Source organism: Arachis ipaensis, chromosome B6 (assembly GCF_059453495.1).
Source record: "Arachis ipaensis isolate K30076 ecotype BB chromosome B6, ASM5945349v1, whole genome shotgun sequence".
NCBI classification, from domain to species: Eukaryota; Viridiplantae; Streptophyta; class Magnoliopsida; order Fabales; family Fabaceae; genus Arachis; species Arachis ipaensis.
In genome coordinates this window covers 85,207,426-85,279,514 of record NC_142441.1, presented here as the reverse complement: position 1 = coordinate 85,279,514, position 72,089 = coordinate 85,207,426, and the positions used below count along the sequence as shown (strand labels likewise).

Genomic DNA, 72,089 nt, shown 5'->3' with positions numbered 1-72,089 from the left:
AGATACCTCCGCAACAGCTTTTGACCGGCCTTGTTTCTGTCGGTGATTCCTAGTAGATTCAGCTAAGTCGCTGATCAGTTGCCATGCCTCATCAGTGATCTTGTACTTTTTCATAGACCCATTGCTAGCACTTTCCAATGTGGTCTTATCTTGGGGCCTCATGCCTTGTGTTACATAGCCGAGCAACACTATCTTGTCAATCATATGGTGGGGGCATGCTTCCAGAAGGTTGTTGAAGCACTCCCAGTATTCGTAAAGAGTCTCGAATTCGTCCTGAACAATCATGGAAATGTCTTTCCTCAGTTTGTCAGTAACTTCAGCTGGGAAAAATTTTTCCAAAAATTCTCTTCTGAGCGTATCTCAGTCAGAAACCGTTGCTGCGGGTTGAGTGTAGTACCACTCTCTTGCCTTTCCCTCAAGAGAGAATGGGAAGGCTTTCAATAGAATAGAAGTTTCATCTGCACCATCTCGCCTGACAGTAGAACAGGCTGCTTAGAAATCCCTGAGGTGCTTGATAGGCTCTTGAACAGGTAAGCCATGAAACTTAGGCATCAAGTTGAGCAGTGCAGTCTTTATTTCAAAATCTGTAGCCACTGCTGGGTGATGCGCTTGAAACGGTTGCATTGTGAAATCAGGGGCTCCAGCCTCCTGGATAGTAACTCTCCTAAGTGCTGCCATGTCACCTGCACCTAAATCAACTGAATCAGCAGAAAGGGAGCTTGTTTCTTCCTCAAGTGACGTTTCAGATCCGCCCTCAGAGAGGACTAACCGACGCCGAGTTTGCCTTATTTGTGAGATAGTTCTTCCAATCTCAGGATCAAATAATGGCAAGCTTGGATCAGGAAGTGAACGCGTCATTTAACGAAAGAAACATGCAGCTCATAGTAGCAAAATAAAATAAAATGCAAGTAAATAAATTCCAATCAATAACTTTAGCACTCTATTGCAACTCCCCAGCAACGACGCCAAAAATTGACGTGGCGGAAATTGGCAAGTTAAGAAATTATTATAAGAGATACGTTGCAAGTACAATTCTTAACCAACCGAAGATCCGTTTATCAATTTAGAAGGGTTGTCACAAAATTAGAATTAAAATACTGGGAGTATGAATCCCAGGTCGTCTCCCAACGAGTTGCAGAAAGATGTGCTATTTTATTAATCAGATATTTTCTAAAAATGGTTGAGTTGATAAACAAGAAATTAAATTACAGAATTTATGTAATTTAAATAAAAACCTTGACCGGGAGTAGATTAGTTGGAAGCCCTACTCTTGTTGGAGTACTCTCAAGATTAATTGATGATTGAAGGTTATTCTGCTTAGTTATCCCTTACTAGGAAGAGGAAAGTCAAGCAAGTTGGAAAGCTATTTCTATTCACAAGTTCCAATCCTCTCCCTTGGAAGGGATTAGTGTCAGTGACTAGAGGGCAATCCAACAGTAAACCCAATTACAATTTTTCTCTTGAGCGTTCCAACTCAAGGTTCTCCTTTCAATCAACTCCCAATCAAGTTATGGAACTACTCGCTCATTATGAATGTAAACTTCACAACATAAGAAAGGGAAATAAAGAAAGACATGATAAATAATAATCAAAAGATCAATTAAAAATAAAAATAGTTCTTGTATTAATAAATTCTAAAAATAATCCAATAGTAATTCTGAATAAATTGAGGACATGGAAGAGTAAGAGACAAGTAAGGAAAACAAACTAGAATAATGAAGTCTTGGCGGAGGTAATAACTCTTCTCAATATCCCAACCCAAAAAAAAGCAATAAAAACAAATTCCTAAGAACTATGAATGTGTAGAGAGAAAACCTAGAGGAGGAGTAAAATCAGATCTAAAAACTAAAATTATGCGGAATGAATGTTGTGTTTGGTCTCTGCATGTTCCCTGGATCTAATCTGCTTTTCTGGGCCAAAAATTGGGTCAAAACAGGGCCCAAAATCGCCCCCAGCTAATTCTGCAGATTCTACAGATCGCGGATGTCACGCGATCGCGTCATCCACACGTTCGCGTCATCCAGCATTTTGCCTTGCCACGCGTTCGCGTCGTCCACGTATTTGCGTCACTTGTGCTGTTTTTAGTTCACGCATTCACGTCAGGCACGCATTCGCGTCACTGCAATTTCCTCTATTTCGCGCGGTCGCATGAGCCATACGTCCGCGTCGCTTCTCGCTGGTCATCTCCTTAATTTCTTGTGTTCCTTCTATTTTTGCAAGCCTCCTTTCCAATTTCCAAGTCATTCATGCCCTATAAAGCCTGAAACACTTAACACATAGATCACGGCATCGAATGGAATAAAGGAGAATTAAAATACATAATAAAAAAAGTCTCTAGGAAGCAAGTTTTTCAATCATGGAGTGATTTTGGGAAGGAATTATAAATACATGCTAATCATATGAATAAGTGGGTAAAGACTTGATAAAACCACACAATTAAATACAATATAAACTATGAAATAATGGTTTATCAGTGGATTTCGAGTTCTTACCAGATTTTCTTAGATAGAAAGGAAGAGCTTGTCAAGAGCTTCGCGTGGCCGCAAACAGCTTGTCAATCGGAGTTCCGTAGCTCAAGTTATGGCTCCCGGAAGATGGAGGTGAATAGTGAAACTCCTCTTCTCCTCTCTTCCCTCTAAAACCGCGCCTCTCTCGCTTATTTGGGTGTAAATGAGTTGAAAAGCTCATTTAATGAGCTTATATATGTTGAGCCTTGGGCTCGGTTTGGGTCCGGTCCAATCCCGTTAGCGTTTTTGGTCCGTTCGACCCACTTTGGGCCAAACCTTTAAGATTAGTGCTCGGTTTTTAATTCTAAATTATTTTTATTCTTTCAAAATAATAAATCAACTTTCAAAATCTTATTTTTCTTAAAACACAGTACCGGACAGACTTAAACCGGTTCGGCTGTCGGTTCGCGGGTTTTTCTTATTTTTTCGCAGAAAATACATTTTCTGACTCAGAAAAATTCATTGAATTCAAATTTTACCTTTATATTTTCAAATTAAAACTTTTAAATTTGAATCTATTCCAAATACTAAAATTATTTTATTAAAATAGTTTTACATGAAAAACTCCAGTTCTTACAAATTGTTGATTGATTGTTTATGATTTATAAGTTTATGAATTTATGAATTGATGAAATTTGGACTGGAGGCTGTGAATTTTGGACCTGAGACCGGGAAATGTGAGTTTGGTAAGTGTGATGAATTAAATTGATGAGAATTTAATGTGGTTGTGATTGGATTAGTATTTGTTAAAATTGATTGTTGATAAGATAAGGATTGGTGAATTGTGAATGGAGATTATTAAATTGAATAGATAGAAAGGTAGAGGATGAAGAAAATATATCATGAGATTGGTTAGAGGTGAATTGGTATGGTTTTGAATTAGTTTGGATTGTAAATTCTTTGAAATTTGGCAAATTCTGTTTTTAGGTCAAATGAATTTTTTACCAACTTTGGCGGACTGTAACCGAGTCCTTGAAGTTGAAAATTTAATGAAATTAGATTTTTATGAAAGTTTATTCAATGGTTTTCCAATGGTTCATGAATGGTTAAAAATTTATTTTTAACGAAAAAGTTATGCGTATTTGAAGTTTTCGATAAAAATTGAATTCTATAGCATATCAACTTTTTGAAAACCTGGTATGCATGTGTACGTGAAAACATCATGCGTACGTGAGCGTTTGGCTTGGAAGTGCTCTCCCATATGCGAACGTGGATCATGTGCGCAACCATGTCTTTTCCAATTTTCAACTCATGCGTGCGGGGGAGCCATGTGTACGCATGACCTCCCAGTTTTGTAGAAAATGTATTTTTTGTGTTTTTAACCATTCTTCGAGGCTTCTAAATTTCTGTAAATCCTATTATGAGTCTAAAGTCAATGGAATAGAGGATAGAGGAGCTAGAAATAAGAATGAATGAGATTAAGACATGAGGATGATAGTTTATGTTTAAGGTAGGATGAGGAGGATGATTGATTATGAATGAGATATGACAATAATGGTTTATGATTAAGACATAACGAGGATGATTATAAGAATGTGAGAGGATGATGATTGAGTATGAATAAGATATGGTGATGACTGATGATGATTTTGATTATGAACGGAATAAAATGCAATTGAGAAGGAAGTTGATAATAGAATAAACTTTGAATTGAGATGTACTTACCTGGGTAGATGCAGTAGAGTAATTCTACTTGTTCCATGATGTGGTTGAGATGTACTTGCTTAGGTAGATGCAGTGGCGTGGTTCCACTTGCTCCAGGTTTAGCGAGGACGATGGTTTCATCCCGCTCGCGGAGATTTTGAGTTTTAACTTGGCAAAGATCGTGGTGGTGTATCGCTTGAAAATTAATGTTTTTAGAAATGTTGAATTTATGAGTCTTCTTTTTTCTTTCATAGAAATATTTTTCTTCATAATTTATCTAGCCCAACCATTCTTTTAAACCCACCATAAGCTCAACAACACAAAAGAATATCCCTTTTTGTTCCTATTGGGCCTCCATCCCTGCCCATTGAACCAACAAACCTCCAATAATTACATTTCATTACTCCATCCTCTCTTCACCTAATACCCACCACAACCGAGTCATCATCCCTTACTAGCCCTCTTCTGCTTTTAGTGACTCCATCAAGTCCCTCTTCTCCTACCTCTCCTGCATCTGAGTATCACCCCAACCTTCTCATCGTATTTTATATTATCCTTGCACTCTGACTATGAGCCAAAGTCTTTTCAGGAAGTAAATATATTATCCTATTGGCGTAACGCTATGAGAGATGAATTATTTGCTTTGGAGTTAAACCAGAGCTGGTGTTTAGTTGATCATCCCCTAATGTAAATTCCATTGGATGTAGGTGGATTTACACGATAAAATGGTGTCTTAACAGTTCCATTGAGCGATATAAGCTCGCCTTATGGCCAAAGACTTTGCTCAAATAGAGGGTGTGGACTTTTTTGAGATATTTTTTTCGATAGTGAACAACAATCAAAATTGTATTAGCTCTGCCTTCAGTTAAGAAATGGTCCATTCACCACCTGGACGTGAATAATTCTTTCCTACATGGAAAATAGACACAAGAAGTTTACATGGCTCTTCTTCATGATCTCATTTCTAGTCGCTCAAACCAGTGCTGCTGCATACTCAAATATACGGACTACGCAAGATTTTGGGCATCAAGCATATGCACGAGGCATACGTACGCACAACAACCAGTTCACGTAGTACGTGAAATTTTGTACGTACAATGCCAGGGGCTAAACAGAGAAAGCAATTGAAGGATTTCAAGACCACGTACAACGTGGATTTGTTCACGTGCAACGTGGGCTATCCAAGGAACAATTTGAATTAGGAATCGGCTTCACGTTGCACGTGAATCTTTCATGTACAATGTGGGGTTATGGACACTTCCCAGGGACCTTAAATCTTGCCACAAGACCTCCAATTTTTCATTATTCACTTGGTCAGTTCAAAGCTCAACTTAAAATCCCACTAATCACAACATTTATTAAGGATTTGCAAGAAGATAAGATTGAAAGCTTTGCTAGAGGCAATCATTAATTAGTTAGATTTGATTTATTTTAATTTGGATTTTGTTTAAGTTTTGAATTTGAATTTCATTAGGGTTAGATTTTAAGGAAGGGAGGTAGACATTTTGGAGGATCTTCTCTCCTTCAGGATATTTTTTTTCAAATATTTCTCCGAAAAACAAGAGCAACTAATTCTCCTTGGTTAAGGTTAGGAGCTCTGTTAATTTCATAGATTAATATACTAGCTTTTTCTACCTTTGATTTATGCATTGATATCTTTTTAAGAATAGGTTTTCACTCTTCATCCTAAAGGGTTTGAATGTGTTGGGAAACAATTCTTCTCTGACTTGAATTATTTTAACTTCTTGAAAAAGTTGATTAATTAAACGAGAAGCCTGAAAAGGAATAAAAAGAAAATCTGCAAAGTTTAGGTCGGCTAGGATTATAGAAAAAAAAAATAGTTGATAAAAACTTCTCTCTCTCCTAAATATACAACATAGCCTCTATAGGTAAGTTTCCAAACAGTTAATATATACATACACATCTTTAATATTTTTAGAGAGAGAGAGAGAGATCTAAACAAAATAAACTATAGAATTTAAGATAACTTCGCAGTCTTCCAAAGAAACTCTAACTCACTGTAGAGCATTAGGACCTGCATCTGAAAAACAGTGGATACATGGGAAATGAGAACTCTCCCGACTCATCGGTTTTCAGTACAGTAAAAATATCAAATAAATACAATATAAGATAACAGGAAACTCACTAAGCAATCTTAAACTTCACCCATCATTATTTCCATCCTAAGTTCTCACTATTCAAAAATCAAGCAACTATCATAAGAAATTCTAATCTAACTCATCCTTATCCAAATTTCATAGTCCTTCAAATTCTAAACAGAACAGCCCTCAGCGTCAACCGACACCAGCATGAGGGACCTCTCAGATATACAAACATAAGCAAGGCAATTAAGTAATACACAAGTAAATTTAAATAAAGCAATTAGCATATAGTCATTTAATATGTACAAGTAAATAAACCATGGCAAGTAGCAAACCCAAACAAATCAATCAAATGCAGATGATATATGTCTATCCTACTGGCCATGAGCTCACGTGTCGATTATTTTGCCACAACCCGACACATCAGATAGCTAATTCGGATATTGTCCTATTAAAAACTGGTGGGTGATAAACCACCACGATTCCCACCTAATAAGCGGTACACCACCATGATCCTTACAAAATTTTATCTAATTATACAATTTTATATATTACTTTTTTTCTAATATGTAGGTATATACTTTTTAGAGTTATTTCGAATCAAATAACATATAAAAAAATATTAGAATTCTATAATTAAATAACTAAAAATTTTGCGAACTAGTACGAAATAAAAGTAAAATTTTTTATCGTAAAAAACTAAAAATTCATTTTTTTATTAAATTTACAAAAAAATGATAATTTTCCAAATTACCTTAACGAAAAACCGAAAAGGAGAACAAAAATTGTATGTGAAAATTTTAATGAATACTTATCAAATTAGTGGAATTTAAACTTAAATAATTAAATTTGAACCAAATAATAAAAATAAGAAAAATTGATACTCTTTTCATATAAGATGTTTAAATATATTTTATTTTTACAAAAATTAAATAATATATATTTTAGTCTATGTAATTAGAATATTTTTTAATAATTATATATAAATTAGTGATAATTATTTTTATATATAAATATTTACCTAAAACATATATTGCACAAGTTTTTGACGTGAACCTTAGGTAAATAAATTAAATTATTAAATAAAACTGCAAAAATTTAAAAATTATATAAAAAATAAAATTCTGCAGGAAAAGAGAAAAATAATTATTTTATTGTTTCAAAAAACTAATATAAAATATATACTTATTATTAGTTTAATAATTTTTACTTATTTTTAATATTTTAACTTGTTACAAAAATATTTAGTCAAATTTTTTATATATTTTATGATTCATAAAAAATATTTAAAATAATTAAAATTTATCACACTAATAGTAATATATATTTTATATTATCATTAACATTATAATAGTGGTAAAACTAATAATATAACATATATTTATTATTATAATATATTTTATTTATTTTTAATTTTATATTAGTAATCATGAAATATAAAAAATTTAGATTAAATATGTAAAAAATAAAAATAATTTTATATTATGTAATAATAATAATAATATATTTATGGTTAAAGTAATAAGTTTATTTATTTTTAATATTTTATTATTAATCATAAAATATTCAAAAATTTAAATTAAATATTTTGTAACAAATTAAAATATTAAAAATAAATTAATTTATTATATTAAAAATAAATACATATTTTATATTATTATTACTAATATATATATAATTATAATAATAATTATTAAAAAATATTTTCATTAAATAAACTAAAATATATGTTATTTAATTTTTATTGAAAATTTTTTTTTAAAATAAAAAATTCATTTCAACATTTTGCAGAAAAGAAAAGCGTCATTTTCTCAAAAATAAACTTTTAAAAAAAACTAAAAGTTAATTAAATAAAAAAATTATTTCAAAAAAATATTTTAATTTTAAGTAATAACATTTTTCTATAGATTTTAATAAAACGAATGAGTTTATATTACTAAAAAGGAGAATGTCTAATAAGAATTCTAACTCTTAAAAAAAAATAAAAATCTTTTATTTATAAAAACGTATAAAACTAAAAATGATAAATAACAATTATAATTACAACATGATTTAGTATAATTAATTTTTTATTCTTAAAATACTTATAAATGTGTTTAAAAAGTACAAAAAATTTACTTTTGTTGTAATATAAAACATTAGAAGTTAGAACATATAAAATCGAAAGCGAATATGTGATTTCTTCGCTAACTGGAGAGGAAGAGAGTCACGACTCTCGAGTCACGAGCCTATTATTTAACACAGTCGTTACTAAACCAAATAACAACGACAACAAAAACAATCAGCACAAACCCTAGCCTTACACAGAGGTTCGCACAACCTAGATTAAACCATACACCAGTTACCTCCATCAACGAAGGCGACATTGCATGGATAAAAAGCTTACTTCGAAAAGGGATATCTCTAGCAACGAAGCCAAGTGGCCAATACAGGAAGTTCTTCTGCAACCTCGCTCGAGCTACCAACACCGGATGCCCTTCAACCACTTGATTAGACCGTCCTTGCAGGAACGCTTTCGTAGGGTTTCACACAAACGTTTCACTCAACAATCGTTTTCTCTAGGGTGTGTATGGGCCGGGTGAAACCGGGTTTGATGTGACCCAGACCCGACCCAAAATATATACCGGGCCTATTTATTAGACCCGAACCCGGCCTTAGACCCGATAAAACCTATACACTTTCAGGCCACGATTATACCGGGTAAAAATCGAGCCATTAATATTACATTACCTTGATACCTTCTTATAAGCTAGCATGTGAAAATATCCAAATTTTCAAGACTCCAACTATTATTTGACATGGTAAAACTCACTTAGAAAAATATAACAAGAACCAACTCTTCTTTAAAATTAAAGCATAATCATAATCAATACTAATATTGTCTAATAGCACCAAATATTTAAATCAATACAAATAACACAATTATTATGCATTACTCTAAAATCTTATGCATTTTAAACATAAAACATTAACTTATAGTCTTATAATAACTAATAACACAAAATATTAAGGTTTACAATACTTAAATTCCACATAAGAATAGCCATCATCCATCACTAATAACACAAAATATTAATTGTGTATGATGACCTGGCCACCGGGCCAAGTTCGGGTGACCCGAACTATGGCCCGGACCCGACCCGAAATAATGACCGAGTCTATTTTTGAGACCTTTACCCGACCCTAGACCCAGTGAAATCACACTAAAATAGCCCTTAAAGTGTTCGGGGCCGGGTCGGGTCTTCGGATCGGGCCGGCCCATGCATACCCCTAGTTTTCTCAAACACTGCCTTGCTTGGAGAAGGCGAAATGATTTCGCGAAAATGTAATGAAGGAAAAGCAACCATCAAGGGAAAATTTGTCTTTAAAATTTATTTTTTGACGCAAAAGACGATTTTAAAATAAACGGGAACCTTTGGACCATTTTGTAGCGAAAAAATTCCATAAACAAAATAAATTTTTTACCTCTACGTTAGGGACCAAAATCGTACTTAACAATAATAATAATAATAATAATAATAATAATAATAATAATAATAATAATAATAATAATTGAAATGTTATTAATATTATTTGAAATATTTAATTTTTAAGAATTTGGTCTATTTTAAATTATTAAAACTTTTTATTATTTTTAAAAAATATATTTTTATATTTATAAATACATATATTTCATTTACATGGTAAATGAGATAATTTTTAATGTATCTCATTTACACTGGAAACGAAATATATAGAAATTGAATATCTCATTCACAGTATAAACGAAATGCATTAAAAATTATCTCGTTTACAATATAAACAAAATAAAAGTAGATAACATATTTTTGTAATAATTTTTAAAATCATTTAATTCAATAAATAAAATATTTATTTAATTTATATAAATAAAAACCAACGGTGGATGTTACAGTTTTTCTTAATAATTCAGTGAATCAATAGTCCATAAACTCATTAATTATTCGGTGAATCAGTGCTCCATGCATTTTTTTATTTTTAAAATAGTTTTTTAGAGTTAAAATATCTATTATATCTTTTATATTTATTTTACCTTTTTTTTAATTAATAAAAAACTGATTTTAACTTTTTTTTTCAATTTACAGTCTAGTAGTCTACAGAAGAAGAAGAAAGGAGGTATGAGACTCTGAATTATTCATCAACACGCCCCCTTTGTTCTCTAAGATACCACCTTTTTTATCGTTGTCGCCACTCCATCAGGAATTTATCATACCACCTTCAATAATTCAACACCAATCAATCCGAATTAATAAAAAAGAACAACCATATTTATCAAAGGCGACGTTGTCACAGATCTAAGAAATAGAGGAAGAGGACAGCGAGAGAAGAAGAATGAAAATTTTAGGAGTTTCGTAGTTGTCGTAGATCTGAAACACATGCGGTAGGGAGGAGACCGAAAGTAGATGCATGGTGGGCGAGGACAGAGGCGGAGGTGTGTGGGTAAGAGGTGTCGCGGACAAATGCAGAGGCGGAATAGTGGTGAGGAAGAAGAGGGTGGAGGCCGAGCGTAGCAGGGGAGGAGGGTAGCCGCGGAGGTGTGGTAGGAGAGGAGAGAGAGGGCAGAACACATGGTAAAAAAGAGTGGTGGAAAAGAAAAAATTGGGTAATTAACTAAAATTAATTAGATTTATGGATAATCAGATCTTTCAAATTTTAAAATTAAATTAAATTTTGAGTGAAATTAGATAACTTTAATGTTGACCGATATTTTAGCCTTTTTAAAAAATATTCACATTAAATAATACACATGAAAATTAAAATTTAAAAAAAAAAAACCTAAAAAAAATTAAAGAACATACAAATTTTTTTCTTTGTTTTCTAACTAGTGAGAGAGTAAGAATTAAAATTTAAAAAATTAAATTTTAAATTTTGAATAGAATATAAACTTATTTAATTCAAATTATATTATATTATATTAAAATAAGATAAGTAATAGTCGCCAATGAGTTATAGCTCAAATGGCATAGTCTCTCCATACTCAACGTATTTATATACAGAAATTTTATATTTATTTTATTTATATAAAAATTTTTTAATGTTGTTTCATAAATATTTATGCTTACACAATAGGTTTTATTTAAAAGAAAATCGGTCTCCTTTTAAAATTAATTACAAACTTGTTTTACTTTTTGTAATTAAATTAAATTTTTAATTTAAATTAAATAAATTCAATATAAAAAGATATTTTAGTATTTTAAAATTTTTATTTCTTTAATTCTTTTAACTCTTTATTTTTTTGTTTTTGTCATAATTTTATAATGATTTAACATCACTCAAAAAATCAAATAAATTTAAATTAAAACAATAAAATTAAAACGTTTTAGTCCAAAAAAAAATTTTAATATTTTTTTCTCTTTCTTTAATTATAGAATATTAAAATTTTATATACATTTTTTTAATTAAAAAATATTAAAATTTTATATAACTTTGGAGTACTAAATCATCTGTCTGCCATGGCTTACAACTGAAAACAGGATAGATTCTAATTTTTCAAGTGCATGTAAAAATTTAGTTAAGATGATAGACAGATTGAGCATGATGGCTTCGTGACTCGTGACTCATAACTCGTGGCTCTCTTCCTTTTAGAGCACCTTGTGTCAGAGCACCGTTTGTGTTCCAATTGTTCACGAATTCACGCTGTGTAGTGCATTGCTTGTGTCCCCAGTTGTTCACACTCTGTGTATTGTATAAGTAACTAAGCAAACATCAGACACGGGTCTGTTGGTGTTGTTCTCGTGTTGTTTTTGTCGGTTTCACGGTAAATTAGATTCAGAATAATTTTGTTCCAATAAATAAAAAAATATTATTTTTAAAAATAAATTATTTTAACTTTAATTTTTTATTTTTATTATAAATTTAAAAAATTATTGTTTTTCTAAAAATAATTCGACTTATTCTTTTGTACTCTTGTGTATTCCTATGTACTTTACAAACGATAATAACTAGACCCGTGCAATGTGCTGAAAGATAGATTATTTATACTATATAGTATATTTTAATAAATGTTATATTAAAAATATTTTAGAGAACATATTATAAATAGATTTTGAATTTATTTATTTTTAAAAAAGACATAGGTTATTTATATTAGAGTTATATTAAAATTATATATATTATATATATAGCGGGGTGGGTAGGGGCGGGTATTACCTAAATCCGACCCCACTCCGCCCTTCCCAAAAATCCGCCCCGCTAAAAATCCGACCCGGTGCAGGGCGGGTAATTACTCGTTCCGAGCGGATAAAGGCGGGGTGGGTACCCGCGGGTTTGGGTGGTATTGCCATTCCTAGTGACTCGTAACTCGTGACTCTCTTCGTTTTCGTTACCGAAAAAATCATATATTCGCTCTGAATTTTGTATATTCTAACTTCTAATGTTTTATGTTGCAACAGAAGAAAAATATTTGAATTTTTTAAACACATTTATAAGTATTTTAAGAATAAAAAATAAATTATGTTGAATTATGTTGTGATTATAATTGTTATTTATCATTTTTAGTTTTATACATTTTTTTAAATAAAATAGTTTTACTTTTTTTTAAGAGTTAGAATCTTTATTAGACATTTTCCTTTCAAAATAGTAATATAAACTCATTCGTTTTGTTAAAGTTTATAGAACGAAATTATTACTTGTTTCTAACGTAACAATTTCACCTAATATTTTTAAATTATTTATTTTAATAAAATTTTATAATTATATTTAGGGGTAAGTACGATTTTGGTCCCTAAAGTTTTGTGTCAGAATCGAAATCGTCCTTCTTGTAATTTTGGATTTAAAATCGTCCTTTACGTTTTTTTTCGTATTAAAATTGTCTTTTTTATTTTTTTGGACAAAAATACCCTCACCACTACCAACATAATTACTTCCTCTACCAACGCGGTGGCAGGAGCATGCATGAACAGCGACGTCTTCCTCTTGTCGTGGTTCCGGTGGCGGCTCGTAGGCGAGCCGGCGATGGTGGCGGCGGCATTTCCTTTCTCCCCCCACCCCCAACGCGTTTCCTTTCTCCCCCCACCCCCAACGCGTTTTCTTTGCCCCCCTCCCCAAAACGTGTTTTTTTATTTATTTTATTTTTTTATTAAAATAGGGGTAGTTTAGGAATTAAATTAAAAATTTTATTAAAAAGGACGATTTTAATACAAAAAAAACGTTAATGAAGATTTTATTTTAAAAATTACAAGAGGGACGATTTTGATTCTGGACCAAAACGTTAGGGACCAAAATCGTACTTACCCCTTATATTTATCTAAAAATAATTTTTATTATTTAATAATAAATTATTAAATTTAATTTTAATATATTATTAAGATGTTATTTTTATTTAAAATATAATTACTCAAACAAAATATACTTTTAACGTGAATATTTTTATGAGAATATGTTTTAGTATTTTTATTGGGAACAACGATCTATTCTTAAAATATGTGTTAAATAATTTTTGAGTAACTGAAATTTTTTTATAAATAAATAATTTAATTATTTTATTTATCAAAATATATAATTTATAATTTATTTATTAATTTACTTTATATTTATTTGTTTGGTTTATCGTGTAAACAAAATAATTATAAATATATATAAAATTAAAAAAAATACACATATTTCGTTTACAATATAAACAAAATATATTTATAATTATTTTGTTTATACTCTAAATAAGTTATGTGTATTATTATTAATCGTAATATTTTATAATAATATACATATTTTATTTATAATGTAATATGAATGTATATCTCAATTATATGAAAAAAAAGATAAATTAATGTGTTATAAATTAATAAATACAACATAAATTACATATTTTAATAAATAAAATAATTAAATTATTTATTTGTAAAAAAAATTCTGAATAACTGATAACAGAAATTCTTTTTATACTATTTAGACCGTTTGTGTCAGAGCACCTTGTATCAGAATACTGTTTATGTTCCAATTGTTCACGATTTTACGCTGTGTACTGCACTGCTTGTGTCTTCAGTTGTTCGCACGCTGTGTGTTGTGTAACTAAGCAAACATCTGACACGGGTCTGTTGATATTATTCTCGTGTCATTGGTACAGGTTGTGGTTTAGAACTTTGTTCATTATTTTTGTCGGTTTCACGGAAAATTAGATGAATTCAGAATGATTTTTGTTCCAATAAATAAAAAAATATTATTTTTAAAATAAATTATTTTAACTTTAATTTTTGGATTTTAATCATAAATTTAAAAATTATTATTTTTCTCAAAAAAAAATTCGACTTATTCCTGTGTATTCTTATGTATTCTTATGTACTCTGATATTTATAAAGATGCCTAGTGTAGTTCACCAGAATTACAACAAATTCATCTTAAAACAAAAAATAAAAATGCATTTTAAAAATTAAAATTAAAATATTTTTTTTGAAATAATATTTTTTATTTAATCAACTTTTAGTTTTTCTTAAGCTTATTTTAGAGAAAATAACGCTTTTCTTTTTGGCAAAATGTTTAAATGAATTTTTTATTTTTAAAAATATTTTTTAATAAAAATTAAATAACATATATTTTAGTTTATTTAATAAAAATATTTTTTAAGAATTATTATTATTATAATTATATATATTAGTAATAATAATATAAAATATGTATTTATTATTAATATAATAAATTAATTTATTTTTTTAATATTTTAATTTTTAAAAAATATTTAATTTAAATTTTTGTATATTTTATGATTAATAATAAAATATTAAAAATAAATAAACTTATTACTTTAACCATAAATATTATTATTATTATTATTATTATTATTATTATTATTATTATTATTATTATTATTATTATAATAAAATATTTTTACTTTTTACATATTTAATCTAAATTTTTTATATTTCATGATTAATAATATAAAATAAAAATAAATAAAATACATTATAATAATAAATATATTTTATATTATTTGTTTTACTACTATTATAATGTTAATGATAATATAAATATATATTACTATTAATGTGATAAATTTTAATTATTTTAAATATTTTTCATAAATCATAAAATATATAAAAAATTTGACTAAATATTTTTGTAACAAGTTAAAATATTAAAAATAAGTAAAAATTATTAAACTAATAGTAAGTATATATTTTATATTAGTTTTTGAAATAATAAAATAATTATTTTTTTCTTTTCCTGCAGAATTTTATTTTTTATATAATTTTTAAATTTTTGCAATTTTATTTAATAATTTAATTTATTTACCGAAGGTTCACGTCAAAAACTTGTGCAATATATGTTTTAGGTAAATATTTATATATAAAAATAATTATCACTGATTTATATATAAAAATGATTATTAAAAAATATTCTAATTACATAGACTAAAATATATGTTATTTAATTTTTGTAAAAATAAAATATATTTAAACATTTTACATGAAAAGAGTATCAATTTCTCTTACTTTTATTATTTGGTTCAAATTAATTATTTAAGTTTAAATTTTACTAATTTGATAAGCGTTCATTAAAATTCCAACATAAAATTTTCGTTCTCTTTTTCGGTTTTTCCATTAAGGTTATTAAAAAAATTATCATTTTTCTTCTAAATTTAATTAAAAAAATGAATTTTTAGTTTTTTCCAATAAAAAATTCTACTTTTATTTCGTACTAGTTCACAAAATCCTTAGTTATTTAGTTATAGGATTCTAATATCCTTTTATATGTTATTTGATTCGAAATAACTCTAAAAAGTTTATATATACATTTTAGAAAAAAAGTAATATATAAAATTGTATAATTAGATAAAATTTTGTAAGAATCATGGTGGTATACCACTCACAATGACGGAGATCGTGGTGGTGTACCTCTTATTAGGTGGGGATCGTGGTGGTTTATCACCCACCAGTTTTCAATAGGACAATATCCAAATTAGCTATCAGATGTGTCGGGTTCTGGCCAAGTAATAGACACGTGAGCTTATGACTAGTAAGACAGACATGCATCATTTGCATTTGATTGATTTGTTTGGGTTTGCTACCTGCCATGATTTATTTACTTGTACATATTAAATAACTCTATGCTAATTGCTTTATTTGAATTTACTTGTGAATTACTTAATTGCCTTGCTTGTGTTTGTATATCTGAGAGGTCCCTCATATTGGTGTCGGTTAACGCTGAAGGCTGTTCTGTTTAGAATTTGGAGGACCATGGAATTTGGAGAAGGATGAGTTAGATTAGAATTTCCTATGATAGTTACCTGATTTCGGAATAGTGAGAACTTAGGATGGAAATAATGATGGGTGAAGTTTAAGATTACTTAGTGAGTTTCCTGTTATCTTATATTGTATTTATTTGACATTTTTACTGTACTGAAAACCGATGGGTCAGGAGAGTTCTCATTCCCCATATATCCACTGTTTTTCAGATGCAGGTCCTAATGCTCTACAGTGAGTTAGAGTTTGTTTGGAAGACGGCGAAGTTATCATAAGTTCTGTATTTCATTCTCTCTCTCTCTCTCTCTCTCTCTCTCTCTCTCTCTCTTAAAAAACATTAAAGATGTGTATGTATATATTAACTGTTTGGAAACTTACCTATAGAGGCTATGTTGTATATTTAGGAGAGATAGAAATTGTTATAAACTATTTTTATTTCTATAATCCTAGCCGACCTAAACTTTGTGGATTTTCTTTTTATTCCTTTGTGGGTTTCTCATTTAATATTCAACCTTGAGTTGTACCACTTTATTATCATTGATTTATGACTCGAACATAAGGATTTGAAAGTTAAGGTGTTACATTATGGTATCAAAGCAGTTCGTCATCGTGAGCCCGAGGGATGGACTGCTTATGCTTCAATGCATACTCTGATTTTGTGCCTGTGCTATTTAGGATATCTAATTGATATGTTTAGCATAAAGTTCATGAGTATACTTTGGGAATTTGAAGCACTTAACTTGAGATATTGAGACTGATCACCTTGATGTCGCTTGTTTGGTGTGGATAATACCCGAATGGCAACTCATGGACGTGGTCGAACCCGTACTCGAAGAGATAATGAGGAAGGTGAACCTGTGGACAACCAAACCGCACTCTTAGCTGCTATGACCACTCTTGTGAATGCTATACACGCGAATACTGTGGCTACTAACCAGGCAATGAAAAGGATGAACGGGAACGGCAGTAGACTAGGAAACAATCAGACTGAGGGAGGTCCGATGACCTTGGCGACTTTTCTGAAGGTCAATCCCCCAATCTTCAAGGGTTCAACTAATTTGACTGAAGCTAATAATTTGTTCCAAGCAATGGAAAGGGTACTACAAGCACAACATGTACCTAAGGGTTATTTGGTCGAATTTGCTGCTTATTAGTTGGCTGGAGAAGCACAACATTGGTGACAAGGAGCTTATCGTCTGTTGGAGCAAGGGAATGAAAATAAGACGACCTCCTAGAAGGTATTGAAGGAGGATTTTTACAAGAAATACTTCCTGAATTTCGTAAGAGAAGCTACGGAGTTGGAGCTGCTAAATCTGAGACAAGGATCCATGATGGTGGCTGCTTATACGAGCAAGTTTGAAGAATTGTGTCACTTCTCAAGGATCTGTCAAGGCTGAAGGATATGAAGAATGAAAGTGCATGAAATACCAGGATGGTTTGAGGGATGATATTATGCAAGCTGTGGTGCCTCTTGAGGTCAAGGGCTTTGCAGAGTTAGTAAACAAGAGTCGAGTCGTGGAAGAATGCTCAAGAAAGACCGTTATGGCAAAGGAGGGTCGCCAAGATTTCTGTAAGGAGGATCGAGACAGGAGCCTAGCACCAAGGGGCCAAGATTTTAAGAGAAGTAGATATGCACTGCAATACCCCCAAGATCGGGACAACTGTAGGAGGAATAAGGACTGTCCAAGAATTGGCAAGGAAAAACAGACGACGACGTATTCAGAGGATTTGAGGTGCCAAAAGTGTGGAGGTTTCAATTCTGATAAGCCCAGCCAAAAAGGTTTAGACTTGTGTTACAAGTGTGGGACACCTGGTCATATCTCTAGACATTATTCCCATAGAAGGACTCAGGATGCAGATCAATTTCAACAACAAGGCCGAGCCGACTTCCAAAGGAACAACAATGACGACAACAACAATCATTAAGGGGGATATATGAGAAGCAACCTCAAAATGAGTTGACCTGTAAGAGGTGTGGAATCTACCACCCGAGAGCTCCATGTAGAGCTGGATTGGGTTTGTGTTACTACTACGAAGGAGCTGGTCATATGTCGTGGAACTGTCCGGAGAAAGCCAACAAAGTGCCGAGAGGGCCCAACAATAAGGTCGCGCGTATGCTGTGACAACGGATGAGGCTGCTAGATCAGAGGCTTTGAATTGAGGTAAATGTGAAATTGATGACCGAACTATAATTACATTGTATGGTACTAAAACACTGTGTTTGCTCATAGCCTATGATGGAGTTAAAGGTTTTAGGATCAAAAGTGTCAACCTTAAGACTGAACCTTAACTTAATTGTGTTGCATAGAATGTCGCCGATAAAGCTGGCAGAAATTAGGATTTTGTCATAGGAAATAATGGAAAAGAAATTTGTTTGAACAAGTATTTCCCATGGGGAGCGCCAATTATGTCCGTGAAGAGCAAAGACGATAGCAAAAGGCATTATGTGTGAAGGTATGTCAATAAATCTTCGTGATTCGATCTATCTTTCTTTTGTAACTTGTATCAGAGTTTTTATCTTTGATTCTTTCTTTGAAAATGATCCGATCATCTTTCCAATCCTATCCGTAAGTTTTTTGACACTTTCGGTGACAGCAGCTAACCAGGGTTCGCTCCCTCCGGAACTAAAGAATGCTCCGCCATTTCTTAGTTTCCTGGAAACCGAAAGCGAATGCTATAGAATATTCCATTCTTGTAGCAGCCACCGCCCCAGCTTAAAAAGATCTTGTAGTCAAGTCAAGTCTTTAAGCCGCTGACCTTCCTCGATCTTAGTCTTTAAAAAATTTGTAATCTACTCTTCATGGGTACCGGAGATCAGACCCGCTTTTTACATATCTATCATTATTTTGGACCCTATTCACCTCTTTGGGCTTCTATTGCTTTAGGGAGATCACCTTCACCCATGTTCCGAGAATCTACAATCGCTTGCCCTTATGGAATAAAGCTCGCTCGCGGGAATAGAGAATCCCGGGAGCAGGGAAGAGATTTGTTATCTCAAGTTCAGATAGCATCAGTTATTTACTTGCATGTATTCATGCAAGAATCTTGTACCTTTCAAAGTGAGCCTGACCTTGTTTTGGTACAATCAAGCGATCCTTAAATCTTTGAAAACTTACAGTTAGATTGCCTTCTTCTCAAACTTGTGTTTCTTTAGTATCAGTTAAGACTTAATCGATTTGATATGCCTTATTCTTTCTATCAAAGGTTCTGGATTTGGATTCTTTTCTTGAGATGCACTTTAATTTTCTTTGGGTGCATTTTGATGATTTTTCTATAACATCATTTGATCGTAATTCTAAATAATCCTCTCGACTTCTCACGATAACCCTCTGTACTTCTTCGTTTGAGCTTAGTAATCCTTTCGAAATAAACTCGAGCTTGTTTCGGCGTCGCATACAAATCCTAGATGTAACTCTCGACACGTTAAAACATGACTTATGAAGGCAGAAGATAAAACTGTGCGTATGCGACATCATGAGGAGTTGTGAAGCTTTGAATTTCACAAATTGATTCGCAAGGATACACCATTGGTGTGTACGACCAGCTGTGAGGAGAGTTTTCAAACTTGAAGGAGAAAATTAACTATAGCGCCAGTACTCGTGTTACTTGAACTTAACGAACCACTCAGAGATTTCTGCGATGCATTATTAAGGGTTTAGTTTGCATATTGATGTAACATTGGAACATGGTGGCTTATACCTCACGGTATCTGAGACATCATGAAGTGAACTTTTTTGACGCATGACTTGGGGCTAGTGGCTGTTGTGTTTGCTTTGAGGATTTGGAGGCATTACCTGTAGGGAGTAAGGGTTTAGTGAGAGACTAAGACTTAACCTGAATTATCACCCTGGAAAGTGATGAGCGAATTCTTTGATGGAATAGAATTTTCTCAAATGAATGAATTCTCGTTGCAAGTATAGATCTACACCAACAAACAATCCTCTCAATAAAAAATTTGAGTTGTCACAAGTGCAAACCCTAATGAAAGTAAACCGAAGTATTTAAACTTCGGGTCATCTCACAAGGAATTGCAATGAAGTTGCTCAATTATTGGCTATGAAAATACAAGGGGGTTTTATTTTATAGTTTGATAAGAAAAGTAACCAACAAGAAAGTAAATAATAAGAACTAATAAAATAAAAGAAAAGAACTCTTGGCTAGACATAGGTAATTGAGATCACCATCCTTGTCTACAAACCAAATATTGATAATTATGAGGAACCATACTCATTAAGTTTACTTCTATACTTGAAGTATATCAAATGGCTTAATCAACATCAATCCATAAGTCCCAACCTATCTACTAATTAGATTAGTAGTGGGTTAGTGTCAATGGGTATCAAATTGACCTCCAAGGGTTCTCAAATCACCAATTCAATGAGACCCAATGACTCAAGGTCACTCAATTCCCTTAGCCTAGGCCAAGAGTCAAGAAAACTACTAAAAAACTAGAGGAAATATTTTATCAAACACCTAAAATGCAAGAAAAGTAAACATCACCAAATGCAAGAATTGAAGGAAACCCATAACTAGCATAAGCAAGAAATCAATAATAGCAATCAAGATCAACATAAAAGAAACATGGAAACATAAAATTTCATTAGAGGAAATCAAGATCTAACAATTGTTCATAAATATAAAAGAGAGCAAAATAAGAAACTAACAAGGGAAACTAAGAAGATTAAGACAATGTAACACTAAAATATAAAGAGAATTGAAATCAAAACAAGAATTGAAAGATGAATTTGAGAGAGATTAATCTAAACTACCCTAAATTCTAGAGAGAAGGGAGAGCTTCCTTCTCTAGAATTCTAACCTAAACCATGGTGAAAACTAAACTATGACTACTTGGTTCTTTCTCCCTTCAATCCTTGGGTTCAATAGCATCAGAAATGAGTTGGATTAGGCCAAAAATGAGCTACAAATCGCCCCCAACGAGTTGCCCAAAATGGACCCACGCTGATCCATCGGCGTGTGCGCGTCATATGTGCGTACGCACCTCTATATGTTAGACAACTATGGCAAATTTTATATCATTTCGAAGCTCCAGATGTTAGCTTTCCAACGCAACTAGAACCGCCTCATTTGGATCTCTGTAGCTCAAGTTATGGTCAATTGAGTGCAAAGAGGTCAGGCTTGACAACTTTGCGGTTCTTTCATTTCTTCATGAGTTCTCCCACTTTGCATGCTTTTCTCCTCACTTCTTCCATCCAATACTTGCCTTATGAACCTGAAATCACTCAACAAACATATCAAGGCATTGAACGGAATTAAAGTGAGTTAAATTTAGCTATTTTAAGGCCTAAAAAGCATGTTTTCACACTTAAGTACAAATCTAGGGAGAATTACAAAACCATGCTATTTCATTGAATAAATGTGAGAAAAGTTGATAAAATCTCCCAAATTAAGCACAAGATAAACTACAATATCGGGGTTTATCAGAAAGTCGAATGTAGTGACAGATATTTTGAGTAGGAAGTCCTTGGATGTGGCTTGGAGGATGCTCTAGAAATAAGAGTTATTAAATAAGTTTATGGATTTGAGGTTAGGAGTGAAGGATGTGGCCGAATGCGTAAGTTTGAATCAGTTACAAATCACAGGTGATCTTAAGACTGATAGTCAGAAAGCACAACAAGAGAGTGAGAATCTATAGAAGATGTTAAGGTTTGTGGAACAAAGAAAACAAGAAGAGATTAAGAAGAATCGAGAAGGAGTTCGGAAGTGTGAGGAGAGAGATTGCATATTAAGTATAGGGAACACTTGCAAAAATGAGATACTGTCTGAAGCTCACAAGAGCAGATTTTTAATTTATCCAAGGAATGACAAAGATATGTTATTACTTGAAAGAGATTGAGGCAACTAAATTTTGAGGGTAAAATTTTTAATTAGGTGGGTAGGATGTAAGACCCGAAAAAAACCTATAAAAGGATTATTTGGATAATTAATCATTAAATTAAAATATTTAAAATGAAATTATAGCAAATTTTATATCATTTTGAAGCCCCGGATGTTAGCTTTCCAACGCAACTGGAACCGCCTCATTTGGACCTTTGTAGCTCAAGTTATGGTCGATTGAGTGCGAAGAGGTCAGGCTTGACAGCTTTGCGGTTCCTTCATTTCTTCATGAGTTCTCCCACTTTGCATGCTTTTCTCATCACTTCTTCCATCCAATACTTGCCTTATGAACCTGAGATCACTCAACAAATATATCAAGGCATCGAATGGAATTAAAGTGAGTTAAATTTAGCTTTTTTAAGGCCTAAAAAGCATGTTTTCACACTTAAGCACAAATCTAGGGAGAATTACAAAACCATGCTATTTCATTGAATAAATGTGAGAAAAGTTGATAAAATCTCCCAAATTAAGCACAAGATAAACCACAAAATTGGGGTTTATCAAATCTCCCCACACTTAAACCAAGCATGTCCTCATACTAAGAATAAAGAAGGACAAGAAAAGTATGAACATTTATTCAATGCAAATAAACTATATGCACCTATCTATATGAATGCAACTAAATGCAAAATGATTCTACCTACTTGGTTAAAAGTAAATCAATCCCCAAGAACATATATAAGCAAGTAGGGAAAAGGTCATATGACGACTCACAAACTCTACCAATTCAAATATCAAAATGAAGTTCAAATAGACTTGCAAGAAGAAAGCTCATGAAAGCCGTGAACAAGGAATTGAGCGTCGAACCCTCACCGGAAGTGTATTCGCTCTAGTCGCTCAAATGTATGGGGTCGATCACTCAATTCTCTTCTAATTATGCTTTCCATGATTTGTTTTTCATCTAACAATCAACAATTATTTAATGCATGCATACATTCATCATGAGGACTTATTCATAGGTTGTAATGGGGCTAGGGTAAAGGTAAGGATGCATATGGTCAAGTGAGCTTAAAATTTATATATTTGATTAGCCTAAGCTCTCACCTAACACATGTAACAACCTATACAATTCTAATACACAACCTAGCTACCCATGATTCCCACTTTTTTACATACTCATGCATTCTCTTTAATTAACATTCCATATGCATTGATTTTTATTGAACTTTACTTTGGGGCATTTTTGTCCCCTTTTTATTTCTTTTTATCTTTTTTTTTATTTTTCTATATATATATATATATATATATATATATGTTCTTTTTCTTTTTCTTTATCATTTTTTCTAAAGTATATACAAATGTATCAATGCATATGGTTTTACATATAGTGCCTGAATATGTACCCAATTCCCAATATTTTTAACAAAAATAAAAATTACACTTTTACCTCAACCAATGTCCCAAGTTTCCCATACCCAAATGATACACACCCTCACTAGCCTAAGCTAATCAAAGATCCAAATTAAGGGATATTTATTGTTTTTCACTTAGGGGTAGTGATGTGCTAATATTAAGAACAAAAGGGATTAATTAGGCTTAAAATTGGCTAACAATGGTTGATGAAAGGTAGGCTATTTGGGTAAGTAAGATATATAAAATGATGGCCTCAATCATATAAATGCATGTATACATGGAATAATGGACATAAAGAATCAAACAAATCAAAGATTACAATCATAGAAAGAGGACAATGCACACAATAATGAAAATAAGTGGTTATGTGATGTAACCACGCAATTGGACTCAAAACTCACATGCTTGTGTTCTTAGCTCAAAAACTATGTTCCAAAATAAATTCTTCAAGCAAGTTCATCACAAAAAAAAATTTCAAATTGGTAGGGTACCATAGAACAATTTTTCTTGGAAAAGAAATCATCACCCTAACCAAGTAGTCCTAACATAAAAAGAAATGGTGAAATATGTACAAATTCTAACTAACATACAATCTATCATGCAATGCAACAACTAATCTAACAAAGACAAATTAAAAATTGGTGTTGAAAAAGGAAGTTGTTACCCATGGAGGTCGGTCGGATGACCTTCCCACATTTAGAAATTTACACCGTCCTCGGTGCATGCAAAGAAGAGCAAGGTAGACGGGTTGCTACAACTTGTTGAGCTTCTCCAAAAGGTTGTGCGGAAGGACTTGTGTGTTGCCCCATTTGGAAGCCTTTCCAAATCTTTCCTTCCTGGTGGCCAACCTAAAAGAAAAGAAAAAGAAAGAAAATTAAGCCTACAACAAAGATATGAAAGCAATCAGAACATAGGCGGGGGCTAATGCCAAATAAAAGTATGGTTCTCAAATACATGGTAGCAACAACATGTGAGTGAGAAAGCAATTCAAGCAAAGGCATATTAACTAATACTTGATACAAGAACAAGTTAAAGCATGAAGAGCATGTTGAGCATCAAGTTTAAACGGAAATTGACACAAACAAGATTAGGGATAAGCATGAGAGTATTTGGCCCTATCCTGACACAATGACAACAATGTATAAAAACAAGGGATCATGAGTTAGGAAGGACTAAAGCACTAATCTTGTGTGTAGAGCAAATATCACAATTAATGTCAAACAAGTCACAAAGCACCAAGATTAACCAAGAATTTCTCAACAATTAAGTAAGACAATTCAACACCATTAATAAAATAAGAAACTAAAAAAAGAAAGTAAAAACAAGTTATAAAAACAAAATAAAAATGTAAAGAATAAAAGTATGCGAATGCAATGGACAAAAGAAAATGGAAGATGAGAAAAAAAACTCTTTCTTTGCGATGCAGACGCGTCATGCACGCCCACCCGCCGATGTGCAAATTGGCAGAGGGACGCGTACGCGCCATGTGCGCTTACGCACAGATCAGCAGGGACAATTCACGTGTACGCATCATGCGTGCTTACGCGTAGATCGCATGGCACAAAGTAGGCATGAAGTGGGCACAACTCTTGGGTTTTAGTACTAAGAGTTGTGAAACCACGCCGGCTCGCGCGCGCACAGCGTGCTTGCACGCCAATGCCCCCTTTCTTTTTTTTTTTTTGAAAAATTTTTCAAATACAAACAAAACTTACACCTCAAGCAGAATGCAATTTAACAACAACTAAACTAATCAAAACAAACGAAGAAACAACCAATCAATCAATGCAAAATGGGTAAGAGTATAGAAAATAACAAAGACTACCTACAATGGCAACTCCAATCACTTATTAACCAAATCTAAAAGAGAGTGGAAAGAGTTTACCATGGTGGGATGTCTCCCACCTAGCACTTTTAGTTTAAGTCCTTAAGTTGGACATTTGGAAGGCTCCTTGTTATGGTGGCTTATGCTTGTACTCATCTTGAAACCTCCACCAATGCTTGGACTTCAAGTAAGCTCTAAAATTAAAAACCAATTGCACCAAGCTTTGATGAAGTTCCACACAAGCTAAGGGCTTCCAAAATTGATCTTCATCTATTCCCGGATCCCAAATCTTGTTTCTACACCCATCTTCAAGTTGATCATCATAATTCCAATTAGGTGAGAAGTGATCCGAATTCTCAAGTAAACACCAAAGCATCTTCCTAGACCCCTTTAGTTGAGAACTATACCAACCATTGCACTTAGACTTTAAGCTTCCAACCATAAGGAACCTTGATTGGCATTTCCACCCACTACTCAATTTCCTTTTGTTCTTAACCCCACAAAGAGGTCTAAGTTGCCCATCGTTTTCAATCAAACCATATTCAAGTGGGAAAGTAAAGATTAGAGATAAGAATTTTACCCACTTAAATGTTATGTTGGATGGCGACTTAGGAAGGGATGTCTCCAATGGTCTTGTAAGTTCCATTCCCTTGTGCTCTTCTTTGAATACCTCCACCTCTTGGCAAGCTTCTTCAACTTCAACCTCTTCCTCTTGACAAAATTCTTTACATTCAACCACTTCTTCACCAACTTCTTCTAACTCTTCCCCACTCTTCATGTTACAACATGGAGGTAATATAGAACTTATCTCAACATTTACCTAAATATCAATAGGAGAAGGTTCCTCAAATACCAAAGGATCATGTGTTGGTGTGGGATCATCTTTAAGAGGAGGATTTGTTGTTAGCTCAGCCTCTTCCAATTCTTCATCATTCATTATATGCTTAGGAGGTTGCGCATTACCCTCCTCAACATCATCTTCAAGTTCAATGGAAGAAGTTCAACAACTTCCACAAAATCATCAACAACATCACTTGGTGTGGAAGTACTCTCAAGTTTGAAATCCACCTCTTGTTCAACTTTGCCTAGGCTTTCAACCACTTCTTCTTTATTAACAATCTCTTCACTCTCCACTTGTTGCAAGATATACCCCATCTCCTTGTTCTCATGCTGAGATTCTAAAATATCCTTCATGCTCATTTCTTCGATTGATTTTTCACATTCATCCGTGGAGATACCTTGCTTATTGCATGAGTTCCATGAGTTCAAGTTGGCTTTAATTTTGGCAAGGTTAGCCTCGATAGCTTCATAATTCTTTTGGGCTTCCTCTTGCTCCTTTTTACAGATTATTGCTTGAAGCCGATCTATTACTTTCTTGAGACGATCCATTGGCTCTTGGATGGATGGATATGGGTGTTCTTCCATGGAGGGTTGTGGTGGAAAGGGAAATTCATTATGTGGTTGAAAGTTATCATACATGGGAGGTGATTCATCTTGGTGATAATATGGAGGTGGTAGTTCTTGAGGGTATTGGTGGTGGAATTGGGGTGGTTCTTCATATGGTTCATATGGTTCACAAGGTGGTTGGTATGGTGGATATGGGTTGGGGTCATATGGAGGTGTTTGGTGAAAAGGGACTTGTGAGTAAGGTGGTGCAAAATTATGTTGAGGAGGTGGTTCATAGGCATATGGTGGTGGTTGTTGACAATCACAATAAGGGTCACCACATCCATTAGATTGATGTTCATTAGGATGAGAGTTATATCCATAAGAATCCGGAGGTTGTTGTTGCCAAGAAGGGTGATCAATCCCTTGAAGCTCCTCCCACCTTTGATTGTTCCATCCTTGATGCATATTGTCAATGTAGTTCTCATTCCCTACAACATAATTTGAGCCAAAATCATAGCCAAAGTGAGGATGAGAATTCATAGTAACAAGAGAAAATAAAAAAAATACTAGTAAGAACCAATAAAAACTAACTCCTAAAACAAGCAAAAACTAGCAAAGAAACATATTAACATATATACAATAGCCAATAACACAACACCATTGCAACTCCCCGGCAACGGCGCCATTTTGATGAGCGAATTCTTTAATGGTATAGAATTTCCTCAAATGAATGAATTCTCGTTGTAAGTATAGTTCTACACCAACAAACAATCCTCCCAATAAAAATTTGAGTTGTCATAAGTACAAACCCAATGAAAGTTAACCGAAGTATTTAAACTCCGGGTCGTCTCACAAGAAATTGCAATGAAGTGCTCAATTATTGGCTATGAAAATGCAAGGGGGGTTTGATTTTATAGTTTGATAAGAAAAGTAACCAACAAGAAAGTAAATAATAAGAACTAATAAAATAAAAGAAAAGAACTCTTGGCTACACATAGGTAATTGAGATCACCATCCTTGTCTACAAACCAAATATTGATAATTATGAGGAACCAAACTCATTAAGTTTACTTCTATACTTGAAGTATATCAAATGGCTTAATCAACATCAACCCATAAGTCCCAACCTATCTACTAATTAGATTAGTAGTGGGTTAGTGTCAATGGGTATCAAATTGACCACCAAGGGTTCTCAAATCACCAATTCAATGAGACCCAATGACTCAAGGTCACTCAATTCCCTTAGCTTAGGCCAAGAGTCAAGAAAACTACTCAAAAACTAGAGGAAACATTTTATCAAACACCTATAATGCAAGAAAAGTAAACATCACCAAATGCAAGAATTGAAGGAAACCCATAACTAGCATAAGCAAGAAATCAATAATAGCAATCAAGATCAACATAAAAGAAACATGGAAACATAAAATTTCATTAGAGGAAATCAAGATCTAACAATTGTTCATAAAAATAAAAGAGAGAAAAATAAGAAACTAACAAGGGAAACTAAGAAGACTAAAACAATGGAACACTAAAATATAAAGAGAATTGAAATCAAAACAAGAATTGAAAGATGAATTTGAGAGAGATTAACCTAAACTACCCTAAATTCTAGAGAGAAGGGAGAGCTTCTTTCTCTAGAATTCTAACCTAAACCATGGTGAAAACTAAACTATGACTACTTGGTTCCTTCTTCCTTCAATCCTTGGGTTCAATGTCATCAGAAATGAGTTGGATTGGGCCCAAAATGAGCTACAAATCACCCCCAACGAGTTGCCCAAAATGGACCACGCTGATACATCGTCGCGTGGGCGTTATATGCACGTACGCGCCTCTATACGTCAAGCAATTATGGCAAATTTTATATCATTTCGAAGCCCCAGATGTTAGCTTTCCAACGCAACTAAAACTGCCTCATTTGGATCTCTGTAGCTCAAGTTATGGTCGATTGAGTGCGAAGAGATTACACTTGACAGCTTTGCGGTTCCTTCATTTCTTCATGAGTTCTCCCACTTCGCATGCTTTTCTCCTCATTTCTTCCATCCAATACTTGCCTTATGAACCTGAAATCACTCAACAAACATATCAAGGTATTGAATGGAATTAAAGTGAGTTAAATTTAGCTATTTTAAGGCCTAAAAAGCATGTTTTCACACTTAAGCACAAATCTAGGGAGAATTACAAAACCATGCTATTTCATTGAATAAATGTGAGAAAAGTTGATAAAATCTCCCAAATTAAGCACAAGATAAACCACAAAATCGGGGTTTATCAGAAAGCCGAATGTAGTGACAGATATTTTGAGTAGGAAGTCCTTGAGTGTGGCTTGGAAGATGCTCTAGAAATAAGAGTTATTGAATAAGTTTTCGGATCTGAGGTTAGGAGTGGAGGATGTGGCCGAATGCGTAAGTTTGAATCAGTTACAAATCACAGGTGATCTTAAGACTGATAGTCAGAAAGCACAACAAGAGAGTGAGGTTCTATAGAAGATGTTAAGGTTTGTGGAACAAAGAAAACAAGAAGAGATTATGAAGAATCGAGAAGGAGTTCGGAGGTGTGAGGAGAGAGATTGCATATTAAGTATAGGGAACACTTGCAAAAATGAGATACTGTCTGAATCTCACAAGAGCAGATTTTTAATTTATCCAAGGAATGACAAAGATATGTTATTACTTGAAAGAGAGATTGAGGCAACTAAATTTTGAGGGTAAAATTTTTAATTAGGTGGGTAGGATGTAAGACCCGGAAAAAATTATAAAAGGATTATTTGGATAATTAATCATTAAATTAAAATAGTTAAAATGTGCCTGGATGGAGTCAAAAATTAAAACTTAGGAATTTTAAATTTTAACGATGATATTTAGATTCGAAAAATTTTTCCGAGCGGAAAAATATAATTTTTTTGCGGAAAAACACATATTGGTAACTTAACCGACAGTACTGGCTTAAGTTTATCTAACATTTTTAGTGAGACAATTAATTCTAAGTGAAGAGAACTAAGAAATCAAAATTCATTATTGGAAAAGTAAAAATAATTAAAATTCGAATTAAAACACCAGGTTTTTGCCCAAAGTTGGGCTAACGGGCTAAATCGAGTGAACCGGGCCCAAGTAAGCCCAAGTCCATAGTATAAATACCCCACAACACAAAAAATTCAACTCATTCTCATCAAAGTGAGAGAGAGAGTTCGTGGAAGTGAAGGGAGAAAAAGGGAAGAACCAAAACCTAGAGCACTATTCACTTCAAATTTCAATCACTCATAACTTTTGATCCGAAATTTCGATTGACGAGCCGTTTCGGCCACTTGTCTGTCTCGAAATCCTCTTCAATTCTATCCAAGTCTTGTGATAAGAAACTCTAAAATTTTTGCTTAGTTTTTTTTTTCTCTAGTAATTCACATTTTTTGTTTTGAGGGTGTTAAGATATTAGAATTTTGATTCTTTAGGAGTACTCTAGTGTGGATTCCAAGTGAGTTCCACCCTAAATTCGAGTGGATAAGGTAAAAAATCACTAAATTATTGTGGTTAGTTGAATTTGATAAACTCTAGTGCTTGATTTTGGTACAATGTATGAATTTTAGATTGAATGTATGTTGATTTGGTGAATTGGATTGCTTGGAGTTGGACTCTTGTGGCTGAACTTGAAAGCTTGAGAGGAAGAAGTCCTTTTGGTAGTTTTGAGCTTAGAGAAAAATTAGCTAAGGTACAGTTTAAGTTTTATTTAAATACCATGGAATATGACATGAAGTCCTAGGCTAGATGCCCCTAGGAATATGATTAAATTGTAGGATTGGATGGAATTAAATTTTGTAATTAATGAAGTATTAATTTTGATTTTGAATTGGTAATTGGTTGTTTTAGTTGTGAGAATGTGGTATGAGTTATTTAGAAGTGAATAATTGTAAAAGAAGGTGATATGAGCTTGGTGATTGAGAATGATGAATTGATGAATTGTGTAACACCCTGACTACCCTAAGCCTTACCTCTAGCCGTAAAGCAAAGGTTAATCAAAGATTATAACAATTCTAAGGCTTGTACATATTTATATAAAAGGAAATAATATATTCTAGAAGGCCGATGAAGGATTAAGCTCAAAGACAGAATTTAAAAGCCCAAATAGTACTCACGAAGCTACAAACTTAAAGTACAGGACATATATATAATATGATAAGAGGTAATAATATAGTAGCATAAGAATCTAGTCTCGGCTCGTGGAGTTTAAGCCGGCTAGCTATATACAGATAGCATAGAAGTTTGACAATTAAAAATAGCTTATACAAATTGCTCTCTCAAAGGTAAGCCTCTAGGCAAAATAAATACAAAAGATGAGAGACATATGCAAAATAATCAAAAGACTTCCAAAAACAGAATGAAGATCCTCTGCTCTGTCACCACCAAGCAACTCACCGAGGTGGGTTGCGACCTGCATCTGAAAAACAACAATAGAATATGGTATGAGAACCGGGGGTTCTCAGTATGGTAACAGTGCCCAATAATGTAAGATATAAGGTTTCGGGACGCCGAAGGCAATCCTAAAACTTCATATCGATACAGAATATTCAAGCCTTAACAAAATAAAATAAATAACTTAAACCATAAACCATAAACAGGGTTATCTAAACTTAGGGAATTTCTAACTAATACTAAACCACACTGCTATATCCCCTAGCCTTCGCCAACCTACCCTTCACGCGACCCATCGCCACCACCTTCCTATCCTCCTCAACACCAGACAATCACAGATAATGCAAGCAAGTAAAGCACAGATAGTATTCATATATAACAAGTAACCCAAGAAGCAAGTAGGAATGTTATACAATTAGGCAAACTCAAGTAATCAAAGCAAAAAAGCACATAAGAGATGCATATGATGAATGTCTATCCGATTGGCTCGTGATATCACTTGTCGGTTCATAAATGCCAACCCGACACATCCTTTCAGATGTAGCTTTTCTGCCACGCCCACGGATATAGTGCCGGACACACTCTATTCATTCCCAGGGACATAGTACCCTGCACATTATCATTTTTAACCCAAGGATATAGTGCCTGGCACACTCTCAACATTCAACAAGGTCATCATTCTTTTCTGAGTCCTTAGCTCATCATAGCCATCATCAACTTTCCATTCCGAACTCATTAGCTCACCAGTTTCTCAATTCGTTGTCATTAACCACCAAGTTCACTACTCTTCCTTCTCCTTCAACCAAACTCATCCTCAGTACACCAGAAACCTAAGCCTCCATTCTCTAACTTTTCAAAATAGTCCAAATCAAATCCATCTAAGATCTTTCCCATGTTTGATACCCCAAAAATAAGCCCAAGAGTTTTAATTAGGTGTCATAGAAGTATACAAACTTGTTGGGAAAGTGAAATTGTTTAAAAACAAAGTTTAAGTTGTAAAACAGGGCGTATGCGTACGCACAGGGGTGTGCGTGTGCACGCCCAAGAGGATTTCAAAACATGTGCGTATGCACAAGTACCAAATTTTACAATTCTGTTCGCTTGTACAAGCTGTGCTTGCGCCCCCAACAGACTGCCTTTCCCAACGTGTGCGTGCGCACAGGGCTGTGCGTGCACACAGGTTGTAAATCTTCATTGGTTGTGTGCACGCACAGGCTGTGCCAGCGCTGCCAACAGCAAGCCTTTCCCCGTGTGTGCGTACGCACAAGGCTGTGCGTGCGCACAGGTATCGAAAAATCACAGGGGTGTGCGGACGCACAAGGTTGTGCGTGCGCACATACCAAAAATCACAAAATTCTGCAATATTGCAAAATTTCAGATTTTGACACCAAACTTTGAATGATCATAACTTCCTCTACAAAAATTTAAATTTTACAAACTTTATATCAATTTGAAGAGTTTTCAATGAACTTTAAATCTAAATAAATTTCAACAACTTTTGAAACTGAGGCACAAGTTATGACCCATCAAAGTTCACCAAAAACTAGTTTTTACCAAAAACCTTAAAGCTCCAATTCACCAAATCTCTCAATCCAAAACCAATTATTCACAACCCAAAAACACTAGACTCACTCAAGAATCCATACCAAATATTTATCAACCACATCAATCATACAATCATATAAACCATTTAATACTCACTTCATCCAACTCTAAATTCAACCTAACATCACATACAATTTCCTTAATACCACCACTCAAATTCTCAACAATAACCAATGCTACAAGTATCAATTCTTTCATTCTATTATCATCAATCAATCCATTCAATTCATCAAACTACCTCACTCATTTATTTTCAACATGAACCACAATAACTAATAATCAAAATCATCATCATCATCCAAAACCATCATAAACACTCATAATCATCATCAACCATCAACAACATCAACAATCACTACAAATCCTCATAAAACTCACATCCTTCAATATTAATCCTCAAATAACCTCAATATTAGTAATCATTATCAATATTTACATTACCACAATCAACATACACACTCACCAACATCAACCAATATCATAATATGTCATTAACACCCATAACCCTCATCAACAACAATAAGTCTCACATTCCCCATCAACCTTCATAATCATTAAAATACCAACAATGATCATCAATCATATAATCATCATCATTATCATTCCAATCCCTTCTACACAACACCACTACAACATCACTCAATCATCATCAAGAAACACCAATCATCAATTTTCTCATCAACATCATAATCAAACTCTAACATACACAACTCATAAAATCTTCATCACAATTCACATGTCACATACATAATCCAATCCACTATTTATTTAATTCAATCCTATCTTAGGGTCAACTAGCCTAAGTGTCCAGAAATATTACATATTACACAAAGAAAACCGAAACTATACCTTGGTCGATTCCCAAACACACAAAACACCAAAACGAAGCCACCAAGCTCAATCCAAAGTCTCAACCAACTCCAACAAATACCAAAACTCAATCTAACATCACATATATAACAAAATCAAAAACTAGAAACCACAACATACAATACCACAAGAATTTATGAGCAACTTTATCTTGTCCAAAGAGGATTGGGGCAATTTCTAATAATTATCCGCTACTAGAGATCACCTAAACAAGCAAAACCACAAAATCCACTCCAAAATCAAACCCCCAAAAATGCAGAAGTTAGGGCAGGAAAATGAGGAGTGGGTTTCGAGTTATTACCATCTTAGATAAAAAGGAAGAGCTTGTTGAGAGCTTCACGTGGCTGCAAACGGCTCGTCAATTGGAGTTCTGTAGCTCAAGTTATGGCTCCCGGAAGATGTAGGTGAATAGTGAAACCCCTCTTCTCCTCTCTTCCCCTAAAACCGTGCCTCTCTCTTATTTGGGTGGAAATGAGCTGAAAAGCTCATTTAATGAGCTTATATATGTTGGGCCTTGGGCTCGATTTGGGCTGGTCCAATCCCGTTAGCGTTTTTGGTCCGTTCGGCCCACTTTGGGCCAAACCTTTAAGATTAGTGCTCGATTTTCAATTCTAAATTATTTTTATCCTTTCAAAATAATAAATCAACTTTCAAAATCTTATTTTTCTCAAAACACAGTACCGGACAGACTTAAACCGGTTCGGCTGCCGGTTCGCGGGTTTTTCTCATTTTTTCGCAGAAAATACATTTTCTGACTCAGAAAAATTCATTGAATTCAAATTTTACCTTTATATTTTCAAATTAAAAATTTTATATTTTGAATCTATTTTAGACACTAAAATTATTTTATTAAAATGATTTTACATAAAAAAAAACTCCTGTTCTTACAAATTGTTGATTGATTGTTTATGATTTATGAGTTTATGAATTTATGAATTGATGAAATTTGGACTGGAGGCTGTGGATTTTGGGCCTGTGGCCAGGAAATGTGAGTTTGGTAAGTGTGATAAATTGAATTGATGAGAATTTGATGTGGTTGTGATTAGGTTAGTATTTGTTGAAATTGATTGTTGATAAGATAAGGATTGGTGAATTGTGAATGGAGATTATCAAATTGAATAGATAGAAAGGTAGAGGATGAAGAAAATATATCTTGAGATTGGTTAGAGGTGAATTGGTATGGTTTTGAATTAGTTTGGATTGTAAATTCTTTGAAATTTGGCAAATTCTGTTTTTAGGTCAAATAAATTTTTTACCAACTTTGGCGGACCGTAATCGAGTCCTCGAATTTGAAATTTTAATGAAATTAGATCTTTATGAAAGTTTATTCAATGGTCTTCCAATGGTTCATGAATGGTTGAAAAATTATTTTTAACGAAAAAGTTATGCGTATTTGAAGTTTTCGATAAAAATTGAATTCTACAGAATATCAGCTTTTTGAAAACCTGGTATGCATGTGTACGTGAAAACATCATGCGTACACGAGCGTTTGGCTCGGAAGTGCTCTCCCATATGCGAACGTGGCTCATGTGCGCGACCATGTCTTTTTGACACGCATGCGTATGCGGAGGGCGGTCTGCGTACGCGACTTTTCCAATTTTCAACTCATGCGTGCGGGGGAGCCATGTGTACGCATGACCACCCAATTTTGTAGAAAATATATTTTTTGTATTTTTAACCATTCTTCGAGCATTCTAAATTTCTGTAAACCCTATTATGAGTCTAAAGTCAGCGGAATAGAGGATAGAGGAGCTAGAAATAAGATTGAATGAGATTACGACATGAGGATGACAGTTTATGTTTAAAGTAGGATGAGGAGGATGATTGAGTATGAATGAGATATGAAGATATTTGTTTATGATTAAGACATAACGAAGATGATTATAAGAATCTGAGAGGATGATGATTGAGTATGAATGAGATATGGTGATGACTGATGATGATTTTGATTATGAACGGAATGAAATACAATTGAGAAGGAAGTCGATAATAGAATAAACTTTGAATTGAGATGTACCTACCTAGGTAGATGCAGTAGAGTAATTCTACTTGTTCCACGATGTGGTTGAGATGTACCTGCTTAGATAGATGCAGTGGCGTGGTTCCACTTACTCCAGGTTTAGCGAGGACGATGGTTTCATCCCGCTCGCGGAGATTTTGAGTTTTAACTTGGCAAAGATCGTGGTGGTGTATCACTTGAAAATTAATGTTTTTAGAAATGTTGAATTTTATGAGTCTTCTTTTTTCTTTCATAAAAATATTTTTATTCATAATTTATCTAGCCCAACCATTCTTTTAAACCCACTATCAGCTCAACATCACAAAAGAATATCCCTTTTCATTCCTATTAGGCCTCCATCCCTGCCTATTGAACCAACAAACCTACAATAATTACATTCCATTACTCCATCCTCTCTTCACCTAATACCCACCACAACCGAGTCATCATCCCTTACTAGCCCTCTTCTGCTTTTAGTGACTCCATCAAGTCCCTCTTCTCCTACCTCTCCTGCATCTGACCATCACCCCAACCTTCTCATCGTTATTTTATATTATCCTTGCACTCTGACTATGAGCCAAAGTCTTTTCAGGAAGCAAATATGTTATCCTATTGGCGTAATGCTATGAGAGATGAATTATTTGCTTTGGAGTTAAACCAGAGCTGGTGTTTAATTGATCATCCCCTAATATAAATTCCATCGGATGTAGGTGGATTTACAAGATAAAATGGTATCTTAACGGTTCCATTGAGCGATATAAGCTCGCCTTATGGCCAAAGACTTTGCTCAAATAGAGGGTGTGGACTTTTTTGAGATATTTTTTCGGTAGTGAACAACAATCAAAATTGTATTATCTCTGTCTTCAGTTAAGAAATGGTCAATTCACCACCTGGATGTGAATAATTCTTTCCTACATGAAAAATAGACACAAGAAGTTTACATGGCTCTTCTTCATGGTCTCATTTCTAGTCACTCAAACCAGTGCTGCTGCATACTTAAATATACGGATTACGCAAGATTTTGGGCATCAAGCATATGCACGAAGCATACGTACGCACAACAACCAGTTCACGTAGTACGTGAAATTTTGTACGTACAATGCCAAGGGCTAAACAGAGAAAGCAATTGAAGGATTTCAAGACCACGTACAACGTGAATTTGTTCACATGCAACGTGGGCTATCCAAGGAACAATTTGAATTAGGAATTGGCTTCACGTTGCACGTGAATCTTTCATGTACAATGTGGGGTTATGGACACTTCCCAGGGGCCTTAAATCTTGCCACAAGACCTCCAATTTTTCATTATTCACTTGGTCAATTCAAAGCTCAACTTAAAATCCCACTAATCACAACATTTATTAAGGATTTGCAAGAAGATAAGATTGAAAGCTTTGCTGGAGGCAATCATTAATTAGTTAGATTTGATTTATTTTAATTTGAATTATGTTTAAGTTTTGAATTTGAATTTCATTAGGGTTAGATTTTAAGGAGGAGAGGTAGACATTTTGGAGGATCTTCTCTACTTCAGGCTATTTTTGTTTTTTTTTCAAAGATTTCTCTAAAGAACATGAGCAACTAATTCTCCTTGGTTTTTTTTCCCTCAAAGATAGATATTATTTTATTATTATAAAATAATAATGTTTCCATAAGGAAGTACAAAAGAAGTTGGGTATTCCCAATTATCACTAAATGTGATTGGAAGACAAATAGTTTAAGAAAGAGTAAAGTAAGAATAAAGAGAAATTATTAGCATTCATCAGGTATGGCTATTGAGTTCACGCACTAGACTGCTGGCTTCTTGCACTATCTCCGGCGCTAGACTTATTAGCTTCTCAAAGACACACCTATTCCTCACTTTCTAAGTGCTCCAACACAGCGCCGCGATGAAGAGGATCTTTTGTCTACCTTCGATTTGAGCCACTATCCAAGATAAGGCTCGTTGCCACCAATTGATGAAGGTCTCCTCTTCTCTCTGCCATAAGTCAGGGGTTATTAAGCTTAGACTCCAGATTATTGAAGACAGAGGGCATTGGAACAAGGCATGAGAAATTGATTCATCTTTCAGCATGCATCTTGGGCAAATGGCAAGGGTGGATGCAAACCGGCTATGGATTTATTGCAAAACCAGAAGCTTTTCATGAAGACTCTTCCATAAAAAAAATCTTAATTTTACGAGGTAATTTCAATTCCCAAGTTCTATTCTATACTCTGTTGTTCTCTATGTTCTGAGACATCAATGAAGTAGGAGAATGAAAGAACTCATAAGCAACTTTGTATCCTGACCCAACTTCGTATATACCAGATTTTGTCCAATACCAATTAACTTCATCCTCCTCGTATGTTGGTTTGATGGAAAAAATTGTATTGCATATATCAACTGAAAAAATTGACTCAATCAAGTTTCTGTTCCAACTTCTATCAGGATTTAGTAGTGCACTAACATAATACACTTGCAGATTCGGTGGGATTGTCACTACAGCTTGAGGGACATTAAAGGGTAATGATGGTGGGAGCCAGGGATCATGGAAGATGCGGACATTAGCACCAGAGCCTATTTTCCATAACAAGCATTTCTCAATCACCTTGCGTCCTTCAAGAACACTTCTCCAGCCCCACGACGGTATGCTTCCTATCTCTGCCTGTAAGAAATTTGTATATCTGAAATATTTAGCTTTGAACATTCTTGACAGTGTAGAATTAAGGTATTTCATTAGACGCCAACATTGCTTGCCCAATAAGGCCAAATTTTGTACCCTTAGATCTTTGATCCCCAACCCTCCATATTTCTTCGGTCTCGTCATTGTGTCCCATTTAATCCAAACCATTCTTTATTCTGTGCCTTTTTGACCCCACCAAAATTGTGAGAGCATGCTATGAATCTCAGTTAACAGCGTGTCTGGGAGCTTGAAACAAGAAAGTGTGTAAATAGGAATCGCTTCCTCCACTGCTCTCAATAGCGTGTGCCTGCCACCTGAGGACAATAAACTTCTTTTCCAACCCATAATCCTCTTTTGAACTTTATCCTTGATAGCTCCAAAGGTTTCTTTCTTTGATTTCTGAACTATAGAGGGCAGCCTCAAGTATTTGTCTTGGACTCCGATATGTTCAATATTTAGTGTCTGCGCAATTGCTAGTCTTATGTTCTGAGGTGTGTTGTGACTGAAAAAGATGGCCGACTTGTTCAAATTGACTTTTTGCCCACTGAAGTCCTTGTAGATCTCTAGCAATTCCAAAATGCTTTGGCTTGTATTAGGTGAGCACTTGCAAAAAAGGATTGAATCATCAACAAACAAAAGGTGATTAATTGTTTGGCATCTCCGATTAACTTGAACTCCTTGAATTAATCTATTTTGCTCTGCCTTGTGTAGCAAGAAGGAAAGCCCTTCCGCACAAAAAAGAAATAGATATGGAGATAGGGGGTCACCCTGTCGGATGCCCCTATTTGGCCTAAAGTAGCCAAAAGGTTGCCCTTCCACAACAACAGAGTAAGAAACAGTCGTTACCAATTCCTTAGTCCAGTTAATCCATTTAGCATCAAAGCCCAGCTTTTCCATGATGTACCATAAGAATTGCCATTCAACCCTATCATAAGCCTTGCTTATATCTAGTTTAATAGCCATCTCATGATCTGCTCCACTTCTCTTATTTTTCAAATAGTGCATACATTCGTGGGCAATTAGAATATTATCTGAAATGAGTCTACCTTTGAGAAAAGCACTCTGATTTGGGCTTATGATTTTATTCATAATACCTTGTAGTCGGTGCACCATAACTTTAGAAATAATTTTACACATAATTGAGGACAAACTAATCGATCGTACCTGAGTCATGTCACTGGCATCTGGCACCTTCGGAATCAAACAAATTTGAGTATGGTTGAAACTTTTTAGAATTCTGCCACTGTGAAAGAAACTTCGCACTGCCTTAAAAATGTCACCTCCAACTATATCCCAGAAAAAGTGAAAAAACTTAGTTCTAAACCTGTCATCACCAGGAGCACTCTGAGCATGAACACTGAACATAGCTCTTTTGACCTCATCCATAGTTATCAGCCTTTGGAGCCTACGGTTCATGGAAGCTGTAATCTTAGGCTCCAAATCCTCCAAATATGGATTCGGATCAACCGAACAAGAAGAAGTAAAAATATCGTAGAAGTAGTCTTCATCTACCTTTGCTATATCCTCCGGTTTCAATGCAATTTCATTGTTCCTCCCAACTAATCTCCAAATTCTGTTCCTGCGCACCCTTGATTGAAATTTCTGGTGAAAGAATGTGGTGTTCTGATATCCTTCTTTTAGCCATTTGACTCTAGATTTTTCTCTCCAATAGCTCTCTTCTTTCATATATGCTAGCTCCAACTTCTCTTCCAATCTGGTAATCTCCTCTCCCCCATTGATTCCAGCCACCCGCAGCTCCTCTAGGCTAGCTTGAAGGTTCTCAATTTCTTTCCGAGAGTTTGCTTTGTGAGTTATTTGCCATTGAACTAATCTATGTCTACATTCTTTCAACTTTTGGGCCAAGGAGAACATAGCCGAGCCTACTACTTCCATTTTCTACACTTCGCTAACAATTCTTTTGACATCATCTTCTCCACACCAACGTTCCTGGTATTTAAAACGCCTTTTACTATGCCAGGATTGAGGAGCAGTTTCCATCAAGATAGGAGCATGATCTGAGCCTGATTCTGTGAGCCTGTGCACCACTGCATTCGGAAACTTCAGCTTCCATCCCATCCCTACTAAATAGCGGTCAAGCCTCTTGGTATGCGAAATTGCTACTCAGGTTGTGAATTGTTGTTCGAAATTGATTCCCTGGCAATGGCACCAGAAACGGATGCACAGGACCATGGTCTAAACATATCTTCACAACTTCGCCTAACTAACCAGCAAGTACACTGGGTCATCCAAGTAATACCTTACATGAGTAAGGGTCGAATCCCATGGAGATTGTCGATATGAAGCAAGCTATAGTCACCTTGTAAATCTCAGTCAGGCGGATATCAAATGGTTATGGAGTTTTCGAACATAATATAATAAAATAGGGATAGAAATACTTATGTAATTCATTGGTGAGAATTTCAGATAAGCGAATGGAGATGCTTTCGTTCCTCTGAACCTCTGCTTTCCTGCTATCTTCATCCAATCAGTCTTACTCCTTTCCATGGCTGGCTTTATGTGATACATCACCATTGTCAATGGCTACTTTCGGTCTTCTCTCGGGAAAATGATCCAAATGCCCTGTCACGGCACGGCTAATCGTCTGGAGGCATCACCCTTGTCAATGGATTCATCTTATCCTCTCAGTGAAAATGGTCAACGCACCCTGTCACGGCACGGCTATTCATCTGTCGGTTCTCGATCATGCTGGAATAGGATTTACTATCCTTTTGCGTCTGTCACTAACGCCCCGCAATCGCGAGTTTGGAGTTCGTCACAGTCATTCATTCATTGAATCCTACTCGGAATACCACAGACAAGGTTTAGACTTTCCAGATTCTCTTGAATGCCGCCATCATTCTAGCTTACACCACGAAGATTCTGATTAAGAGATCTAAGAGATACTCATTCAGTCAAAGGTAGAATGGAAGTGGTTGTCAGGTACGTGTTCATAGGGAATGATGATGATTGTCACGTTCAACACATTCAGAGTGAAGTACGAATGAATATCTTAGAAGCGAAACAAGATGAATTGAATAGAAAACAGTAGTACTTTGCATTAATCTTTGAGGAACAGCAGAGCTCCACACCTTAATCTATGGAGTATAGAAACTCTACCGTTAAAAATACATAAGTGAAAGTCCAGGCATGGCCAAGAGGCCAGCCCTCAAACGTGATCTAAGATAGCATACAACTGATCAAAAGATACCTAATACAATAGTAAAAGGTCCTATTTATAATAAACTAGCTACTAGGGTTTACAGAAGTAAGTAATTGATGCATAAATCCACTTTCGGGGTCCACTTGGTGTGTGCTTGGACTGAGCTTGTGTGTTGCACGTGTAGAGGTCTTTCTTGGAGTTGAACGCCAGTTTTTGTGCCAGTTTAGGCGTTCAACTCTGGTTTTGGATCCTTTTCTGGCGCTGGACGCCAGATTTGGGCAGAGAGCTGGCGTTGAACGCCAGTTTGCGTCGTCTAAACTTGGCCAAAGTATAGACTATTATACATTTCTGGAAAGCCCTAGATGTCTACTTTCCAACGCAATTAGAAGCCCGCCATTTCGAGTTCTATAGCTCCAGAAAATCCACTTTGAGTGCAGGGAGGTCAGAATCCAACAGCATCAGCAGTCTTTCTTCAACCTCTGAATCTGATTTTTGCTCAAGTCCCTCAATTTCAGTCAGAAAATACCTGAAATCACAGAAAAGCACACAAACTCATAGTAAAGTCCAGAAATATGAATTTAACATAAAAACTAGTGAAAACATCCCTAAAAGTAACTAGATCCTACTAAAAACATACTAAAAACAATGTCAAAAAGCGTATAAATTATCCGCTCATCACAACACCAAACTTAAATTGTTGCTTGTCCCCAAGCAACTGAAAATCAAATAGGATAAAAAGAAGAGAATATACTATAAATTCCAAACCATCAATGAAACATAGCTTCAATCAAATGAGCGGGACTTATAGCTTTTTACCTCTTGAATAGTTTTGACATCTCACCTTATCCATTGAGGTTCAGAATGATTGGCATCTATAGGAACTCAGAGTTCAGATAGTGTTATTGATTCTCCTAGTTCAGTATGATGATTCTTGAACACAGCTATTTTATGAGTCTTGGCCGTGGCCCTAAGCACTTTGTTTTCCAGTATTACCACCGGATACATAAATGCCACACACACATAATTGGGTGAACCTTTTCAGATTGTGACTCAGCTTTGCTAAAGTCCCCAATTAGAGGTGTCCAGGGTTCTTAAGCACACTCTTCTTTTGCTTTGGACCTTGACTTTAACCGCTCAGTCTCAAGTTTTCACTTGACACCTACACACCACAAGCACATGGTTAGGGACAGCTTGGTTTAGCCGCTTAGGCCAGGATTTTATTCCTTTAGGCCCTCCTATCCACTGATGCTCAAAGCCTTGGGATCCTTTTTATTTCCCTTGCCTTTTGGTTTTAAGGGTTATTGGCTTTTTGCTCTTGCCTCTTGGTTTTAAGAGCTTTTGGCTTTTTCTGCTTGCTTTTTCTTTTTTTTTTTTTCTTTCTAAGTTTTTTTTTTTCTGCAAGCTTTGTTCTTTGCTGCTTTTTCTTGCTTTAAGAATCATTTTTATGATTTTTCAGATTATCAAATAACATGTTTCCTAGTCATCATTCTTTCAAGAGCCAACATATTTAACATTCTTAAACAACAACTTTAAAAGACATATGCACTGTTCAAGCATACATTCAGGAAACAAGAAGCATTGTCACCACATCAATATAATTAAACTAAGTTCAAGGATAAATTCGAAACTCATGTACTTCTTGTTCTTTTGAATTAAAACATTTTTCATTTAAGAGAGGTGATGGATTCATAGGACATTCATAACTTTAAGACAAAGTTACTAACTACTAATGATCATGTAATGAAGACACAAACATGGATAAGCACATAACATAGAAAATGAAAAACAGAAGAAATAAGAACAAGGAATGAATCCACCTTAGTAATGGTGGCGTTTCCTTCTTGATGAACCAATGATGTCCTTGAGCTCTTCTATGTCTCTTCCTTGTCTTTGTTGCTCCTCCTTCATTGCTTTTAGATCTTCTCTGATTTCATGAAGGATGATGGAGTGCTCTTGATGTTCCACCCTTAGTTGCTTCCAATAATTGTGTGGAAGAAAATGTATATCCTGAGGTATCTCAGGGATCTCTTGATTTGCAGTCAAATGTTCTACCACTGAGCTATAGACCCTTAATGGAAGATTTTGTCTTCCCTTTCCTCTTTCTAGAGGTTTCTCTGGCCTTAAGTGCCATCAATGGTTATGGAAAAAACAAAAAAGCTATGCTTTTACCACACCAAACTTAGAATGTTGCTCGCCCTTGAGCAAAAGAAGAAAGAATAGAAGAAGAAGAAGAAGATATGGAGGAGATGGATGGATGTGTGTATTCGGCCATATGGGTGGGATTGGGTGGGAGAGAGATGTTGAATTTTGAAGGTAGTGGGTGTATGGATGTGAGTGGTAAATGGAAAACAGAAGGGATGATTATGAATGGAATGAGAGATGATGAGGTAGGTGGGGATCCTGTGGGGTTCACAGATCCTGAGATGATCCTGTGGGATCCACAGATCCTGAGATGATCCTGTGGGGTCCACAGATCCTGAGGTGTCAAGGCATTTACATCCCTGCACCAATTTAGGCATGTAAAATGCCCTTGCACACAACTCTGGGCGTTCAGCTCCAGGTTGGTGCCCATTTTGGGCGTTCAACGCCCATTTGTTGCCATTTCTGGCGTTGAACGCCAGAACCATGCTTGTTCTGGGCGTTCAGCGCCAGGATGCCGCCCATTTTGGGCGTTCAGCGCCAGAACCATGCTCTGTTCTGGCGTTGAACACCAGACAGATGCTTCCTCCAGGGTGTGATTTTTCTTCTGCTATTTTTGATTCCGTTTTCAATTTTTATATTTATTTTGTGACTCCACATGATCATGAACCTATAAAGACATATAACTAAGAAAAATATAGTTACATAAAAATTGGGTGGCCTCCCAACAAGCGCTTCTTTAATGTCAATAGCTTGACAGTGGGCTCTCATGGGGCCTCACAGATGTTCAGAGCATTGTTGAGACTCTCCAACACCAAACTTAGAGTTTAACTGTGGGGCTTTGGTTGACTCTACTTTGAGAGAAGCTTTTTATGCTTCCTCTCCATGGATGCAGAGAGAGATCCTTGAGTTGTAAACATAAGGTTGTCCTCATTTAATTGAAGGATCAATTCTCCTCTGTCCACATCAATCACAGCTTTTGCTGTGGCTAGGAAAGGTCTTCCTAGGATGATGGATTCATCCTCTTCCTTTCCAGTATCCAAGACTATGAAATCAGCAGGGATGTAAAGGCCTTCAACCTTTACTAACACGTCCTCTACTTGTCCATAAGCCTGTTTTCTTGAATTGTCTGCCATCTCTAATGAGATTTTAGCAGCTTGCACCCCATAAATTCCCAGTTTCTCTATTACAGAGAGGGGCATGAGGTTTATCCCTGAACCAAGGTCACACAGAGCCTTAAAGATCATGGTGCCTATAGTACAAGGTATTATGAACTTTCCAGGATCCTGTCTCTTCTGAGGCAATGTCAGTTGATCCAGATCACTTAGTTCATTGATGAACAAGGGAGGTTCAACTTCCCAAGTATCAATGCCAAATAATTTGGCATTCAGCTTCATGATTGCACCAAGAAACTTGGCTGTTTACTCTTCAGTAACATCCTCATTCTCTTCAGAAGAGGAATACTCATCAGAGCTCATGAATGGCATAAGGAGGTTTAATGGGATCTCTATGGTCTCTAGATGAGCCTCAGAGTCCTTTGGTTCCTCAGAGGAAAGCTCCTTATTGATCACTGGACGTCCCAGGAGGTCTTCCTCCTTGGGATTCACGTCCTCCTCTCCCTCATTAGGTTCGGCCATTTTGGTTATGTCAATGGCCTTGCACTCTCCTTTTGGATTTTCTTCTGTATTGCTTGGGAGAGTGCTAGGAGGGATTTCAGTGATCCTTTTACTCAGCTGGCCCACTTGTGCTTCCAGATTTCTAATGGAAGATCTTGTTTCATTCATGAAACTTACAGTGGCCTTAGATAGATCAGAGACTAAGTTTGTTAAATTAGAAGTATTTTGTTCAGAGTTCTCTGTCTGTTGCTGAGTGGATGATGGAAAAGGTTTATTATTGTTAAACCTGTTTCTTCCACCATTATTAAAGCCTTGTTGAGGCTTTTGATCCTTCCATGAGAAATTTGGATGATTTCTCCATGATGAGTTATAGGTGTTTCCATAAGGTTCACCTAAGTAATTCACCTCTGCTATTGCAGGGTTCTCAGGATCATAAGCTTCTTCTTCATAAGAAGCATCTTGAGTACTGTTGGATGCAGCTTGCATTCTATTCAGACTCTGAGAAATCATATTGACTTGCTGAGTCAATATTTTATTCTGAGCCAATATGGCATTCAGAGTATCAACTTCAAGAACTCCCTTCTTCATAGGCGTCCCATTACTCACAGGATTCCTTTCAGAAGTGTACATGAACTGGTTATTAGCAACCATGTCAATGAGTTCTTGAGCTTCTGCAGGCGTTTTCCTTAGGTGAATGGATCCACCTGCAGAAGTGTCCAGTGACATCTTTGATAGCTCAGATAAACCATCATAGAATATATCCAGGATGGTCCATTCTGAAAGCATGTCAGAAGGACACTTTTTGGTCAACTGTTTGTATCTTTCCCAAGCTTCATAGAGGGATTCACCTTCTTTCTGTTTGAAAGTTTGAACATCCACTCTAAGCTTGCTCAGCTTTTGAGGAGGAAAGAACTTGGCTAAGAAAGCCGTGACCAGCTTATCCCAAGAGTTCAAGCTATCTTTAGGTTGAGAGTCCAACCATATTCTAGCTCTTTCTCTTACAGCAAAAGGGAAAAGCATGAGCCTGTAGACTTCAGGATCTACTCCATTAGTCTTAACAGTATCACATATCTGCAAGAATACAGTTAAGAACTGAAAAGGATCTTCAGATGGAAGTCCATGAAACTTACAGTTTTGCTGCATCAGAGAAACTAATTGAGGTTTCAGCTCAAAGTTGTTTGCTCCAATGGTAGGAATGGAGATGCTTCTTCCATGTAAATTGGAATTAGGTGCAGTAAAGTCACCAAGCATCCTCCTTGCATTATTATTATTTTCGGCTGCCATCTCCTCTTCCTGTTCGAAAATTTCTGAAAGGTTATCTCTGGATTGTTGTAATTTAGCTTCTCTTAGTTTTCTCTTCAGAGTCCTTTCAGGTTCTGGATCTGCTTCAACAAGAATATTCTTGTCCTTGCTCCTGCTCATATGACAAAGAAGAGGGCACAGAAAAAAATAATAATAATAATATGGATCCTTTATACCACAGTATAGAGGTCCTTGTGTTAGTAGAAGAAAAGAAGAAGACAAAGAATGTGATGTAAAGAAAGAAACACAACTGTGAGGAGGGCAGAGATGTGAGATGCGATGTTAGTGAATGGATAAATAAATAGAAGGAGATGAGAGAGAAGGAATTTTCGAAAATAATTTTTGAAAAAGAGTTAGTGATTTTTGAAAATAGTTTTTTGAAAAATGTTAGTAGTTTTTCGAAAATTAAGATTTAAAAATTAAAATAATAGTTAATTAAAAAGAAATTTTGAAAAAGAAGGAAGATATTTTCGAAAATGAGAGGGAGAGAGTTAGTTAGGTGGTTTTGAAAAAGATAAGAAACAAACAAAAAGTTAGTTAGTTAGTTGAAACAAATTTTGAAAAGATAAGAAGTTAGGAAGTTAGAAAAGATATTTTGAAATCAAATTTTTGAAAAAGATAAGATGAGAAGATATTTTTGAAAAGATATGATAGAAATTAGTTTTGAAAAATATTTGATTTTTAAAATCACAATTAATGACTTGATTCACAAGAAATCACAATAGAACTTAAAGTTTGAATCTTTCTTAACAAGCAAGTAACAAACTTGAAATTTTTGAATCAAAACATTAATTGGTATTGTTATTTTCGAAAATTTGATATAAAAAATAAGAAAAAGATTTTTGAAAAACATTTTTGGAATTTTTGAAAATAACTAAGAAATTTGAAAAAGATTTGATTTTTGAAAAATATGAGATTTTTAAATTGAAAATTTGATTTGACTCATAAAAACAACTAAATTTTAAAAATTTTTGAAAAAGTCAATCCAAATTTTCGAAATTTTAAGAGAAAAAGGGGAAGATATTTTTTTTATTTTTGAATTTTTTAATGATGAGAGAGAAAAAAATTAAAAACATCATTTTCATGTTTTTCTCTTTTATTTTTGAATCAAAACAAGGGATGCATGCAAGAACACTATGAATGTCAAGATGAACACCAAGAACACTATGAAGATCATGATGAACATCAAGAACATATTTTTGAAGAATTTTTAATGCAAAGAAAACATGCAGACACCAAACTTAGAATTCTTTAATGCTTAGACACTAAGAATTCCAGAATGCATATGAAAAACAAGAAAAGACACAAAACATGCAAATGCAAAGATCAAACAAGAAGACTTACCAAGAACAACTTGAAGATTATGAAGAACACTATGAATGCATGATTATTTTCGAAAAAATGCAAGATGCACATGCAATTGACACCAAACTTATAACATGACTCAAGACTCAAACAAGAAACAGAAAAATATTTTTGATTTTTTTGATTTTCTAATTTTTTTTGGATTTTTTTTTCGAAAATTATTTGTAAAAGAAAAAATAAGGATTCCAAAATTTTTAATATGAATTCCAGGAATCTTGCCATGTTAGTCTAAAGCTTCAGTCCAGGAATTAGACATGGCTCACTAGCCAGCCATGCTTTCAATGAAAGCTCCGGTCCAAAACACTAGACATGGCCAATGGCCAGCCAAGCTTCAGCATGTAATTCAGACATGACATGCCTGACATACCCTACAATCGTATAACAGCTGATGGTTGGAAGCCTCAGTCCAAAAGAATTTAGACATGGCTTTACAGCCAGCCAGGCTTCACATGCTTCATGAAACACTAGAATTCATTCTTAAAAATTTTGAATCTAAAAAATTTTTTTTTTCGAAAACAGGTGAGAAAATTTTTGAAATATTTTTGAAAAATTTTTGAAAAGAAAACAAAAAGAAAATTACCTAATCTGAGCAACAGGATGAACCGTCAGTTGTCCAAACTCGAACAATCCCCGGCAACGGCGCCAAAAACTTAGTGCTGTTGCCGGATCAAACTTGGCACTGATGTTACCGGACCAAAAGCTTGCCGAAAACTCAAACAATCTCTGGCAACGGCGCCAAAAACTTGGTATGCGAAATTGCTACTCAGGTTGTGAATTGTTGTTCGAAATTGATTCCTTGGCAATGGCACCAGAAACGGATGCACAGGACCATGGTCTAAACATATCTTCACAACTTCGCATAACTAACCAGCAAGTGTACTGGGTCGTCCAAGTAATACCTTACGTGAGTAAGGGTCGAATTCCACGGAGATTGTCGGTATGAAGCAAGCTATGGTCACCTTGTAAATCTCAGTCAGGCGGATATCAAATGGTTATGGAGTTTTCGAACATAATATAATAAAATAGGGATAGAAATACTTATGTAATTCATTGGTGAGAATTTCAGATAAGCGAATGGAGATACTTTCGTTCCTCTGAACCTCTGCTTTCCTGCTATCTTCATCCAATCAGTCTTACTCCTTTCCATGGCTGGCTTTATGTGATACATCACCATTGTCAATGGCTACTTTCAGTCTTCTCTCGGGAAAATGATCCAAATACCCTGTCACGGCACGGCTAATCGTCTGGAGGTATCACCCTTGTCAATGGCTTCATCTTATCCTCTCAGTGAAAATGGTCAACGCACCCTGTCACGGCACAGCTATTCATCTGTCGGTTCTCGATCATGCTGGAATAGGATTTACTATCCTTTTGCGTCTGTCACTAACGCCCCACAATCGCGAGTTTGGAGCTCGTCACAGTCATTCATTCATTGAATCCTACTCGGAATACCACAGACAAGGTTTAAACTTTCCGGATTCTCTTGAATGCCGCCATCATTCTAGCTTACACCACGAAGATTCTGATTAAGAGATCTAAGAGATACTCATTCAGTCAAAGGTAGAACGGAAGTGGTTGTCAGGCACGCGTTCATAGGGAATGATGATGATTGTCACGTTCATCACATTCAGAGTGAAGTACGAATGAATATCTTAGAAGCGAAACAAGATGAATTGAATAGAAAACAGTAGTACTTTGCATTAATCTTTGAGGAACAACAAAGCTCCACACCTTAATCTATGGAGTGTAGAAACTCTACCGTTAAAAATACATAAGTGAAAGTCCAGGCATGGCCGAGAGGCCAGCCCTCAAACGTGATCTAAGATAGCATACAACTGATCAAAAGATACCTAATACAATAGTAAAAGGTCCTATTTATAATAAACTAGCTAGTTGGGTTTACAGAAGTAAGTAATTGATGCATAAATCCACTTCCGGGGCCCACTTGGTGTGTGCTTGGGCTGAGCTTGAGTGTTGCACGTGTAGAGGTCCTTCTTGGAGTTGAACGCCAGTTTTTGTGCCAGTTTGGGCGTTCAACTCTGGTTTTGGATCTTTTTCTAGCGCTGGACGCCAGATTTGGGCAGAGAGCTGACGTTGAACGCCAGTTTTCATCGTCTAAACTTGGCCAAAGTATGGACTATTATACATTGCTGGAAAGCCCTGAATGTCTAATTTCCAACACAATTGGAAGCGCACCATTTCGAGTTCTGTAGCTCCAGAAAATCCACTTTGAGTGCAGGGAGGTCAGAATCCAACAGCATCAGCAGTCTTTCTTCAACCTCTGAATCTGATTTTTGCTCAAGTCTCTCAATTTCAGTCAGAAAATACTTGAAATCACAGAAAAGCACACAAACTCATAGTAAAGTCCAGAAATGTGAATTTAACATAAAAACTAGTGAAAACATCCCTAAAAGTAACTAGATCCTACTAAAAACATACTAAAAACAATGTCAAAAACGTATAAATTATCCGCTCATCACCTCTCCTTCACTAAATCCTCTCCTTGTCTTCGGTTTGTCCACGTGAAAGGCTGCCCCACCATTCCAATATCCACTAATTCGTTGCTATCAATAAAATTAATGAATATTGCAATGGTAGTTGCTGATTTTTGGCCTCCACCCTCCTTTTCCGCTTGACTTATTATAGCATTAAAATCTCCCACTATTACCACTTTTCCTTCCAATTGTTGACTAATTGTTGTAAGCTCCTCAAACTATAAGGTTCAAATTTGTTCTGAACAGCTCAAATGGACACCAATGAACGTCCATACCCCATTATTTTCGAACTCCTTAACTTCAGCTGCTACAAAGAATTCCCCACTATTTATAATTTGAACATTGATGCTGTCCTTCCAAGCTAGCGCAAGTCCTCCTGCCATTCCTGACGGGTTAACAATATACCAGTTTTCATAGCTGCATGCCCGGAGTTTTGCTTCCACCTGTCGAGATTGGTTCTTTATTTCACTTATGAACACAATCTCGGGGGAGTGGGATTTACATATCCCTTTTAGGGTGTGAATTGTCAGTGGTCTTCCCAAACCCCGACAATTCCAAACTATAGTTCTCATGGCGCCTTGGGTGCCATTTGTAGGCTGGCACCCTCCACCCCCTGTTCAACTGCATTTTCATCCTCTATTCTTGCTTTCTTTGTAGATCCTTCAACTATACCACTCATCAACCTTTTTTTGGATCCAGCTTTAGTATCCAACCCTCCAGTACCTTGACTTGCTAATTTTTTCCACTTTCTGCCTTCCTTTGTTGTGAGACATTGCCCAATAGTGAATTACATAGGTTGTCCTTCATCCTCCTTGGCATTGGACTGACCAGCTATGATAACCTCCATGCATTCTGTTTTAGAGTTGGCTGATTGAGGTGACTCAGGTGCTGCCTTGTTGTCAGCATTTTGTGGTTTCAAACTTTGTTCCTCCTCTTGCATTGACATTCCTATAAATTCCTCCAATAAGCAATTTAAGACTGGCTTTTTCTTACGTTGAGTAGCCTTATTCTGATTCTGGACTGAGTTGTTGAATGTTCTTTCTCTTTCAGAGTTAATTCATATTCCCACTTGGCTAGCTTTAACTCATTCACCAATGTCATCCTCTTTTACCCTATCACTCTCTGTGTCCTTCAGCAAATCGTGGCAGTTTTTCACCTCGTGCCCCAATTTTGTGCAGTAGGTACAGAACATTTCAAGTCCCTCATAGCGCAATGCCACCTCTACCTCCTTTTTATTAGGTCCTGCAACAATTAACTGATCCCTTACTTTCTTGGTAGCTTCAATATTGATCTTAGCCTTTACAATCCTAGTTTCTCTGCCTCTCATCTGAAATTTACCTACCTCTAACACTGTGCCCAGCCTCTCTCCCAATTTACGTCCACCTTCGAGGGTTTTAAACGATTCTGGTAAACCCCAAAATTGAATCCAAATTGAAAAATTAGAAATAATCTCTTCATCACCCTTCTGATCTTCCTTCCATCTCTTGACATGGAGCACGTAATCCTTGAATAGCCATGGAGAACCACGTTTAACACGCAAGATATCCACCTCTTTATTAAAAAAGAATTGGAAATTGTCCCCTTTATCACTCACGCTAAATCCCTCTAGATTTCCCCATATAGCCTTTAAAGCATTCCCCATGGTTCCAACTGAGAAGATTTTGGAAGCAAAGAGTCTGCCATAGAGACTATGGGAACAAGTATTAATACCTTCTGATATGTCTGCCTCTTCCAGTGGAATCACATTCCTACCTCCTTTTCGGTTGTCTTCCTCGGTCCGATCTTCATCCCACCTTGCCTCAGCCATGCTGATTACGTAGATTATCTTTATCAAACCAGTAGTCAAACTAATTCTTCTTGGTTAAGGTTAGGAGCTCTGTTGATTCCATAGATTAATATACTAGCTTTTTATACCTTTGATTTATGCATTGATATCTTTTCAAGAATAGGTTTTCACTCTTCATCCTAAAGGGTTTGAATGTGTTGGAAAACAATTCTTCTCTGACTTGAATTCTTTTAACTTCTTGAAAAAGTTGATTAATTAAATTAAGTTTGAAAACCAATTCTCACAAATTTTAAGTTTTGAAACTAGACTTGATAAGTGACATAAAATCAACTAGGGGAGATTCTTATGAATTGTGCGGTTTATGAATCAATAAACGTGCTTAACTCTTTTCTTAAAGTATATATATATATATATATATATATATATATATATGTATGTATGTATGTATGTATGTATGTATGTATGTATGTATGTATGTATGTAATTAGAAGGAATTATTAAATGAGAAGCCTGAAAAGGAATAAAAAGAAAATCCGCAAAGTTTAGGTCGGCTAGGATTATAGAAATAAAAATAGTTGATAAAATTTTCTATCTCTCCTAAATATACAACATAGCCTCTATAGGTAAGTTTCCAAACAGTTAATATATACATACACATCTTTAATATTTTGAGAGAGAGAGAGAGAGAGAGAGGGAGGGAGAGAGATCTAAACAAAATGAAATACAGAACTTAAGATAACTTTGTCGTCTTCCAAACAAACTCTAACCCATTGTAGAGCATTAGGACTTGCATCTGAAAAATAGTGGATACATGGGGAATGAGAACTCCCCCGACTCATCAATTTTCGGTACAATAAAAATGTCAAATAAATACAATATAAGATAACAAGAAACTCACTAAGAAATCTTAAACTTCACCCATCATTATTTCAATCCTAAGTTCTCACTATTCCGAAATCAGGCAACTATCATAAGAAATTCTAATCTAACTCATCCTTATCCAAATTTCATGGTCCTCCAAATTCTAAACAGAACAGCCCTCAGCGTCCACCGACACCAGCATGAGGGACCTCTCAGATATACAAACATAAGCAAGGCAATTAAGTAATACACAAGTAAATTCAAATAAAGCAATTAGCATATAGTCATTTAATATGTACAAGTAAATAAACCATGGCAAGTAGTAAACCCAAACAAATCAATCAAATGCAGATGATGTATGTCTGTTCTACTGGCCATGAGCTCACGTGTCGATTACTTTGCCACAACTCGACACATCTGATAGCTAATTCGGATATTGTCCTATTGAAAACTTGTGGGTGATAAACCACCACGATCCCCACCTAATAAGTGGTACACCACCATGATCCTCACAAAATTTTATCTAATTATACAATTTTATATATTACTTTTTTTCTAAAATGTATATATATACTTTTTAGAGTTATTTCGAATCAAATAACATATAAAAAGATATTAGAATCCTATAATTAAATAACTAAGGATTTTGCGAACTAGTACGAAATAAAAGTATAATTTTTTATCGTAAAAAACTAAAAATTCATTTTTTTATTAAATTTACAAAAAAAAATGATAATTTTCCTAATAACCCTTAACGGAAAAATCGAAAAGGAGAAGAAAAATTGTATGTGAAAATTTTAATGAACACTTATCAAATTAGTGGAATTTAAACTTAAATAATTAAATTTGAACCAAATAATAAAAATAAGAAAAATTAATACTCTTTTCATATAAGATGTTTAAATATATTTTATTTTTACAAAAATTAAATAAAATATATTTTAGTCTATGTAATTAGAATATTTTTTAATAATTATTTTTATATATAAATTAGTGATAATTATTTTTATATATAAATATTTACCTAAAATATATATTGCACAAGTTTTTAACGTGAACCTTGGGTAAATAAATTAAATTATTAAATAAAACTGCAAAAATTTAAAAATTATATAAAAAATAAAATTCTGCAGGAAAAGAGAAAAATAATTATTTTATTGTTTCAAAAAATTAATATAAAATAATATACTTATTATTAGTTTAATAATTTTTACTTATTTTTAATATTTTAACTTGATACAAAAATATTTAGTTCAAATTTTTTATATATTTTATGATTCATGAAAAATATTTAAAATAATTAAAATTTATCACACTAATATTAATATATATTTTATATTATCATTAACATTATAATAGTAGTAAAACTAATAATATAAAATATATTTATTATTATAATGTATTTTATTTATTTTTAATTTTATATTATTAATCATGAAATATAAAAAATTAAGGTTAAATATGTAAAAAGTTTAAATATTTTATATTATGAAATAATAATAATAATAATAATAATAATAATAATAATAATAATAATAATAATAATAATAATAATAATAATAATAATAATATATTTATGGTTAAAGTAATAAGTTTATTTATTTTTAATATTTTATTATTAATCATAAAATATACAAAAATTTAAATTAAATATTTTGTAACAAATTAAAATATTAAAAATAAATTAATTTATTATATTAAGAATAAATGCATATTTTATATTATTATTACTAATATATATTTATAATTATAATAATAATTATTAAAAAATATTTTCATTAAAAAAACTAAAATACATGTTATTTAATTTTTATTGAAAAATGTTTTTAAAAATAAAAAATTCATTTAAACATTTTTCAAAAAAGAAAAGCGTCATTTTTTCAAAAATAAACTTTAAAAAAAACTAAAAGTTGATTAAATAAAAAAATATTATTTCAAAAAAAATATTTTAATTGTAATTTCTGAAATGCCTTTTTGTTTTTTGGTTTAGGATGAATTTGTTGTACTCCCGATAAACTACACTAGGCATCTTCATAAATATAAGATTAGGTGAGAAGAAAAGTTAATTAACAATGGCAATCATTGTTATCGTTTGCAAAGTACATAGAAATACACAAGAGTACACAAGAATAAGTCAAATTATTTTAGAAAAATAATAATTATTTAAATTTATAATAAAAATCCAAAAATTAAAATTAAAATAATTTATTTTTAAAAATAATATTTTTTTATTTATTAGAACAAAAATCATTTTGAATTCGTCTAATTTACCGTGAAACCGAGAAAATAATGAGCAAAGTTCCAAGCCAAGACCCGTGTCAATGACACGAGAACAACACTAATAGACACGTGTCAGATATTTGCTTAGTTGCTTACACAATACACAGCGTAGAATCGTGAACAATTGGAGGCACAAGTGGTGCAATACACAACGTGAATCGTGAACAATTAGAGACACAGGCGGTGCTCTAACACAATAAACCTCGTGTCAATTATTCAAGATTTTTTTTATAAATAAATAATTTAATTATTTTATTTATTAAAATAGGTAATTTATGTTGTATTTATTAATTTATAATACATTAATTTATCTTTTTTATCATATAAATGAAATATATTCATACTACATTATAAACAAGATACGTATATTATTATTAAACAATTACGATTAATAATAATACACATAACTCATTTAGATATGTGCATTTTTTTTAAATTCTATATATATTCATAATTATTTTGTTTACACAATAAATAAGATAAATAAATGTAAAATAAATTAATAAATAAATTATAAATTATATATTTTGATAAATAAAATAATTAAATTATTTATTTATAAAAAAATTTCAGTTACTCAAAAATTATTTAACACATATTTTAAAAATAGACCGCTGTTTCAATAAAAATACTAAAACATATTCTCATAAAAACATTCACGTTAAAAATATATTTTGTTTGAGTAATTATATTTTAAATAAAAATAATATATTAATAATATATTAAAATTAAATTTTATAATTTGTTATTAAATAATAAAAAATAACAAATATTTTTATATAAATATAATTATAAAATTTTATTAAAATACATAATTTAAAAATATTATTGTTACGGTGGAAATAAGTAATAACTTTTTTCTATAGATTTTAATAAAACGAATGAGTTTATATTACTATTTTTAAAAGAAAATGTCTAATAAGGATTCTAACTCTTAAAAAAAGGTAAAAATCTTTTATTTATAAAAACATATAAAATTAAAAATGATAAATAACAATTATAATTACAACATGATTCAGTATAATTTATTTTTTATTCTTAAAATACTTATAAATGTGTTTAAAAAAGTACAAAAATTTTACTTTTGTTGCAACATAAATCATTAGAAGTTAGAACATATAAAATTGAAAGTGAATATGTGATTTCTTCGCTAACTGGAGAGGAGGAGAGTCATGACTCCCAAGTCATGAGCCTATTATTTAACACAATCGTTACTAAACCAAATAACAATAACAACAAAAACAATCAGCACAAACCTTAGCCTTACACAGAAGTTCGCACGGCCTAGATTAAACCATACACCAGTTACCTCTATCAACGAAGGCGACATTGCATGGATAAAAAGCTTACTTCGAAAAGGGCTATTTCTAGCAATGAAGCCAAGTGGCCAATGCGGGAAGTTCTTCTGCAACCTCGCTCGAGCTACCAACACCGGATGCCCTTCAACTACTCGACTAGACCGTCCTCGCAGGAATGCTTTTGTAGGGTTTCACACAAACGTTTCACTCAACAATCGTTTTCTCTAGGGGTGTGCATGGGTTGGGTGAAACCGGATTTCATGTGACCCAGACCCGAATCCGGCCCTAGACCCGATGAAACCTATACACTTTCAGGCCACGATTATACTGGGTAAAAAACGAGCTATTAACATTACATTATCTTGATACCTTCTTATAAGCTAGCATGTGAAAATATCCAAATTTTCAACACTCCAACCATTATTTGACATGGTAAAACTCACTTAGAAAAATATAACAAGAACCAACTCATTTTTTAAAATTAAAGCATAATCATAATCAATACTAATATTGTCTAATAACATTAAATATTTAAATCCATACAAATAACACAATTATTATGCATTAGTCTAAAATCTTATGCATTTTAAACATAAAACATTAACTTATAGTCTTATAATAACTAATAACACAAAATATTAAAGTTTACAATATTTAAATTCCACATAAGAATAGCCATCATCCGTCACTAATAACACAAAATATTAATTGTGTATGATGACCTGGCCACCGGGCCAAGTTCGGGTGACCCGAACTATGGCCCAGACCCGACCCGAAATAATGACCGGGTCTATTTTTGAGACATTTACCCGACCCTAGACCCAATGAAATCACATTAAAATAGCCTCGAAAGTGTTCGGGGCCGGACCGGGTCTTCGGGTCGGGCCGGCCCATGCACACCCCTAGTTTTCTCAAACACTGCCTTGCTTGGGGAAGGCGAAATGATTTCGCGAAAATGTAATGAAGGAAAAGCAACCATCAAGTGAAAATTTGTCTTTAAAATTTATTTTTTGGTGCAAAAGACGATTTTAAAACAAACTGGAACCTTTAGACTATTTTGTAGCGAAAAAAGGGCAGAAACGAAATAAATTTTTTACCTCTACGTTAGGGACCAAAATCGTACTTAACCATAATAATAATAATAATACTAATATTTGAAATGTTATTAATATTATTTGAAATATTTAATTTTTAAGAATTTGGTCTAATTTAAATTATTAATAATTTTTATTATTTTTAAAAAATATATTTTTATATTTACAAATACATATATTTTATTTACATGATAAATGAGATAATTTTTAATGTATCTCATTTACATTGTAAACGAAATATATGAAAATTGAATATCTCGTTCACAGTATAAATGAAATGCATTAAAAATTATCTCGTTTATAATATAAACAAAATAAGAATAGATAACATATTTTTATAATAATTTTTAAAATTATTTAATTTAATAAATAAAATATTTATTTAATTTTATATAAATAAAAAACCAACGGTGGATGTTACAGTTTTTGTCAATAATTTAGTGAATCAATAGTCCATAAACTCATTAATTATTCAGTGAATCAGTGCTCCATACATTTTTTATTTTTAAAATAGTTTTTTAGAGTTAAAATATCTATTATATCTTTTATACTTATTTTACCTTTTTTTAATTAATAAAAAACTTATTTTAACTTTTTTTTCAATTTATAGTCTAGTAGTCTACAGAAGAAGAAGAAAGAAGGTATGAGACACTGAATTATTTATCGTTGTCGCCACTCCATCAGGAATTTATCATACCACCTTCAACAATTCAACACCAGTCAATTCGAATTAATGAAAAAAGAACAACCATATTTATCAAAGGCGACGTTGTCGCAGATCTAAGAAATAGAGGAAGAGGACAGCGAGAGAAGAAGAATGAAAAGTAGGGAAGAGATCGAAAGTAGATGCATGGTGGGCGAGGACAGAGGCGGAGGTGTGTGGGTAAGGAGTGTCGCGGACAAATGCAGAGACGGAGGAATGGTGAGGAAGAAGAGGGTGATGGAGGCCGAGAGAGTAGCAGGGGAGGAGGGTAGCCGCGGAGGTGTGGTAGGAGAGGAGAGAGGGGGAAGAACACACGATGAAAAAGTGGTAAAGAAAAAACTAGGTAATTAACTAAAATTAATTAGACTTATGGATAATCATATCTTTCAAATTTTAAAATTAAATTGAATTTTGAGTGCCAATGAGCAATAGCTCAAATGGCATAGACTCCCCATACTCAATTAAGAGGTTGCGGGTTCGAGTCTTCTATCTTTCCAAATTTTAGCCAATGAGCAATAGCTCAAATGGCATAGACTCCCCATACTCAATTAAGAGGTTGCGGATTCGAGTCTCCTATCTTTCCAAATTTTGGAGAATTAGAGTGCTCTGTTAGGGTTTCTTAGTGCTCTGTTAGGGTTTCTTAACGGAGTTCCTAGTGCCGTCAAGGCTACATTATCAAGATCAATTAAATCTCAATACAAGTCTACGTAATCTGCATGGCTGAGACAACGAGGGATGAAGATCGGATCGAAGAAGACAACCTGAAAGGAGGTAGGAATGTGATTCTACTGGAAGAGGCAAACATATCAAAAGGTATTAACGCTTACTCCAATAGTCTCTATGGCAGACTCTTTGCTTCCAAAACCTTCTCAATTGGAACCATGGGGAATGCTTTAAAGGCTATATGGGGAAACCCGGAAGGATTTAGCGTGAGTGACAAAGGGGATAATTCATTCCAATTCTTTTTTAATAAAGAAATGGATGTCTTGCGTGTTGAACGTGGTTCTCCATGGCTATTCAAAGATTATGTGCTCCATGTCAAAAGATAGAAGGAAGATCAGAACTGTGATGAAGAGATTATTTCCAATTTTCCAGTTTGGGTTCAATTTTGGGGTTTGCCAGAATCGTTTAAAACCCTCAAAGTTGGACGTAAATTGGGAGAGAATCTGGGCACAGTGTTGGAGGTAGGTAAATTTCAGATGCGAGGTAGAGAAACTAGGATTGTGAAAGCCAAAATCAATATCGATGCTGCCAGGCAAGTAAGAAATCAGTTAATAGTGGTAGGACCTAATAAAAAGGAGGTAGAAGTGGCACTGCGCTATGAGAGACTTGGAAAGTTCTGTACCTATTGCGCAAAATTGGGGCACGAGGTGAAAAACTGCCATGATCTGCTGAAGGACACAGAGTGAGATGGTAAAAGAGGATGACATTGGCGAATGGGTTAAAGCTAGCCAAGTGGGAACGCGAATCTACTCTGAAGGAGAAAGAACATTCAACAACTCAACCCAAAATCAGAATAAGGCCACTCAACGTAAGAAAAAACCGGTCTTAAACTGCTTATTGGAAGAATTTGCAGGGATGTCAATGCAAGAAGGGAAACAAAGTTTGAAACCACAAGACACTGGTAACAGGGCAGCACCTGAGTCACCTCAATCAGCCAATTCTAGAACAGAATGCATGGAGGTTATCATAGCTGGTCAGTCCAATACCAAGGAGGATGAAGGGCAGCTTATGCAATTCGCTATTGGGGAGTGTCTCACCACAGAAAAAGGTAGGAAGTGGAAAAGGTTAGCAAGACAAGGTGCTGCAGAGTCAGATACTAAAAGTGAACCCAAAAAAAGGTTGATGAGTGGTATAGCTGAAGTAACTACAAAGAAAGCAAGAACAGAGGATGAAAATGCAGTTGAACAGATGGTGGAGGGTGCCAGCCTACAAATGGCACCCAAGGTGCCATGAGAACTATAGTTTGGAATTGTCAGGGTTTGGGGAGACCCCTAACAATTCACACCTTAAAAGGGATCTGTAAATCCCACTCCCCCGAGATTGTGTTTATAAGTGAAACAAAGAACCAATCTCGACAGGTGGAAGCAAAACTTCGGGTATGCGGCTACGAAAACTGGCATATTGTTAACCCGACAGGAGTGGCAGGAGGACTTGTGCTAGCTTGGAAGGACAGCATCAGTGTTCAAATTATTAGCAGTGGAGAATTCTTTGTGGCAACCGAAATTAAGGAAGTCGGAAGCAGTGAGGTATGGGCGTTCATTGGTGTCCATTTGAGTTGTTCAGAATAAATTCGATCCTTACAGTTTGAGGAGCTTATAACAATGAGGCAACACATGGAAGGAAAAGTGGTAATAGCAGGCGATTTTAATGCTATAACAAGCCAAGCGGAAAAGGAGGGTGGAGGCCAAAAATCAGCAACCACCATTGCAACATTCACTAATTTTATTGACAGTAACGAATTGGTGGATATTGGAATGGTGGGGCACCCTTTCACGTGGACAAATCGAAGATAAGGAGAGGATTTGGTGAAGGAGAGGCTTGACCGCTATATAGTTGGGATGGAATGGAAGTTGAAGTTTCCGAATGCAGTGGTGCACAGGCTTACAGAGTCAGGCTCGGATCATGCTCCAATTTTGATGGAAACCGAACCTCAATCCTGGCATAGTAAAAGGCGGTTTAAATACCAGGAACGTTGGTGTGGAGAAGAGGATGTCAAGAGAATTGTCAGTGAAGTGTGGAGAATGGAAGTTGTAGGCTCGGCTATGTTCTCCTTGGCCCAAAAGTTGAAAGTTTGTTGACATAGACTAGTTCAATGGCAGAAAACTCACAAAGCAAACTCCCGGAAAGAAATTGAGGACCTTCAAGCTAAACTAGAGGAGTTGCGGGTGGCTGGAATCAATGGGGGAGAGGAGGTTACCAGTTTGGAAGAGAAGTTGGAGCTGGCATATTTGAAAGAAGAGAGCTATTGGCGAGAAAAATCTAGAATCAAGTGGCTAAAAGAAGGAGATCAGAACACTAGATTCTTTCACCAGAAATTTCAATCAAGGATGCGAAGGAACAGAATTTGGAGATTAGTGGGGAGGGACAATGAGATTGCATCGAAACCGGAGGATATTGCAAAGGTAGCTGAGGACTACTTTTGCGATATTTTTACTTCTTCTTGTTCGGCTGATCTGAATCCATACTTAGAGGATTTGGAGTCTAAGGTTACAGCTTCCATGAACCGTAGGCTCCAAAGGCCAGTAACTATGGACGAGGTCAAAAGAGATACATTTAGTGTTCATGCTCAGAGTGCTCCTGGTGATGACGGGTTTACAGCTAAGTTTTTTCACTTTTTCTGGGATATAGTTGGAGGTGACGTTTTTAAGGCAGTGAGAAGTTTCTTTCACAGTGGCAGAATTTTAAAAAGCTTCAATCATACTCAAATTTGTTTGATTCCAAAGGTGCCAGATGCCAGTGATGTAACACCCTAACTACCAAAGCTCGCACTTCCGGCTGTGCGACTCTGATAGCTCGGACATTACGACGACACTTATATTATTTAATACTAAAATATGAGCCTGTTTAAAATTTTAAACCGCAATACCGCTCCCAAAGATACTTTCATTCGATAACGTACATCCATAAATACCATTCAACTTACAACAACTCATAAAGAGTACATCCATATATATATATATATATACATAAATATATATAAATAATATTACAAACATAATACAATACAATTCCTATCCCTCTTACAGATTATATCGAGATAAAGGCGAGGGTACAATAAACCATAACTAAAACAATATAGAGCATCATAACAACAATTAAATAAGCTCTTCGTAACTTCTGCGCCCATATCCTGAAAGGGGAAAAATGTAGGGGGGTGAGAACATCATCCTCGAAAGGGTTCTCAGTAGAGGGTTTTTGGGAATTACTGTAATAGGATACATGAAGATAAACCGTACCAATGATTAATAACCATCTTATGCCTCTTTTCAAAAACAACCGTTTACAATAAAAGAGAAATCTGAAATCCTTTTTCTAAAAGAAGAAACTGTTCATTTAAAACAATATTCAAAAGCATTTCAGAAGGTTTATCTATGCTGAACCAAATTAGCCTTTCACGTATTTCCAAACCATAACCACAATACCGAAACCAACCATCGGTCCATCTCAATCCAACCACGGCCCTAGGCCCAAACAATCCAACCAACAACCAATCACCACAATCCAACAGAGTCCCAGATGCAAACACAGGAAGGAAGTTCAAGCACAAACAAACAGTTATTACAAGTAGAACAGTTAGCAATTAATCACATAGGCAAACCAAGTATAATATGCACACCCAACCAATGTCACACAAATGCATATGATGCATGCCTGTCCCTAGTGGCTGATGATATCATCTGTCGGTTATAGAGCCAACCCGACAAGTCCTGGTAGCTAACCATTGAACTGTCCCTCTGTCGTGCATCCCCAACTCGAGTTATACTCATCATAAACTTGATCATAATCATGATCCATATCCATCACCCTCACTGGTGAATATTTATCCATCACCATCACTGGTGAATATTTATGGGGGCGAGCTCATCCGGGTCTTTCACAGTGCCCGGCCACACTTACGACATAGGGTCAACAGAGTATCAAGTCTCGACCTGGAGCACGTGGTGGCTAGCCACTGCTACTACCCAGGGCAACTCGTATCTCAGATAGTGGAAGTGCAACATTCACATCTATCAATGATTCAGCATAAACATGCATTCAATCTCATCCATGGATCAACATCCATCTCAGCCATCCGGCTCACGGTTCAGTCCAGAACCAGCCAATATTCATATCATACACAGCCATTCCGGCTCACAACAAAACAGCACTTCCACCATTCAACATCATTAAATTCATAAAGTCGGCATTTAAGCCATAAATCATTTTCTCAATTCATTTCACTTTGAAATCGAGTTTCAACTCTTTTCAGCCTTGGCTTTAAAGATCTCATTTCTCAAATCATCTCAGGCTCATAAGCCACTTTTACTCAAGGTAAATTCCCCTTTGAAAACAATGCCACTCTCGGCATCCTCTTTCCAAACTTCCATAACCATGGCAAGTTAAAGATTTATTTTGAAACATTCAAAATCATCCATTCAACAATGGGATTTTATAACAAAGTTTCTCGGCAGAGTCCCAAGTCTTTAGGGGAGAATAACATATCTCATTTCGCCAAATTCATTTAAAATCATTAAAACATTGGCTTTCTGATTTGAGTAAGAAAATAGGATCTAAGCCAAACCGAGTCACGTAATCTTTACTTCTTTCAAAACCATTTCCTTTACTTAAACAAAACCGGCTTCAATTCCATAATTAAATCTGAAGCGTTTCAAACTGATAAGAGAATCCTTTTTGTTGTGTTAAACTAGAGTTCAAAAGATACTTTGAATCTTATTTAAAACGTCAAAATAATGAGGCTCATCACTCGAAATCCAATTCCTTTTAAAATCACGAAAACTCTCCCAAGGGACAATCTTTGTGTTTAATAGAGAAAAACATAAACCCGTTTTACCTTTTAAAACAGCCTCAAAGCAAAATTCTCTTTCGAATGACTTGTACCCAAAGACATACTGTTCTTCTTGGAAAATAAGGAGAAATCATGATTCTCTTTTCAATAATTCTTTCAACGCATAACTTCATTGCTTTCTTAATTGTTCTAAGTAAAGGTAATAAAAGAAGCCATAATTTCACAATCCTCAAAATAGATAGGAAAGGCATTAAACTTAAAATTCCCCAATTAACATTTCAAATAAGGACTCGGATTCTATAGAAATTTCGGCAGCACCTCCCCTAAAACTTGGACTTTTGCCACCCGGTTCGGGTCCCAACTAAACCGTTTTCTCATTCCTTTTCAACAGCTCAAAACCAGAAATCAATTCAAAAGCAAGCTAAATCCAACAGTCGCCTCAGTGGCATATCTCAAGGAAGCCATTTCAAAAATCAACTCAATATCAACCGATTTAACTCATTTATAAAGCTTTAAAGAATCGGTTCAGCAATAAATCATTTATCAAAGCCAGAGCAATTAAAGCAACCCAGGCTGAATTTCAAGAGCATTCTATCTTTCACATCATCAAAATAATTGACTCAATTCAAACCAATCCTCAACGGATTAAACTCATTTCAAATATTTAAAGAATCAACTTCAAACATTACATTTCACAAGCCACACAACAATTCAGCCAAACCAACATCCATAGTCATTCGAGTCAATCAATTGATACATAAGGCAGATACAATCACCAAGTACACAATATCTCACATCAGTACCCATATGTAATAATTCCAATAATAAACTATAGTTTTTGGAAAGCGCCCCTACCTCAAAACGCAATTCCATAATCCAAACGTCTCATAGAGTCCTTTCCGCCTCAACCCGAACTGACGGCAACCAAAACCTCAGCTCCCAGTCACTTTCGCAATAACCATCGCAACACTATTCGCAGCATATAATAACCGAAACTCAATCGTATAGCAATTAACGCTACAAAACGTCAGTGTATGATAATAAAACAGCGATTAAAGGACTCTTCCAAACAGAACGCTTACCGAACTCGAGGGAACCAAGTAGCGGCTGCACCAGTGGTGGATTCCGGCAACACCAACTCCACAACCGGTGACCATAACGACGGCAGCTCGCGGTAAACTCCTGACACAACCAGCCTTAGCAACAACTCTCATGGCCCATGGAGAAATTAACAGGTAAAGAAGCTGAAGCAGGGTTAAAGCTTACCATCATAGAAGACTCAGTGGCTGTTTCCGGCAGCAGAGGTGGCGGCATCGAGGTTTCCAGCGGCCAAAACAATAGCAACATCACTAACCCAAAACAGAGCAGAATCTGAATGAGTGGCAAAACCCCAGGACAGTTCCGGCGATGGACATTCGGTGATGGTGGAGGAAGGCGGCGACCCTCCACAGCGGCGAGCCCAGCCTCGCGGCGGCGACAGCAACCCCACGGCGGCTCCTTTTTCGCGCGACGCCATCTCCACGCCTCACTCTCTCTCTCTCTCTCTCGATCTCATGCTCCCCTCTGGTCGCGATCCACGGCGGCGATGGTGGCGCCGTTGGAAGACATGGAGGCAGTGGCGGCCGAACAAGAACACGATGAGGCTGAGGACGAATGGCGGCGACGAACCGAGGTGGTGGCTCCCTGGACGACAGCGGCGCGGCGTGAGGCACGGCGGCAAGGCGTGACGTAGTTGCGGCAGCACTTTCCTCCCCCTGGCCGGCGTCAAGTCCTTCCTCTCCTCCCCTTCTTCCGTTTCTACCCGTTTCCTTCTAACCCTTTCCTCCTTTTCTCCATGGCTACTGCATACTAATTTGGGAAAGGGAAAGCATGGGTATTGCTGCTGATGGGCTCAGTGGGGGAAACGGGTTCTGGTTAGGGTTTTCAGGGTTAGAGTGTTTCATTTTCAAAAATTAGGGTTAGGGGTAATTCGGTAATTTCACTTAAAAATAGGTATAATGTAGTAATTAGAAATAAATTCTAATTCAACAATAATAGTGCATAAAATACTATTTGCTCATCAATTTCACACTTTATTTTTAATAAAATGCCCAAATCCAAAAATTAGAAATAATATACTTAATTTCTTCATTTTTCCAAAATAGCAGTAATAATATTTAAAATATTACTTATCTAATCCAAATCTTATAAAATCCTTATTATTTCATAACTATCAATCTTATACTTTAAATATAGAAAATAATCCAATAATTATAAAATTGGATAATAATTATAACTCATCTCAAATCCAATAAATCAAAACTTGCCTTAATTATCTTTAATAAAATAATCTCTGAAATTAAGGCTATAAATTACTGTAGGATTTGAGACTTGATCATAATAAGACTTTTCAAAAGTTCTGGGTCTTACATCCTACCCACCTTATAAAAATTTTCGCCCTCGAAAATTGATACAAAACGAAAGAAATCTCATAACAGTTCATCCTTAAACACATTTAAGGAAGAAGCAAAATATCTCAAAATATAAACATATATACGGTTCTCAAATACTTTGATTGTCATATGCATAAGGATGCCAAGGTAGGAAGTGTGAGTGCAAAGCAAACGCTACAAGGTAGGCTCAATGCAAAAGGTGACATGGGTCAAGCATGTGATAGTAAGGTAAGGCAATGAAGGCTATAAAACAGGATGGAGTTAAAACGATGTGCTCAACCTCCGCACACTAATCTCATATCAACCTCAAAGTTTCAACTTTCCAACTCCATCAAGCACTTTACAAACCCCAAATTTGATCACAAGCCTGACAACCACAAACCCGTTCGCAAGGAACAAAACGCCCATAGCTCATACGTTGCACACCTACCGCTTCAACTTCCGTATACCCATCACGTCCTAAAGAACTAACGTATCGCGTTACTACGTCTACAAGTCGCACGTGATATCAGAACAATTCTCGAGTCTACTCAGGAGGATACAAGATTTAAAAAGGAGAGCCAAATGTCAAAGATAGTACTCAAAGATTTGAGAGAATGTATCCAATTCCAAAATAACAAGGACACTCGAGCAATGAAGTTTTCTAGACTCAATTCAAATAACAACTTCAAAGATAACCCTTAGATCAAAGAAGTTCAATAGGATCAATAAGAAGAAAACCAACGCATCAGTTTGAAACAAACTCAAGCTGAGTCGAAGAAGTATGAGGTTTACAGAAAAGAATATCTCAGACCCAAGACAAAGCTCACAGAACTCAAGAGCATAATTAAAATACTTTCGAATACATTGTCCTTAAAAGAATCGAAAACGTGTAAAAATATCACTTCGTAGTCTAAAAGAGAAGTTAAACAACAAACACCCTTCAAGGGAGTAATAAAAGCATAAACGTGACTTTACTTCAATACAACTTCATGTTGAAGTAGATTTTGTAGAGTTCCAAAAACAAATGCACACAACTTTGGCTAAGAGCTAAAATATTTCCTCAAATATTTTAGAAAGATAATTAGATGCACAACTTAACCAAAAGCAGTTCATAAAAACTCGGAAGTAATCAAATGCTTGTTCAAAATTCTCAAAATTTCATATTCAAACAAGCATGTATAACATTTATAGCCAGTACGAAAGAGGAAGTTAAACTCTTTTTAGAAAAGAAACTCCGAAGTAAAAATTTGCTTACAATCTGGTAAAGGAAATAAGTAGTGCGTTACAAACGAACCGATTTCCACTAAACAAGGAAGCTCTCCAAAACCTTATTTAAAATAGCGCATGCCAACTTTAAGAACAATTTTGTCAAAATCGAATAATGGTTTCACTCTCAATCAAGCAACAGAAAGTAAATTCCGTTTAAAACTTCTTACAAGAGAATTCGAAACTTCTTTAAAAGGTTCAAAACAAGACTCCAAAAGTGTTCTTGAAATCACCACCTCAGAAGAACATTCAAGAAGTTTAAGATGTACTAAAAAGAAGTCAAGCCATGCAAGAAAGGGTCTTAAATCAAAGTAGTTCAAACAAGATTCACTAGGCATGAGTCATCAAACAAGCTTTCAATTGACTCCAAATGAATATAAAAGTCATAGGAAAGACAACTCAATCATTAGTAATTCCTCAAGAATAAATCTTTGACTAAAAACTCTTGTAGAGATAATGAGAGAATAAACGATGCACTATTTTGAAACGAATCAAACTGACTCACATAAGAATGGGATTCACAAGAGAGGACAAACCAAGATCAATGGTAATTTCACAAGATGTAAAAGATTAGTTAAAAACAGAATCATGTATGACATTCATAGAGGTGAAAAGCTTAAGAAGGAGCGAGTCTGATCATAAGAAGAAAGCTATGAGTCCAACATTTTCAAAAGAACAACAATAGCATAAACCATGTAGTATGCTAAATCAAACTCAAATCAAAATGAATTAAGTAAAGTTTATCAAATGAAACTCAACCGGGATAAAAGCGAGAAATCCCCTTTCTTTCCAGAATTTTGAAGAATACCTCAAATACATAATCAAATGAAGATGTACATTGGAACTATTGTAAAGTTACTAGAAAGTCAATTTGTATTTTAAGTAGGTGCAGTTCTATAAACCAGTAAAGGTACAGGCGAGGCATTTGAAATAAATAGTTGTTAAACTGTATAAGAAATCTTCAAAGTTCCACATATAGATAAGTGTATATCTAGTCAACAGCAATTTTTATAAAAAATCCCAAAATTAGCTGTAATCACTGTCAAATAAGAGGAAAACTGAATCAACAAGTTCTCTAAGAATGAACTCGGAACCCAGAGTTAAAAGTCACAGCACATTAAGACAAGTTCAAGACTATATCAAAGAATACTTGAATCAAGAAGAACTCAAACAGAGGAAGACAGATGCATCAAGGATTCTAAACAAGCATATGCACTTAAGATCATTCAAGAATGCATATGAATAGAAGAATAGAGTGGAAACATCAAATTACTTTTCAAGAGGAGTACCAAACAAGAACTTCAAGTTAGGATATAAAAGAACAGGTCGACTCGAACAGAATTCAAGACACATAACTGAATAGCCTCGAGAAAAAGTTTCTAACGTTCCCAACACCCGCGATTTGCTTTACTCAAAACTCGTATATCATCTATGATAACCCATTAGTGCTCTCATATACATAATTCACTAGTATTAAGCCGGCCGAACTTAATATCAGGAATTATGCAACGCAAGGCTAACAGCGTTAATCAATAGACCGTCATGTGCATAAAGCTCTAATTCTCGTCTTTCGACAAGACCTAATGCATGACAAACACTCAGAGTATGCAACTGAAGCATAGTCAGTCCATTCCTCAGGCTCTACAGGAAGAACTGCTCTGATACCATAATGTAACACCCTAACTACCAAAGCTCGCACTTCCGGCTGTGCGACTCTGATAGCTCGGACATTACGACGACACTTATATTATTTAATACTAAAATATGAGCCTGTTTAAAATTTTAAACCGCAATACCGCTCCCAAAGATACTTTCATTCGATAACGTACATCCATAAATACCATTCAACTTACAACAACTCATAAAGAGTACATCCATATATATATATACATAAATATATATAAATAATATTACAAACATAATACAATACAATTCTTATCCCTCTTACAGATTATATCGAGATAAAGGCGAGGGTACAATAAACCATAACTAAAACAATATAGAGCATCATAACAACAATTAAATAAGCTCTTCGTAACTTCTGCGCCCATATCCTGAAAGGGGAAAAATATAGGGGGGTGAGAACATCATCCTCGAAAGGGTTCTCAGTAGAGGGTTTTTGGGAATTACTGTAATAGGATACATGAAGATAAACCGTACCAATGATTAATAACCATCTTATGCCTCTTTTCAAAACAACCGTTTGCAATAAAAGAGAAATCTGAAATCCTTTTTCTAAAAGAAGAAACTGTTCATTTAAAACAATATTCAAAAGCATTTCAGAAGGTTTATCTATGCTGAACCAAATTAGCCTTTCACGCATTTCCAAACCATAACCACAATACCGAAACCAACCATCGGTCCATCTCAATCCAACCACGGCCCTAGGCCCAAACAATCCAACCAACAACCAATCACCACAATCCAACAGAGTCCCAGATGCAAACACAGGAAGGAAGTTCAAGCACAAACAAACAGTTATTACAAGTAGAACAGTTAGCAATTAATCACATAGGCAAACCAAGTATAATATGCACACCCAACCAATGTCACATAAATGCATATGATGCATGCCTGTCCCTAGTGGCTGATGATATCATCTGTCGGTTATAGAGCCAACCCGACAAGTCCTGGTAGCTAACTATTGAACTGTCCCTCTGTCGTGCATCCCCAACTCGAGTTATACTCATCATAAACTTGATCATAATCATGATCCATATCCATCACCCTCACTGGTGAATATTTATCCATCACCATCACTGGTGAATATTTATGGGGGCGAGCTCATCCGGGTCTTTCACAGTGCCCGGCCACACTTACGACATAGGGTCAACAGAGTATCAAGTCTCGACCTGGAGCACGTGGTGGCTAGCCACTGCTACTACCCAGGGCAACTCGTATCTCAGATAGTGGAAGTGCAACATTCACATCTATCAATGATTCAGCATAAACATGCATTCAATCTCATCCATGGATCAACATCCATCTCAGCCATCCGGCTCACGGTTCAGTCCAGAACCAGCCAATATTCATATCATACACAGCTATTCCAGCTCACAACAAAACAGCACTTCCACCATTCAACATCATTAAATTCATAAAGTCGGCATTTAAGCCATAAATCATTTTCTCAATTCATTTCACTTTGAAATCGAGTTTCAACTCTTTTCAGCCTTGGCTTTAAAGATCTCATTTCTCAAATCATCTCAGGCTCATAAGCCACTTTTACTCAAGGTAAATTCCCCTTTGAAAACAATGCCACTCTCGGCATCCTCTTTCCAAACTTCCATAACCATGGCAAGTTAAAGATTTATTTTGAAACATTCAAAATCATCCATTCAACAATGGGATTTTATAACAAAGTTTCTCGGCAGAGTCCCAAGTCTTTAGGGGAGAATAACATATCTCATTTCGCCAAATTCATTTAAAATCATTAAAACATTGGCTTTCTGATTTGAGTAAGAAAATAGGATCTAAGCCAAACCGAGTCACGTAATCTTTACTTCTTTCAAAACCATTTCCTTTACTTAAACAAAACCGGCTTCAATTCCATAATTAAATCTGAAGCGTTTCAAACTGATAAGAGAATCCTTTTTGTTGTGTTAAACTAGAGTTCAAAAGATACTTTGAATCTTATTTAAAACGTCAAAATAATGAGGCTCATCACTCGAAATCCAATTCCTTTTAAAATCACGAAAACTCTCCCAAGGGACAATCTTTGTGTTTAATAGAGAAAAACATAAACCCGTTTTACCTTTTAAAACAGCCTCAAAGCAAAATTCTCTTTCGAATGACTTGTACCCAAAGACATACTGTTCTTCTTGGAAAATAAGGAGAAATCATGATTCTCTTTTCAATAATTCTTTCAACGCATAACTTCATTGCTTTCTTAATTGTTCTAAGTAAAGGTAATAAAAGAAGCCATAATTTCACAATCCTCAAAATAGATAGGAAAGGCATTAAACTTAAAATTCCCCAATTAACATTTCAAATAAGGACTCGGATTCTATAGAAATTTCGGCAGCACCTCCCCTAAAACTTGGACTTTTGCCACCCGGTTCGGGTCCCAACTAAACCGTTTTCTCATTCCTTTTCAACAGCTCAAAACCAGAAATCAATTCAAAAGCAAGCTAAATCCAACAGTCGCCTCAGTGGCATATCTCAAGGAAGCCATTTCAAAAATCAACTCAATATCAACCGATTTAACTCATTTATAAAGCTTTAAAGAATCGGTTCAGCAATAAATCATTTATCAAAGCCAGAGCAATTAAAGCAACCCAGGCTGAATTTCAAGAGCATTCTATCTTTCACATCATCAAAATAATTGACTCAATTCAAACCAATCCTCAACGGATTAAACTCA

General features: G+C 34.8%; 5 protein-coding genes and 1 non-coding gene across 6 annotated transcripts; 3 read left to right on the top strand and 3 right to left on the bottom strand.

Moving 5' to 3' along the window:
• Positions 1–37,982: 37,982 nt before the first annotated feature.
• On the bottom strand, positions 37,983–38,582 carry LOC148561609 (uncharacterized). Its single transcript, XM_088490773.1, has 2 exons — positions 38,535–38,582; positions 37,983–38,420 (listed from the first exon to the last, which is right to left on the bottom strand). Exons 1-2 carry the CDS (start codon positions 38,580–38,582, stop codon positions 37,983–37,985), a joined length of 486 nt encoding a protein of 161 aa, XP_088346899.1.
• Positions 38,583–38,609: 27 nt separating this feature from the next.
• LOC107646967 (uncharacterized) lies at positions 38,610–40,331 on the bottom strand. Its single transcript, XM_016351108.1, has 3 exons — positions 39,603–40,331; positions 39,285–39,422; positions 38,610–39,041 (listed from the first exon to the last, which is right to left on the bottom strand). Exons 1-3 carry the CDS (start codon positions 40,329–40,331, stop codon positions 38,610–38,612), a joined length of 1,299 nt encoding a protein of 432 aa, XP_016206594.1.
• A 5,802-nt stretch (positions 40,332–46,133) lies between these two features.
• On the top strand, positions 46,134–46,241 carry LOC148561608 (small nucleolar RNA R71). Its single transcript, XR_015886983.1, has one exon. It is a non-coding gene; the product is annotated as a small nucleolar RNA R71 (small nucleolar RNA).
• Positions 46,242–51,599: 5,358 nt separating this feature from the next.
• Positions 51,600–52,322, bottom strand: LOC107646968 (uncharacterized protein At4g02000-like). The gene has a single exon (XM_016351109.1). The coding sequence runs from the start codon at positions 52,320–52,322 to the stop codon at positions 51,600–51,602; it is 723 nt and encodes a 240-aa protein (XP_016206595.1).
• Positions 52,323–59,253: 6,931 nt separating this feature from the next.
• On the top strand, positions 59,254–59,946 carry LOC148561607 (uncharacterized). Its single transcript, XM_088490772.1, has 2 exons — positions 59,254–59,539; positions 59,633–59,946. The coding sequence occupies exons 1-2, from the start codon at positions 59,254–59,256 to the stop codon at positions 59,944–59,946; spliced, it is 600 nt and encodes a 199-aa protein (XP_088346898.1).
• Positions 59,947–61,098: 1,152 nt separating this feature from the next.
• LOC148561606 (uncharacterized) lies at positions 61,099–65,224 on the top strand. The gene is made up of 3 exons (XM_088490771.1): positions 61,099–61,263; positions 61,360–61,911; positions 65,096–65,224. The coding sequence occupies exons 1-3, from the start codon at positions 61,099–61,101 to the stop codon at positions 65,222–65,224; spliced, it is 846 nt and encodes a 281-aa protein (XP_088346897.1).
• The last annotated feature ends 6,865 nt before the right edge of the window (positions 65,225–72,089 follow it).

Excerpts from the sequence above, each read along its gene's own strand:
- LOC148561609 (XM_088490773.1), bottom strand. The coding sequence starts at position 38,582 with ATGACGAGACCGAAGAAATATGGAGGGTTGGGGATCAAAGATCTAAGG. Across the intron at positions 38,421-38,534 it reads TGGGGATCAAAGATCTAAGG|GCAGAGATAGGAAGCATACC; the intron begins GTACAAAATTTG and ends AATTTCTTACAG.
- LOC107646967 (XM_016351108.1), bottom strand. The coding sequence starts at position 40,331 with ATGGAAGTAGTAGGCTCGGCTATGTTCTCCTTGGCCCAAAAGTTGAAA. Across the intron at positions 39,423-39,602 it reads ATGCCAGTGACATGACTCAG|AGAAGTGGAGCAGATCATGA; the intron begins GTACGATCGATT and ends TTGAAAAATAAG. Across the intron at positions 39,042-39,284 it reads TTAACTGGACTAAGGAATTG|TGCTCACCTAATACAAGCCA; the intron begins GTAACGACTGTT and ends CTTTTTTGCAAG.
- LOC107646968 (XM_016351109.1), bottom strand. The coding sequence starts at position 52,322 with ATGGCTGAGGCAAGGTGGGATGAAGATCGGACCGAGGAAGACAACCGA.
- LOC148561607 (XM_088490772.1), top strand. The coding sequence starts at position 59,254 with ATGGCTGAGACAACGAGGGATGAAGATCGGATCGAAGAAGACAACCTG. Across the intron at positions 59,540-59,632 it reads TGTCTTGCGTGTTGAACGTG|TTTGGGTTCAATTTTGGGGT; the intron begins GTTCTCCATGGC and ends CCAATTTTCCAG.
- LOC148561606 (XM_088490771.1), top strand. The coding sequence starts at position 61,099 with ATGGAATGGAAGTTGAAGTTTCCGAATGCAGTGGTGCACAGGCTTACA. Across the intron at positions 61,264-61,359 it reads AAGAGGATGTCAAGAGAATT|AAAACTCACAAAGCAAACTC; the intron begins GTCAGTGAAGTG and ends GTTCAATGGCAG. Across the intron at positions 61,912-65,095 it reads GAGGTGACGTTTTTAAGGCA|CGATTAAAGGACTCTTCCAA; the intron begins GTGAGAAGTTTC and ends ATAATAAAACAG.